The sequence below is a fragment of the Pongo pygmaeus genome, chromosome 6 (assembly GCF_028885625.2).
Source record: "Pongo pygmaeus isolate AG05252 chromosome 6, NHGRI_mPonPyg2-v2.0_pri, whole genome shotgun sequence".
In the NCBI taxonomy this organism is placed as follows: domain Eukaryota; kingdom Metazoa; phylum Chordata; class Mammalia; order Primates; family Hominidae; genus Pongo; species Pongo pygmaeus.
The window spans coordinates 29,116,372-29,188,460 of NC_072379.2; positions in this window are offsets into that span (position 1 = coordinate 29,116,372).

Genomic DNA, 72,089 nt, shown 5'->3' on the forward strand with positions numbered 1-72,089 from the left:
AGTGCATTCAAGTCACAGAGTTGAACCTTCCTTTTGATACACCCTGTTTGAAAGGCTGTTTTTGTAGAATGTGAAAGTGGATATTTAGAGCGCTTTGAGGCCTATGCTGGAAAAGGAAATATCTTCATATAAAAACTAGACAGAAGCATTCTCAGAAACTTCTTTGCCGTGTGGGGATTGAACTCACTGAGTTGAACATTCCTTTCCCCAGAGCAGTTCTGCAACACTCTTTTTGTGGAAACTGCAAGTGGATATTTGGTGCGATTGCGGCATCTAGTGGGAAAGGAAATACATTCAGATGAAAAGTATACAGAAGTATTCTCAGAAACTTCTTTGTGATGAGTGCATTCAAGTCACAGAGTTGAACTTTCCTTTTGATACACCCTGTTTGAAAGGCTGTTTTTGTAGAATGTGAAAGTGGATATTTAGAGCGCTTTGAGGCCTATGCTGGAAAAGGAAATATCTTCATATAAAAACTAGACAGAAGCATTCTCAGAAACTTCTTTGCCGTGTGGGGATTGAACTCACTGAGTTGAACATTCCTTTCCCCAGAGCAGTTCTGCAACACTCTTTTTGTGGAAACTGCAAGTGGATATTTGGTGCGATTGCGGCAGCTAGTGGGAAAGGAAATACATTCAGATGAAAAGTATACAGAAGTATTCTCAGAAACTTCTTTGTGATGAGTGCATTCTACACACAGAGTTGAACCTTCCTTTTGATGGAACAGTTTTGAAACACTCGTTTCGTGGAATCTGCAAGTGGATATTTGGAATGCTTGGACGCGTATGCTGGAAAAGGAAATATCATCACATAAATTCCAGACAGAAGCATTCTCAAAAACTTCCTTGTGATGAGTGCATTCAGCTCACAGAGTTGCACCTTCCTTTTGATAGAGCAGTTTTGAAACACTCTTTTTGTAGAATCTGCAAGTGGATATTTGGAGCGCTTTGAGGCCTCTGCTGGAAAAGGAAATTTCTTCACATAAAAACTAGACAGAAGCAGTCCCAGAAACTTCCTTGTGATGTGAGCATTCAACACACAGAGTTGAACTTTCCTTTTGATAGAACAGTTTTGAAACACTGTTTTAGTAGAATCTGCAAGTCGATAATTGGAACGCTTTGACGCCTATGCTGGAAAAGGAAATATCCTCGCATCAAAACTAGATAGAAGCATTCCCAGAAAGATCTTTGTGATGTGCGCATTCAACTCACAGAGTTGAAGCTTCCTTTTCATACAGAAGTTTTGAAACACACTTTTAGTAGAATCTGCTAGTGGATATTTGGAGTGCTAAGAGGCCAACCCTGGAAGAGGAAATATCTTCACCTAAAAACTAGACGGATGCATTCTCAGAAACTTCCCTGTGCTTTATGCATCTAACTCACTGAGTGGAACCTTCCTTTTCATAGCGCAGTTTTGAAGCACTCTTTTTGTAGAATTTGCAAGTGGCTATTTGGAGCGATTTCAGGCCTACGCTGGCAAAGGAAATATCTTCATATAAAAACTAGACAAAAGCATTTTCAGAAACTTCTTTGTGATGAGTGCATTCAACTCACAGAGTTGAATTTTCCTTTAGATAGAAAAGATTTGAAACACTCTTTTAGTAGAATCTGCAAGTGGACGTATGGAGTGCATTGATGCCTATGCTGGGAAAGCAAATATCTTCACATAGAAACTAGAGAAAGTCATTCTCAGAAAGTTCTCGGTGCTTTGTGCATTCGACTCACAGAGTTCAAACTTCCTTTTGATAGAGCAGTTTTAAAACACTCTTTTTGTAGAATCTGCAAGTGGATAGTTGGAGCGCTTTGAGGCCTATGCTGCAAAAAGAAATGTCATCACATAAAAACCAGATGGAAGCATTCTCAGAAACTTCTTTGTGATGAGTGCATTCAAGTCACAGAGTTGAACCTTCCTTTTGATACACCCTGTTTGAAAGGCTGTTTTTGTAGAATGTGAAAGTGGATATTTAGAGCGCTTTGAGGCCTATGCTGGAAAAGGAAATATCTTCATATAAAAACTAGACAGAAGCATTCTCAGAAACTTCTTTGCCGTGTGGGGATTGAACTCACTGAGTTGAACATTCCTTTCCCCAGAGCAGTTCTGCAACACTCTTTTTGTGGAAACTGCAAGTGGGTATTTGGTGCGATTGCGGCATCTAGTGGGAAAGGAAATACATTCAGATGAAAAGTATACAGAAGTATTCTCAGAAACTTCTTTGTGATGAGTGCATTCTACTCACAGAGTTCAACCTTCCTTTTGATGGAACAGTTTTGAAACACTCGTTTCGTGGAATCTGCAAGTGGATATTTGGAATGCTTGGACGCGTATGCTGAAAAAGGAAATATCATCACATACATTCCAGACAGAAGCATTCTCAGAAACTTCCTTGTGATAAGTGCATTCAGCTCACAGCGTTGAACCTTCCTTTTGATAGAGCAGTTTTGAAACACTCTTTTTGTAGAATCTGCAAGTGGATATTTGGAGCGCTTTGAGGCCTCTGCTGGAAAAGGAAATTTCTTCACATAAAAACTAGACAGAAGCAGTCTCAGAAACTTCTTTGTGATGTGAGCATTCAACACACAGAGTTGAACTTTCCTTTTGATAGAACAGTTTTGAAACACTGTTTTAGTAGAATCTGCAAGTCCATAATTGGAACGCTTTGAGGCCTATGCTGGAAAAGGAAATATCTTCGCATCAAAACTAGATAGAAGCATTCTCAGAAAGATCTTTGTGATGTGCGCATTCAACTCACAGAGTTGAAGCTTCCTTTTGATACAGAAGTTTTGAAACACACTTTTAGTAGAATCTGCTAGTGGATATTTGGAGTGCTAAGAGGCCAACCCTGGAAAAGGAAATATCTTCACCTAAAAACTAGACGGATGCATTCTCAGAAACTTCCCTGTGCTTTATGCATCTAACTCACTGAGTGGAACCTTCCTTTTCATAGCGCAGTTTTGAAGCACTCTTTTTGTAGAATTTGCAAGTGGCTATTTGGAGCGATTTCAGGCCTACGCTGGCAAAAGAAATATCTTCATATAAAAACTAGACAAAAGCATTTTCAGAAACTTCTTTGTGATGAGTGCATTCAACTCACAGAGTTGAATTTTCCTTTTGATAGAAAAGATTTGAAACACTCTTTTAGTAGAATCTGCAAGTGGACGTATGGAGTGCATTGAGGCCTATGCTGGGAAAGCAAATATCTTCACATAGAAACTAGAAAAACGCATTCTCAGAAAGTTCCCGGTGCTTTGTGCATTCGACTCACAGAGTTCAAACTTCCTTTTGATAGAGCAGTTTTAAAACACTCTTTTTGTAGAATCTGCAAGTGGATAGTTGGAGCGCTTTGAGGCCTATGCTGCAAAAAGAAATGTCATCACATAAAAACCAGATGGAAGCATTCTCAGAAACTTCTTTGTGATGAGTGCATTCAAGTCACAGAGTTGAACCTTCCTTTTGATACACCCTGTTTGAAAGGCTGTTTTTGTAGAATGTGAAAGTGGATATTTAGAGCGCTTTGAGGCCTATGCTGGAAAAGGAAATATCTTCATATAAAAACTAGACAGAAGCATTCTCAGAAACTTCTTTGCCGTGTGGGGATTGAACTCACTGAGTTGAACATTCCTTTCCCCAGAGCAGTTCTGCAACACTCTTTTTGTGGAAACTGCAAGTGGATATTTGGTGCGATTGCGGCATCTAGTGGGAAAGGAAATACATTCAGATGAAAAGTATACAGAAGTATTCTCAGAAACTTCTTTGTGATGAGTGCATTCAAGTCACAGAGTTGAACTTTCCTTTTGATACACCCTGTTTGAAAGGCTGTTTTTGTAGAATGTGAAAGTGGATATTTGGAGCGCTTTGAGGCCTATGCTGGAAAAGGAAATATCTTCATATAAAAACTACACAGAAGCATTCTCAGAAACTCCTTTGCCGTGTGGGGATTGAACTCACTGAGTTGAACATTCCTTTCCCCAGAGCAGTTCTGCAACACTCTTTTTGTGGAAACTGCAAGTGGATATTTGGTGCGATTGCGGCAGCTAGTGGGAAAGGAAATACATTCAGATGAAAAGTATACAGAAGTAGTCTCAGAAACTTCTTTGTGATGAGTGCATTCTACTCACAGAGTTGAACCTTCCTTTTGATGGAACAGTTTTGAAACACTCGTTTCGTGGTATCTGCAAGTGGATATTTGGAATGCTTGGACGCGTATGCTGGAAAAGGAAATATCATCACATAAATTCCAGGCAGAAGCATTCTCAGAAACTTCCTTGTGATGAGTGCATTCAGCTCACAGAGTTGAACCTTCCTTTTGATAGAGCAGTTTTGAAACACTCTTTTTGTAGGATCTGCAAGTGGATATTTGGGGCGCTTTGAGGCCTCTGCTGGAAAAGGAAATTTCTTCACATAAAAACTAGACAGAAGCAGTCTCAGAAACTTCTTTGTGATGTGAGCATTCAACACACAGAGTTTAACTTTCCTTCTGATAGAACAGTTTTGAAACACTGTTTTAGTAGATTCTGCAAGTCGATAATTGGAACGCTTTGAGGCCTATGCTGGGAAAGGAAATATCTTCGCATCAAAACTAGATAGAAGCATTCTCAGAAAGATCTTTGTGATGTGCGCATTCAACTCACAGAGTTGAAGCTTCCTTTTGATACAGAAGTTTTGAAACACACTTTTAGTAGAATCTGCTAGTGGATATTTGGAGTGCTAAGAGGCCAACCCTGGAAAAGGAAATATCTTCACCTAAAAACTAGACGGATGCATTCTCAGAAACTTCCCTGTGCTTTATGCATCTAACTCACTGAGTGGAACCTTGCTTTTCATAGCGCAGTTTTGAAGCACTCTTTTTGTAGAATTTGCAAGTGGCTATTTGGAGCGATTTCAGGCCTACGCTGGCAAAGGAAATATCTTCATATAAAAACTAGACAAAAGCATTTTCAGAAACTTCTTTGTGATGAGTGCATTCAACTCACAGAGTTGAATTTTCCTTTTGATAGAAAAGATTTGAAACACTCTTTTAGTAGAATCTGCAAGTGGACGTATGGAGTGCATTGATGCCTATGCTGGGAAAGCAAATATCTTCACATAGAAACTAGACAAACGCATTCTCAGAAAGTTCTCGGTGCTTTGTGCATTCGACTCACAGAGTTCAAACTTCCTTTTGATAGAGCAGTTTTAAAACACTCTTTTTGTAGAATCTGCAAGTGGATAGTTGGTGCGCTTTGAGGTCTATGCTGCAAAAAGAAATGTCATCACATAAAAACCAGATGGAAGCATTCTCAGAAACTTCTTTGTGATGAGTGCATTCAAGTCACAGAGTTGAACCTTCCTTTTGATACACCCTGTTTGAAAGGCTGTTTTTGTAGAATGTGAAAGTGGATATTTAGAGCGCTTTGAGGCCTATGCTGGAAAAGGAAATATCTTCATATAAAAACTAGACAGAAGCATTCTCAGAAACTTCTTTGCCGTGTGGGGATTGAACTCACTGAGTTGAACATTCCTTTCCCCAGAGCAGTTCTGCAACACTCTTTTTGTGGAAACTGCAAGTGGGTATTTGGTGCGATTGTGGCAGCTAGTGGGAAAGGAAATACATTCAGATGAAAAGTATACAGAAGTATTCTCAGAAACTTCTTTGTGATGAGTGCATTCTACTCACAGAGTTGGACCTTCCTTTTGATGGAACAGTTTTGAAACACTCGTTTCGTGGAATCTGCAAGTGGATATTTGGAATGCTTGGTCGCGTATGCTGGAAAAGGAAATATCATCACATAAATTCCAGACAGAAGCATTCTCAGAAACTTCCTTGTGATGAGTGCATTCAGCTCACAGAGTTGAACCTTCCTTTTGATAGAGCAGTTTTGAAACACTCTTTTTGTAGAATCTGCAAGTGGATATTTTGAGCGCTTTGAGGCCTCTGCTGGAAAAGGAAATTTCTTCACATAAAAACTAGACAGAAGCAGTCTCAGAAACTTCACTGTGATGTGAGCATTCAACACACAGAGTTGAACTTTCCTTTTGATAGAACAGTTTTGAAACACTGTTTTAGTAGAATCTGCAAGTCGATAATTGGAACGCTTTGAGGCCTATGCTGGAAAAGCAAATATCTTCGCATCAAAACTAGATAGAAGCATTCTCAGAAAGATCTTTGTGATGTGCGCATTCAACTCACAGAGTTGAAGCTTCCTTTTGATACAGAAGTTTTGAAACACACTTTTAGTAGAATCTGCTAGTGGATATTTGGAGTGCTAAGAGGCCAACCCTGGAAAAGGAAATATCTTCACCTAAAAACTAGACGGATGCATTCTCAGAAACTTCCCTGTGCTTTATCCATCTAACTCACTGAGTGGAACCTTCCTTTTCATAGCGCAGTTTTGAAGCACTCTTTTTGTAGAATTTGCAAGTGGCTATTTGGAGCGATTTCAGGCCTATGCTGGCAAAGGAAATATCTTCATATAAAAACTAGACAAAAGCATTTTCAGAAACTTCTCTGTGATGAGTGCATTCAACTCACAGAGTTGAATTTTCCTTTTGATAGAAAAGATTTGAAACACTCTTTTAGTAGAATCTGCAAGTGGACGTATGGAGTGCATTGATGCCTATGCTGGGAAAGCCAATATCTTCACATAGAAACTAGACAAACGCATTCTCAGAAAGTTCCCGGTGCTTCGTGCATTCGACTCACAGAGTTCAAACTTCCTTTTGATAGAGCAGTTTTAAAACACTCTTTTTGTAGAATCTGCAAGTGGATAGTTGGAGCGCTTTGAGGCCTATGCTGCAAAAAGAAATGTCATCACATAAAAACCAGATGGAAGCATTCTCAGAAACTTCTTTGTGATGAGTGCATTCAAGTCACAGAGTTGAACCTTCCTTTTGATACACCCTGTTTGAAAGGCTGTTTTTGTAGAATGTGAAAGTGGATATTTAGAGCGCTTTGAGGCCTATGCTGGAAAAGGAAATATCTTCATATAAAAACTAGACAGAAGCATTCTCAGAAACTTCTTTGCCGTGTGGGGATTGAACTCACTGAGTTGAACATTCCTTTCCCCAGAGCAGTTCTGCAACACTCTTTTTGTGGAAACTGCAAGTGGATATTTGGTGCGATTGCGGCAGCTAGTGGGAAAGGAAATACATTCAGATGAAAAGTATACAGAAGTATTCTCAGAAACTTCTTTGTGATGAGTGCATTCTACTCACAGAGTTGAACCTTCCTTTTGATGGAACAGTTTTGAAACACTCGTTTCGTGGAATCTGCAAGTGGATATTTGGAATGCTTGGACGCGTATGCTGGAAAAGGAAATATCATCACATAAATTCCAGACAGAAGCATTCTCAAAAACTTCCTTGTGATGAGTGCATTCAGCTCACAGAGTTGCACCTTCCTTTTGATAGAGCAGTTTTGAAACACTCTTTTTGTAGAATCTGCAAGTGGATATTTGGAGCGCTTTGAGGTCTCTGCTGGAAAAGGAAATTTCTTCACATAAAAACTAGACAGAAGCAGTCCCAGAAACTTCCTTGTGATGTGAGCATTCAACACACAGAGTTGAACTTTCCTTTTGATAGAACAGTTTTGAAACACTGTTTTAGTAGAATCTGCAAGTCGATAATTGGAACGCTTTGACGCCTATGCTGGAAAAGGAAATATCCTCGCATCAAAACTAGATAGAAGCATTCCCAGAAAGATCTTTGTGATGTGCGCATTCAACTCACAGAGTTGAAGCTTCCTTTTCATACAGAAGTTTTGAAACACACTTTTAGTAGAATCTGCTAGTGGATATTTGGAGTGCTAAGAGGCCAACCCTGGAAAAGGAAATATCTTCACCTAAAAACTAGACGGATGCATTCTCAGAAACTTCCCTGTGCTTTATGCATCTAACTCACTGAGTGGAACCTTCCTTTTCATAGCGCAGTTTTGAAGCACTCTTTTTGTAGAATTTGCAAGTGGCTATTTGGAGCGATTTCAGGCCTACGCTGGCAAAGGAAATATCTTCATATAAAAACTAGACAAAAGCATTTTCAGAAACTTCTTTGTGATGAGTGCATTCAACTCACAGAGTTGAATTTTCCTTTTGATAGAAAAGATTTGAAACACTCTTTTAGTAGAATCTGCAAGTGGACGTATGGAGTGCATTGATGCCTATGCTGGGAAAGCAAATATCTTCACACAGAAACTAGAGAAAGTCATTCTCAGAAAGTTCTCGGTGCTTTGTGCATTCGACTCACAGAGTTCAAACTTCCTTTTGATAGAGCAGTTTTAAAACACTCTTTTTGTAGAATCTGCAAGTGGATAGTTGGAGCGCTTTGAGGCCTATGCTGCAAAAAGAAATGTCATCACATAAAAACCAGATGGAAGCATTCTCAGAAACTTCTTTGTGATGAGTGCATTCAAGTCACAGAGTTGAACCTTCCTTTTGATACACCCTGTTTGAAAGGCTGTTTTTGTAGAATGTGAAAGTGGATATTTAGAGCGCTTTGAGGCCTATGCTGGAAAAGGAAATATCTTCATATAAAAACTAGACAGAAGCATTCTCAGAAACTTCTTTGCCGTGTGGGGATTGAACTCACTGAGTTGAACATTCCTTTCCCCAGAGCAGTTCTGCAACACTCTTTTTGTGGAAACTGCAAGTGGGTATTTGGTGCGATTGCGGCATCTAGTGGGAAAGGAAATACATTCAGATGAAAAGTATACAGAAGTATTCTCAGAAACTTCTTTGTGATGAGTGCATTCTACTCACAGAGTTCAACCTTCCTTTTGATGGAACAGTTTTGAAACACTCGTTTCGTGGAATCTGCAAGTGGATATTTGGAATGCTTGGACGCGTATGCTGGAAAAGGAAATATCATCACATACATTCCAGACAGAAGCATTCTCAGAAACTTCCTTGTGATAAGTGCATTCAGCTCACAGCGTTGAACCTTCCTTTTGATAGAGCAGTTTTGAAACACTCTTTTTGTAGAATCTGCAAGTGGATATTTGGAGCGCTTTGAGGCCTCTGCTGGAAAAGGAAATTTCTTCACATAAAAACTAGACAGAAGCAGTCTCAGAAACTTCTTTGTGATGTGAGCATTCAACACACAGAGTTGAACTTTCCTTTTGATAGAACAGTTTTGAAACACTGTTTTAGTAGAATCTGCAAGTCGATAATTGGAACGCTTTGAGGCCTATGCTGGAAAAGGAAATATCTTCGCATCAAAACTAGATAGAAGCATTCCCAGAAAGATCTTTGTGATGTGCGCATTCAACTCACAGAGTTGAAGCTTCCTTTTGATACAGAAGTTTTGAAACACACTTTTAGTAGAATCTGCTAGTGGATATTTGGAGTGCTAAGAGGCCAACCCTGGAAAAGGAAATATCTTCACCTAAAAACTAGACGGATGCATTCTCAGAAACTTCCCTGTGCTTTATGCATCTAACTCACTGAGTGGAACCTTCCTTTTCATAGCGCAGTTTTGAAGCACTCTTTTTGTAGAATTTGCAAGTGGCTATTTGGAGCGATTTCAGGCCTACGCTGGCAAAGGAAATATCTTCATATAAAAACTAGACAAGAGGATTTTCAGAAACTTCTTTGTGATGAGTGCATTCAACTCACAGAGTTGAATTTTCCTTTTGATAGAAAAGATTTGAAACACTCTTTTAGTAGAATCTGCAAGTGGACGTATGGAGTGCCTTGAGGCCTATGCTGGGAAAGCAAATATCTTCACATAGAAACCAGACAAACGCATTCTCAGAAAGTTCCCGGTGCTTTGTGCATTCGACTCACAGAGTTCAAACTTCCTTTCGATAGAGCAGTTTTAAAACACTCTTTTTGTAGAATCTGCAAGTGGATAGTTGGAGCGCTTTGAGGCCTATGCTGCAAAAAGAAATGTCATCATATAAAAACCAGATGGAAGCATTCTCAGAAACTTCTTTGTGATGAGTGCATTCAAGTCACAGAGTTGAACCTTCCTTTTGATACACCCTGTTTGAAAGGCTGTTTTTGTAGAATGTGAAAGTGGATATTTAGAGCGCTTTGAGGCCTATGCTGGAAAAGGAAATATCTTCATATAAAAACTAGACAGAAGCATTCTCAGAAACTTCTTTGCCGTGTGGGGATTGAACTCACTGAGTTGAACATTCCTTTCCCCAGAGCAGTTCTGCAACACTCTTTTTGTGGAAACTGCAAGTGGATATTTGGTGCGATTGCGGCATCTAGTGGGAAAGGAAATACATTCAGATGAAAAGTATACAGAAGTATTCTCAGAAACTTCTTTGTGATGAGTGCATTCAAGTCACAGAGTTGAACTTTCCTTTTGATACACCCTGTTTGAAAGGCTGTTTTTGTAGAATGTGAAAGTGGATATTTAGAGCGCTTTGAGGCCTATGCTGGAAAAGGAAATATCTTCATATAAAAACTACACAGAAGCATTCTCAGAAACTCCTTTGCCGTGTGGGGATTGAACTCACTGAGTTGAACATTCCTTTCCCCAGAGCAGTTCTGCAACACTCTTTTTGTGGAAACTGCAAGTGGATATTTGGTGCGATTGCGGCAGCTAGTGGGAAAGGAAATACATTCAGATGAAAAGTATACAGAAGTATTCTCAGAAACTTCTTTGTGATGAGTGCATTCTACTCACAGAGTTGAACCTTCCTTTTGATGGAACAGTTTTGAAACACTCGTTTCGTGGTATCTGCAAGTGGATATTTGGAATGCTTGGACGCGTATGCTGGAAAAGGAAATATCATCACATAAATTCCAGACAGAAGCATTCTCAGAAACCTCCTTGTGATGAGTGCATTCAGCTCACAGAGTTGAACCTTCCTTTTGATAGAGCAGTTTTGAAACACTCTTTTTGTAGAATCTGCAAGTGGATATTTGGAGCGCTTTGAGGCCTCTGCTGGAAAAGGAAATTTCTTCACATAAAAACTAGACAGAAGCAGTCTCAGAAACTTCTTTGTGATGTGAGCATTCAACACACAGAGTTTAACTTTCCTTCTGATAGAACAGTTTTGAAACACTGTTTTAGTAGATTCTGCAAGTCGATAATTGGAACGCTTTGAGGCCTATGCTGGGAAAGGAAATATCTTCGCATCAAAACTAGATAGAAGCATTCTCAGAAAGATCTTTGTGATGTGCGCATTCAACTCACAGAGTTGAAGCTTCCTTTTGATACAGAAGTTTTGAAACACACTTTTAGTAGAATCTGCTAGTGGATATTTGGAGTGCTAAGAGGCCAACCCTGGAAAAGGAAATATCTTCACCTAAAAACTAGACGGATGCATTCTCAGAAACTTCCCTGTGCTTTATGCATCTAACTCACTGAGTGGAACCTTCCTTTTCATAGCGCAGTTTTGAAGCACTCTTTTTGTAGAATTTGCAAGTGGCTATTTGGAGCGATTTCAGGCCTACGCTGGCAAAGCAAATATCTTCATATAAAAACTAGACAAAAGCATTTTCAGAAACTTCTTTGTGATGAGTGCATTCAACTCACAGAGTTGAATTTTCCTTTTGATAGAAAAGATTTGAAACACTCTTTTAGTAGAATCTGCAAGTGGACGTATGGAGTGCATTGATGCCTATGCTGGGAAAGCAAATATCTTCACATAGAAACTAGACAAACGCATTCTCAGAAAGTTCTCGGTGCTTTGTGCATTCGACTCACAGAGTTCAAACTTCCTTTTGATAGAGCAGTTTTAAAACACTCTTTTTGTAGAATCTGCAAGTGGATAGTTTGTGCCCTTTTAGGCCTATGCTGCAAAAAGAAATGTCATCACATAAAAACCAGATGGAAGCATTCTCAGAAACTTCTTTGTGATGAGTGCATTCAAGTCACAGAGTTGAACCTTCCTTTTGATACACCCTGTTTGAAAGGCTGTTTTTGTAGAATGTGAAAGTGGATATTTAGAGCGCTTTGAGGCCTATGCTGGAAAAGGAAATATCTTCATATTAAAACTAGACAGAAGCATTCTCAGAAACTTCTTTGCCGTGTGGGGATTGAACTCACTGAGTTGAACATTCCTTTCCCCAGAGCAGTTCTGCAACACTCTTTTTGTGGAAACTGCAAGTGGGTATTTGGTGCGATTGTGGCAGCTAGTGGGAAAGGAAATACATTCAGATGAAAAGTATACAGAAGTATTCTCAGAAACTTCTTTGTGATGAGTGCATTCTACTCACAGAGTTGGACCTTCCTTTTGATGGAACAGTTTTGAAACACTCGTTTCGTGGAATCTGCAAGTGGATATTTGGAATGCTTGGTCGCGTATGCTGGAAAAGGAAATATCATCACATAAATTCCAGACAGAAGCATTCTCAGAAACTTCCTTGTGATGAGTGCATTCAGCTCACAGAGTTGAACCTTCCTTTTGATAGAGCAGTTTTGAAACACTCTTTTTGTAGAATCTGCAAGTGGATATTTTGAGCGCTTTGAGGCCTCTGCTGGAAAAGGAAATTTCTTCACATAAAAACTAGACAGAAGCAGTCTCAGAAACTTCTCTGTGATGTGAGCATTCAACACACAGAGTTGAACTTTCCTTTTGATAGAACAGTTTTGAAACACTGTTTTAGTAGAATCTGCAAGTCGATAATTGGAACGCTTTGAGGCCTATGCTGGAAAAGCAAATATCTTCGCATCAAAACTAGATAGAAGCATTCTCAGAAAGATCTTTGTGATGTGCGCATTCAACTCACAGAGTTGAAGCTTCCTTTTGATACAGAAGTTTTGAAACACACTTTTAGTAGAATCTGCTAGTGGATATTTGGAGTGCTAAGAGGCCAACCCTGGAAAAGGAAATATCTTCACCTAAAAACTAGACGGATGCATTCTCAGAAACTTCCCTGTGCTTTATGCATCTAACTCACTGAGTGGAACCTTCCTTTTCATAGCGCAGTTTTGAAGCACTCTTTTTGTAGAATTTGCAAGTGGCTATTTGGAGCGATTTCAGGCCTATGCTGGCAAAGGAAATATCTTCATATAAAAACTAGACAAAAGCATTTTCAGAAACTTCTCTGTGATGAGTGCATTCAACTCACAGAGTTGAATTTTCCTTTTGATAGAAAAGATTTGAAACACTCTTTTAGTAGAATCTGCAAGTGGACGTATGGAGTGCATTGATGCCTATGCTGGGAAAGCCAATATCTTCACATAGAAACTAGACAAACGCATTCTCAGAAAGTTCCCGGTGCTTCGTGCATTCGACTCACAGAGTTCAAACTTCCTTTTGATAGAGCAGTTTTAAAACACTCTTTTTGTAGAATCTGCAAGTGGATAGTTGGAGCGCTTTGAGGCCTATGCTGCAAAAAGAAATGTCATCACATAAAAACCAGATGGAAGCATTCTCAGAAACTTCTTTGTGATGAGTGCATTCAAGTCACAGAGTTGAACCTTCCTTTTGATACACCCTGTTTGAAAGGCTGTTTTTGTAGAATGTGAAAGTGGATATTTAGAGCGCTTTGAGGCCTAAGCTGGAAAAGGAAATATCTTCATATAAAAACTAGACAGAAGCATTCTCAGAAACTTCTTTGCCGTGTGGGGATTGAACTCACTGAGTTGAACATTCCTTTCCCCAGAGCAGTTCTGCAACACTCTTTTTGTGGAAACTGCAAGTGGATATTTGGTGCGATTGCGGCAGGTAGTGGGAAAGGAAATACATTCAGATGAAAAGTATACAGAAGTATTCTCAGAAACTTCTTTGTGATGAGTGCATTCTACTCACAGAGTTGAACCTTCCTTTTGATGGAACAGTTTTGAAACACTCGTTTCGTGGAATCTGCAAGTGGATATTTGGAATGCTTGGACGAGTATGCTGGAAAAGGAAATATCATCACATATATTCCAGACAGAAGCATTCTCAAAAACTTCCTTGTGATGAGTGCATTCAGCTCACAGCGTTGCACCTTTCTTTTGATAGAGCAGTTTTGAAACACTCTTTTTGTAGAATCTGCAAGTGGATATTTGGAGCGCTTTGAGGCCTCTGCTGGAAAAGGAAATTTCTTCAGATAAAAACTAGACAGAAGCAGTCCCAGAAACTTCTTTGTGATGTGAGCATTCAACACACAGAGTTGAACTTTCCTTTTGATAGAACAGTTTTGAAACACTGTTTTAGTAGAATCTGCAAGTCGATAATTGGAACGCTTTGAGGCCTATGCTGGAAAAGGAAATATCTTCGCATCAAAACTAGATAGAAGCATTCCCAGAAATATCTTTGTGATGTGCGCATTCAACTCACAGAGTTGAAGCTTCCTTTTGATACAGAAGTTTTGAAACACACTTTTAGTAGAATCTGCTAGTGGATATTTGGAGTGCTAAGAGGCCAACCCTGGAAAAGGAAATATCTTCACCTAAAAACTAGACGGATGCATTCTCAGAAACTTCCCTGTGCTTTATGCATCTAACTCACTGAGTGGAACCTTCCTTTTCATAGCGCAGTTTTGAAGCACTCTTTTTGTAGAATTTGCAAGTGGCTATTTGGAGCGATTTCAGGCCTACGCTGGCAAAGGAAATATCTTCATATAAAAACTAGACAAAAGCATTTTCAGAAACTTCTTTGTGATGAGTGCATTCAACTCACAGAGTTGAATTTTCCTTTTGATAGAAAAGATTTGAAACACTCTTTTAGTAGAATCTGCAAGTGGACGTATGGAGTGCATTGATGCCTATGCTGGGAAAGCAAATATCTTCACATAGAAACTAGACAAACGCATTCTCAGAAAGTTCCCGGTGCTTTGTGCATTCGCCTCACGGAGTTCAAACTTCCTGTTGATAGAGCAGTTTTAAAACACTCTTTTTGTAGAATCTGCAAGTGGATAGTTGGAGCGCTTTGAGGCCTATGCTGCAAAAAGAAATGTCATCACATAAAAACCAGATGGAAGCATTCTCAGAAACTTCTTTGTGATGAGTGCATTCAAGTCACAGAGTTGAACCTTCCTTTTGATACACCCTGTTTGAAAGGCTGTTTTTGTAGAATGTGAAAGTGGATATTTAGAGCGCTTTGAGGCCTATGCTGGAAAAGGAAATATCTTCATATAAAAACTAGACAGAAGCATTCTCAGAAACTTCTTTGCCGTGTGGGGATTGAACTCACTGAGTTGAACATTCCTTTCCCCAGAGCAGTTCTGCAACACTCTTTTTGTGGAAACTGCAAGTGGATATTTGATGCGATTGCGGCATCTAGTGGGAAAGGAAATACATTCAGATGAAAAGTATACAGAAGTATTCTCAGAAACTTCTTTGTGATGAGTGCATTCTACACACAGAGTTGGACCTTCCTTTTGATGGAACAGTTTTGAAACACTCGTTTCGTGGAATCTGCAAGTGGATATTTGGAATGCTTGGACGCGTATGCTGGAAAAGGAAATATCATCACATAAATTCCAGACAGAAGCATTCTCAAAAACTTCCTTGTGATGAGTGCATTCAGCTCACAGAGTTGCACCTTCCTTTTGATAGAGCAGTTTTGAAACACTCTTTTTGTAGAATCTGCAAGTGGATATTTGGAGCGCTTTGAGGCCTCTGCTGGAAAAGGAAATTTCTTCACATAAAAACTAGACAGAAGCAGTCTCAGAAACTTCTTTGTGATGTGAGCATTCAACACACAGAGTTGAACTTTCCTGTTGATAGAACAGTTTTGAAACACTGTTTTAGTAGAATCTGCAAGTCGATAATTGGAACGCTTTGAGGCCTATGCTGGAAAAGGAAATATCTTCGCATCAAAACTAGATAGAAGCATTCTCAGAAAGATCTTTGTGATGTGCGCATTCAACTCACAGAGTTGAAGCTTCCTTTTGATACAGAAGTTTTGAAACACACTTTTAGTAGAATCTGCTAGTGGATATTTGGAGTGGTAAGAGGCCAACCCTGGAAAAGGAAATATCTTCACCTAAAAACTAGACGGATGCATTCTCAGAAACTTCCCTGTGCTTTATGCATCTAACTCACTGAGTGGAACCTTCCTTTTCATAGCGCAGTTTTGAAGCACTCTTTTTGTAGAATTTGCAAGTGGCTATTTGGAGCGATTTCAGGCCTACGCTGGCAAAGGAAATATCTTCATATAAAAACTAGACAAAAGCATTTTCAGAAACTTCTTTGTGATGAGTGCATTCAACCCACAGAGTTGAATTTTCCTTTTGATAGAAAAGATTTGAAACACTCTTTTAGTAGAATCTGCAAGTGGACGTATGGAGTGCATTGAGGCCTATGCTGGGAAAGCAAATATCTTCACATAGAAACTAGACAAACGCATTCTCAGAAAGTTCCCGGTGCTTTGTGCATTCGACTCACAGAGTTCAAACTTCCTTTTGATAGAGCAGTTTTAAAACACTCTTTTTGTAGAATCTGCCAGTGGATAGTTGGAGCGCTTTGAGGCCTATGCTGGAAAAGGAAATATCTTCGCATCAAAACTAGATAGAAGCATTCCCAGAAAGATCTTTGTGATGTGCGCATTCAACTCACAGAGTTGAAGCTTCCTTTTGATACAGAAGTTTTTAAACACACTTTTAGTAGAATCTGCTAGTGGATATTTGGAGTGCTAAGTGGCCAACCCTGGAAAAGGAAATATCTTCACCTAAAAACTAGACGGATGCATTCTCAGAAACTTCCCTGTGCTTTATGCATCTAACTCACTGAGTGGAACCTTCCTTTTCATAGCGCAGTTTTGAAGCACTCTTTTTGTAGAATTTGCAAGTGGCTATTTGGAGCGATTTCAGGCCTACGCTGGCAAAGGAAATATCTTCATATAAAAACTAGACAAAAGCATTTTCAGAAACTTCTTTGTGATGAGTGCATTCAACTCACAGAGTTGAATTTTCCTTTTGATAGAAAAGATTTGAAACACTCTTTTAGTAGAATCTGCAAGTGGACGTATGGAGTGCATTGAGGCCTATGCTGGGAAAGCAAATATCTTCACATAGAAACTAGACAAACTCATTCTCAGAAAGTTCTCGGTGCTTTGTGCATTCGACTCACAGAGTTCAAACTTCCTTTTGATAGAGCAGTTTTAAAACACTCTTTTTGTAGAATCTGCAAGTGGATAGTTGGAGCGCTTTGAGGCCTATGCTGCAAAAAGAAATGTCATCACATAAAAACCAGATGGAAGCATTCTCAGAAACTTCTTTGTGATGAGTGCATTCAAGTCACAGAGTTGAACCTTCCTTTTGATACACCCTGTTTGAAAGGCTGTTTTTGTAGAATGTGAAAGTGGATATTTAGAGCGCTTTGAGGCCTATGCTGGAAAAGGAAATATCTTCATATAAAAACTAGACAGAAGCATTCTCAGAAACTTCTTTGCCGTGTGGGGATTGAACTCACTGAGTTGAACATTCCTTTCCCCAGAGCAGTTCTGCAACACTCTTTTTGTGGAAACTGCAAGTGGATATTTGGTGCGATTGCGGCATCTAGTGGGAAAGGAAATACATTCAGATGAAAAGTATACAGAAGTATTCTCAGAAACTTCTTTGTGATGAGTGCATTCTACTCACAGAGTTGAACCTTCCTTTTGATGGAACAGTTTTGAAACACTCGTTTCGTGGAATCTGCAAGTGGATATTTGGAATGCTTGGACGCGTATGCTGGAAAAGGAAATATCATCACATAAATTCCAGACAGAAGCATTCTCAAAAACTTCCTTGTGATGAGTGCATTCAGCTCGCAGAGTTGCACCTTCCTTTTGATAGAGCAGTTTTGAAACACTCTTTTTGTAGAATCTGCAAGTGGATATTTGGAGCGCTTTGAGGCCTCTGCTGGAAAAGGAAATTTCTTCACATAAAAACTAGACAGAAGCAGTCCCAGAAACTTCTTTGTGATGTGAGCATTCAACACACAGAGTTGAACTTTCCTTTTGATAGAACAGTTTTGAAACACTGTTTTAGTAGAATCTGCAAGTCGATAATTGGAACGCTTTGAGGCCTATGCTGGAAAAGGAAATATCTTCGCATCAAAACTAGATAGAAGCATTCCCAGAAAGATCTTTGTGATGTGCGCATTCAACTCACAGAGTTGAAGCTTCCTTTTGATACAGAAGTTTTGAAACACACTTTTAGTAGAATCTGCTAGTGGATATTTGGAGTGCTAAGAGGCCAACCCTGGAAAAGGAAATATCTTCACCTAAAAACTAGACGGATGCATTCTCAGAAACTTCCCTGTGCTTTATGCATCTAACTCACTGAGTGGAACCTTCCTTTTCATAGCGCAGTTTTGAAGCACTCTTTTTGTAGAATTTGCAAGTGGCTATTTGGAGCGATTTCAGGCCTACGCTGGCAAAGGAAATATCTTCATATAAAAACTAGACAAAAGCATTTTCAGAAACTTCTTTGTGATGAGTGCATTCAACTCACAGAGTTGAATTTTCCTTTTGATAGAAAAGATTTGAAACACTCTTTTAGTAGAATCTGCAAGTGGACGTATGGAGTGCATTGATGCCTATGCTGGGAAAGCAAATATCTTCACATAGAAACTAGACAAACGCATTCTCAGAAAGTTCCCGGTGCTTTGTGCATTCGCCTCACGGAGTTCAAACTTGCTGTTGATAGAGCAGTTTTAAAACACTCTTTTTGTAGAATCTGCAAGTGGATAGTTGGAGCGCTTTGAGGCCTATGCTGCAAAAAGAAATGTCATCACATAAAAACCAGATGGAAGCATTCTCAGAAACTTCTTTGTGATGAGTGCATTCAAGTCACAGAGTTGAACCTTCCTTTTGATACACCCTGTTTGAAAGGCTGTTTTTGTAGAATGTGAAAGTGGATATTTAGAGCGCTTTGAGGCCTATGCTGGAAAAGGAAATATCTTCATATAAAAACTAGACAGAAGCATTCTCAGAAACTTCTTTGCCGTGTGGGGATTGAACTCACTGAGTTGAACATTCCTTTCCCCAGAGCAGTTCTGCAACACTCTTTTTGTGGAAACTGCAAGTGGATATTTGATGCGATTGCGGCATCTAGTGGGAAAGGAAATACATTCAGATGAAAAGTATACAGAAGTATTCTCAGAAACTTCTTTGTGATGAGTGCATTCTACTCACAGAGTTGGACCTTCCTTTTGATGGAACAGTTTTGAAACACTCGTTTCGTGGAATCTGCAAGTGGATATTTGGAATGCTTGGACGCGTATGCTGGAAAAGGAAATATCATCACATAAATTCCAGACAGAAGCATTCTCAAAAACTTCCTTGTGATGAGTGCATTCAGCTCACAGAGTTGCACCTTCCTTTTGATAGAGCAGTTTTGAAACACTCTTTTTGTAGAATCTGCAAGTGGATATTTGGAGCGCTTTGAGGCCTCTGCTGGAAAAGGAAATTTCTTCACATAAAAACTAGACAGAAGCAGTCTCAGAAACTTCTTTGTGATGTGAGCATTCAACACACAGAGTTGAACTTTCCTGTTGATAGAACAGTTTTGAAACACTGTTTTAGTAGAATCTGCAAGTCGATAATTGGAACGCTTTGAGGCCTATGCTGGAAAAGGAAATATCTTCGCATCAAAACTAGATAGAAGCATTCTCAGAAAGATCTTTGTGATGTGCGCATTCAACTCACAGAGTTGAAGCTTCCTTTTGATACAGAAGTTTTGAAACACACTTTTAGTAGAATCTGCTAGTGGATATTTGGAGTGCTAAGAGGCCAACCCTGGAAAAGGAAATATCTTCACCTAAAAACTAGACGGATGCATTCTCAGAAACTTCCCTGTGCTTTATGCATCTAACTCACTGAGTGGAACCTTCCTTTTCATAGCGCAGTTTTGAAGCACTCTTTTTGTAGAATTTGCAAGTGGCTATTTGGAGCGATTTCAGGCCTACGCTGGCAAAGGAAATATCTTCATATAAAAACTAGACAAAAGCATTTTCAGAAACTTCTTTGTGATGAGTGCATTCAACCCACAGAGTTGAATTTTCCTTTTGATAGAAAAGATTTGAAACACTCTTTTAGTAGAATCTGCAAGTGGACGTATGGAGTGCATTGAGGCCTATGCTGGGAAAGCAAATATCTTCACATAGAAACTAGACAAACGCATTCTCAGAAAGTTCCCGGTGCTTTGTGCATTCGACTCACAGAGTTCAAACTTCCTTTTGATAGAGCAGTTTTAAAACACTCTTTTTGTAGAATCTGCAAGTGGATAGTTGGAGCGCTTTGAGGCCTATGCTGGAAAAGGAAATATCTTCGCATCAAAACTAGATAGAAGCATTCCCAGAAAGATCTTTGTGATGTGCGCATTCAACTCACAGAGTTGAAGCTTCCTTTTGATACAGAAGTTTTTAAACACACTTTTAGTAGAATCTGCTAGTGGATATTTGGAGTGCTAAGTGGCCAACCCTGGAAAAGGAAATATCTTCACCTAAAAACTAGACGGATGCATTCTCAGAAACTTCCCTGTGCTTTATGCATCTAACTCACTGAGTGGAACCTTCCTTTTCATAGCGCAGTTTTGAAGCACTCTTTTTGTAGAATTTGCAAGTGGCTATTTGGAGCGATTTCAGGCCTACGCTGGCAAAGGAAATATCTTCATATAAAAACTAGACAAAAGCATTTTCAGAAACTTCTTTGTGATGAGTGCATTCAACTCACAGAGTTGAATTTTCCTTTTGATAGAAAAGATTTGAAACACTCTTTTAGTAGAATCTGCAAGTGGACGTATGGAGTGCATTGAGGCCTATGCTGGGAAAGCAAATATCTTCACATAGAAACTAGACAAACTCATTCTCAGAAAGTTCTCGGTGCTTTGTGCATTCGACTCACAGAGTTCAAACTTCCTTTTGATAGAGCAGTTTTAAAACACTCTTTTTGTAGAATCTGCAAGTGGATAGTTGGAGCGCTTTGAGGCCTATGCTGCAAAAAGAAATGTCATCACATAAAAACCAGATGGAAGCATTCTCAGAAACTTCTTTGTGATGAGTGCATTCAAGTCACAGAGTTGAACCTTCCTTTTGATACACCCTGTTTGAAAGGCTGTTTTTGTAGAATGTGAAAGTGGATATTTAGAGCGCTTTGAGGCCTATGCTGGAAAAGGAAATATCTTCATATAAAAACTAGACAGAAGCATTCTCAGAAACTTCTTTGCCGTGTGGGGATTGAACTCACTGAGTTGAACATTCCTTTCCCCAGAGCAGTTCTGCAACACTCTTTTTGTGGAAACTGCAAGTGGATATTTGGTGCGATTGCGGCATCTAGTGGGAAAGGAAATACATTCAGATGAAAAGTATACAGAAGTATTCTCAGAAACTTCTTTGTGATGAGTGCATTCTACTCACAGAGTTGAACCTTCCTTTTGATGGAACAGTTTTGAAACACTCGTTTCGTGGAATCTGCAAGTGGATATTTGGAATGCTTGGACGCGTATGCTGGAAAAGGAAATATCATCACATTAATTCCAGACAGAAGCATTCTCAAAAACTTCCTTGTGATGAGTGCATTCAGCTCACAGAGTTGCACCTTCCTTTTGATAGAGCAGTTTTGAAACACTCTTTTTGTAGAATCTGCAAGTGGATATTTGGAGCGCTTTGAGGCCTCTGCTGGAAAAGGAAATTTCTTCACATAAAAACTAGACAGAAGCAGTCCCAGAAACTTCTTTGTGATGTGAGCATTCAACACACAGAGTTGAACTTTCCTTTTGATAGAACAGTTTTGAAACACTGTTTTAGTAGAATCTGCAAGTCGATAATTGGAACGCTTTGAGGCCTATGCTGGAAAAGGAAATATCTTCGCATCAAAACTAGATAGAAGCATTCCCAGAAAGATCTTTGTGATGTGCGCATTCAACTCACAGAGTTGAAGCTTCCTTTTGATACAGAAGTTTTGAAACACACTTTTAGTAGAATCTGCTAGTGGATATTTGGAGTGCTAAGAGGCCAACCCTGGAAAAGGAAATATCTTCACCTAAAAACTAGACGGATGCATTCTCAGAAACTTCCCTGTGCTTTATGCATCTAACTCACTGAGTGGAACCTTCCTTTTCATAGCGCAGTTTTGAAGCACTCTTTTTGTAGAATTTGCAAGTGGCTATTTGGAGCGATTTCAGGCCTACGCTGGCAAAGGAAATATCTTCATATAAAAACTAGGCACAAGCATTTTCAGAAACTTCTTTGTGATGAGTGCATTCAACTCACAGAGTTGAATTTTCCTTTTGATAGAAAAGATTTGAAACACTCTTTTAGTAGAATCTGCAAGTGGACGTATGGAGTGCATTGAGGCCTATGCTGGGAAAGCAAATATCTTCACATAGAAACTAGACAAACGCATTCTCAGAAAGTTCCCGGTGCTTTGTGCATTCGCCTCACGGAGTTCAAACTTCCTGTTGATAGAGCAGTTTTAAAACACTCTTTTTGTAGAATCTGCAAGTGGATAGTTGGAGCGCTTTGAGGCCTATGCTGGAAAAGGAAATATCTTCGCATCAAAACTAGATAGAAGCATTCCCAGAAAGATCTTTGTGATGTGCGCATTCAACTCACAGAGTTGAAGCTTCCTTTTGATACAGAAGTTTTTAAACACACTTTTAGTAGAATCTGCTAGTGGATATTTGGAGTGCTAAGTGGCCAACCCTGGAAAAGGAAATATCTTCACCTAAAAACTAGACGGATGCATTCTCAGAAACTTCCCTGTGCTTTATGCATCTAACTCACTGAGTGGAACCTTCCTTTTCATAGCGCAGTTTTGAAGCACTCTTTTTGTAGAATTTGCAAGTGGCTATTTGGAGCGATTTCAGGCCTACGCTGGCAAAGGAAATATCTTCATATAAAAACTAGACAAAAGCATTTTCAGAAACTTCTTTGTGATGAGTGCATTCAACTCACAGAGTTGAATTTTCCTTTTGATAGAAAAGATTTGAAACACTCTTTTAGTAGAATCTGCAAGTGGACGTATGGAGTGCATTGAGGCCTATGCTGGGAAAGCAAATATCTTCACATAGAAACTAGACAAACTCATTCTCAGAAAGTTCTCGGTGCTTTGTGCATTCGACTCACAGAGTTCAAACTTCCTTTTGATAGAGCAGTTTTAAAACACTCTTTTTGTAGAATCTGCAAGTGGATAGTTGGAGCGCTTTGAGGCCTATGCTGCAAAAAGAAATGTCATCACATAAAAACCAGATGGAAGCATTCTCAGAAACTTCTTTGTGATGAGTGCATTCAAGTCACAGAGTTGAACCTTCCTTTTGATACACCCTGTTTGAAAGGCTGTTTTTGTAGAATGTGAAAGTGGATATTTAGAGCGCTTTGAGGCCTATGCTGGAAAAGGAAATATCTTCATATAAAAACTAGACAGAAGCATTCTCAGAAACTTCTTTGCCGTGTGGGGATTGAACTCACTGAGTTGAACATTCCTTTCCCCAGAGCAGTTCTGCAACACTCTTTTTGTGGAAACTGCAAGTGGATATTTGGTGCGATTGCGGCATCTAGTGGGAAAGGAAATACATTCAGATGAAAAGTATACAGAAGTATTCTCAGAAACTTCTTTGTGATGAGTGCATTCTACTCACAGAGTTGAACCTTCCTTTTGATGGAACAGTTTTGAAACACTCGTTTCGTGGAATCTGCAAGTGGATATTTGGAATGCTTGGACGCGTATGCTGGAAAAGGAAATATCATCACATAAATTCCAGACAGAAGCATTCTCAAAAACTTCCTTGTGATGAGTGCATTCAGCTCACAGAGTTGCACCTTCCTTTTGATAGAGCAGTTTTGAAACACTCTTTTTGTAGAATCTGCAAGTGGATATTTGGAGCGCTTTGAGGCCTCTGCTGGAAAAGGAAATTTCTTCACATAAAAACTAGACAGAAGCAGTCCCAGAAACTTCTTTGTGATGTGAGCATTCAACACACAGAGTAGAACTTTCCTTTTGATAGAACAGTTTTGAAACACTGTTTTAGTAGAATCTGCAAGTCGATAATTGGAACGCTTTGAGGCCTATGCTGGAAAAGGAAATATCTTCGCATCAAAACTAGATAGAAGCATTCCCAGAAAGATCTTTGTGATGTGCGCATTCAACTCACAGAGTTGAAGCTTCCTTTTGATACAGAAGTTTTGAAACACACTTTTAGTAGAATCTGCTAGTGGATATTTGGAGTGCTAAGAGGCCAACCCTGGAAAAGGAAATATCTTCACCTAAAAACTAGACGGATGCATTCTCAGAAACTTCCCTGTGCTTTATGCATCTAACTCACTGAGTGGAACCTTCCTTTTCATAGCGCAGTTTTGAAGCACTCTTTTTGTAGAATTTGCAAGTGGCTATTTGGAGCGATTTCAGGCCTACGCTGGCAAAGGAAATATCTTCATATAAAAACTAGGCAAAAGCATTTTCAGAAACTTCTTTGTGATGAGTGCATTCAACTCACAGAGTTGAATTTTCCTTTTGATAGAAAAGATTTGAAACACTCTTTTAGTAGAATCTGCAAGTGGACGTATGGAGTGCATTGAGGCCTATGCTGGGAAAGCAAATATCTTCACATAGAAACTAGACAAACGCATTCTCAGAAAGTTCCCGGTGCTTTGTGCATTCGCCTCACGGAGTTCAAACTTCCTGTTGATAGAGCAGTTTTAAAACACTCTTTTTGTAGAATCTGCAAGTGGATAGTTGGAGCGCTTTGAGGCCTATGCTGCAAAAAGAAATGTCATCACATAAAAACCAGATGGAAGCATTCTCAGAAACTTCTTTGTGATGAGTGCATTCAAGTCACAGAGTTGAACCTTCCTTTTGATACACCCTGTTTGAAAGGCTGTTTTTGTAGAATGTGAAAGTGGATATTTAGAGCGCTTTGAGGCCTATGCTGGAAAAGGAAATATCTTCATATAAAAACTAGACAGAAGCATTCTCAGAAACTTCTTTGCCGTGTGGGGATTGAACTCACTGAGTTGAACATTCCTTTCCCCAGAGCAGTTCTGCAACACTCTTTTTGTGGAAACTGCAAGTGGATATTTGATGCGATTGCGGCATCTAGTGGGAAAGGAAATACATTCAGATGAAAAGTATACAGAAGTATTCTCAGAAACTTCTTTGTGATGAGTGCATTCTACTCACAGAGTTGGACCTTCCTTTTGATGGAACAGTTTTGAAACACTCGTTTCGTGGAATCTGCAAGTGGATATTTGGAATGCTTGGACGCGTATGCTGGAAAAGGAAATATCATCACATAAATTCCAGACAGAAGCATTCTCAAAAACTTCCTTGTGATGAGTGCATTCAGCTCACAGAGTTGCACCTTCCTTTTGATAGAGCAGTTTTGAAACACTCTTTTTGTAGAATCTGCAAGTGGATATTTGGAGCGCTTTGAGGCCTCTGCTGGAAAAGGAAATTTCTTCACATAAAAACTAGACAGAAGCAGTCTCAGAAACTTCTTTGTGATGTGAGCATTCAACACACAGAGTTGAACTTTCCTGTTGATAGAACAGTTTTGAAACACTGTTTTAGTAGAATCTGCAAGTCGATAATTGGAACGCTTTGAGGCCTATGCTGGAAAAGGAAATATCTTCGCATCAAAACTAGATAGAAGCATTCTCAGAAAGATCTTTGTGATGTGCGCATTCAACTCACAGAGTTGAAGCTTCCTTTTGATACAGAAGTTTTGAAACACACTTTTAGTAGAATCTGCTAGTGGATATTTGGAGTGGTAAGAGGCCAACCCTGGAAAAGGAAATATCTTCACCTAAAAACTAGACGGATGCATTCTCAGAAACTTCCCTGTGCTTTATGCATCTAACTCACTGAGTGGAACCTTCCTTTTCATAGCGCAGTTTTGAAGCACTCTTTTTGTAGAATTTGCAAGTGGCTATTTGGAGCGATTTCAGGCCTACGCTGGCAAAGGAAATATCTTCATATAAAAACTAGACAAAAGCATTTTCAGAAACTTCTTTGTGATGAGTGCATTCAACCCACAGAGTTGAATTTTCCTTTTGATAGAAAAGATTTGAAACACTCTTTTAGTAGAATCTGCAAGTGGACGTATGGAGTGCATTGAGGCCTATGCTGGGAAAGCAAATATCTTCACATAGAAACTAGACAAACGCATTCTCAGAAAGTTCCCGGTGCTTTGTGCATTCGACTCACAGAGTTCAAACTTCCTTTTGATAGAGCAGTTTTAAAACACTCTTTTTGTAGAATCTGCAAGTGGATAGTTGGAGCGCTTTGAGGCCTATGCTGGAAAAGGAAATATCTTCGCATCAAAACTAGATAGAAGCATTCCCAGAAAGATCTTTGTGATGTGCGCATTCAACTCACAGAGTTGAAGCTTCCTTTTGATACAGAAGTTTTGAAACACACTTTTAGTAGAATCTGCTAGTGGATATTTGGAGTGCTAAGTGGCCAACCCTGGAAAAGGAAATATCTTCACCTAAAAACTAGACGGATGCATTCTCAGAAACTTCCCTGTGCTTTATGCATCTAACTCACTGAGTGGAACCTTCCTTTTCATAGCGCAGTTTTGAAGCACTCTTTTTGTAGAATTTGCAAGTGGCTATTTGGAGCGATTTCAGGCCTACGCTGGCAAAGGAAATATCTTCATATAAAAACTAGACAAAAGCATTTTCAGAAACTTCTTTGTGATGAGTGCATTCAACTCACAGAGTTGAATTTTCCTTTTGATAGAAAAGATTTGAAACACTCTTTTAGTAGAATCTGCAAGTGGACGTATGGAGTGCATTGAGGCCTATGCTGGGAAAGCAAATATCTTCACATAGAAACTAGACAAACTCATTCTCAGAAAGTTCTCGGTGCTTTGTGCATTCGACTCACAGAGTTCAAACTTCCTTTTGATAGAGCAGTTTTAAAACACTCTTTTTGTAGAATCTGCAAGTGGATAGTTGGAGCGCTTTGAGGCCTATGCTGCAAAAAGAAATGTCATCACATAAAAAAAAGATGGAAGCATTCTCAGAAACTTCTTTGTGATGAGTGCATTCAAGTCACAGAGTTGAACCTTCCTTTTGATACACCCTGTTTGAAAGGCTGTTTTTGTAGAATGTGAAAGTGGATATTTAGAGCGCTTTGAGGCCTATGCTGGAAAAGGAAATATCTTCATATAAAAACTAGACAGAAGCATTCTCAGAAACTTCTTTGCCGTGTGGGGATTGAACTCACTGAGTTGAACATTCCTTTCTCCAGAGCAGTTCTGCAACACTCTTTTTGTGGAAACTGCAAGTGGATATTTGGTGCGATTGCGGCATCTAGTGGGAAAGGAAATACATTCAGATGAAAAGTATACAGAAGTATTCTCAGAAACTTCTTTGTGATGAGTGCATTCTACTCACAGAGTTGAACCTTCCTTTTGATGGAACAGTTTTGAAACACTCGTTTCGTGGAATCTGCAAGTGGATATTTGGAATGCTTGGACGCGTATGCTGGAAAAGGAAATATCATCACATAAATTCCAGACAGAAGCATTCTCAAAAACTTCCTTGTGATGAGTGCATTCAGCTCGCAGAGTTGCACCTTCCTTTTGATAGAGCAGTTTTGAAACACTCTTTTTGTAGAATCTGCAAGTGGATATTTGGAGCGCTTTGAGGCCTCTGCTGGAAAAGGAAATTTCTTCACATAAAAACTAGACAGAAGCAGTCCCAGAAACTTCTTTGTGATGTGAGCATTCAACACACAGAGTTGAACTTTCCTTTTGTTAGAACAGTTTTGAAACACTGTTTTAGTAGAATCTGCAAGTCGATAATTGGAACGCTTTGAGGCCTATGCTGGAAAAGGAAATATCTTCGCATCAAAACTAGATAGAAGCATTCCCAGAAAGATCTTTGTGATGTGCGCATTCAACTCACAGAGTTGAAGCTTCCTTTTGATACAGAAGTTTTGAAACACACTTTTAGTAGAATCTGCTAGTGGATATTTGGAGTGCTAAGAGGCCAACCCTGGAAAAGGAAATATCTTCACCTAAAAAGTAGACGGATGCATTCTCAGAAACTTCCCTGTGCTTTATGCATCTAACTCACTGAGTGGAACCTTCCTTTTCATAGCGCAGTTTTGAAGCACTCTTTTTGTAGAATTTGCAAGTGGCTATTTGGAGCGATTTCAGGCCTACGCTGGCAAAGGAAATATCTTCATATAAAAACTAGGCAAAAGCATTTTCAGAAACTTCTTTGTGATGAGTGCATTCAACTCACAGAGTTGAATTTTCCTTTTGATAGAAAAGATTTGAAACACTCTTTTAGTAGAATCTGCAAGTGGACGTATGGAGTGCATTGAGGCCTATGCTGGGAAAGCAAATATCTTCACATAGAAACTAGACAAACGCATTCTCAGAAAGTTCCCGGTGCTTTGTGCATTCGCCTCACGGAGTTCAAACTTCCTGTTGATAGAGCAGTTTTAAAACACTCTTTTTGTAGAATCTGCAAGTGGATAGTTGGAGCGCTTTGAGGCCTATGCTGCAAAAAGAAATGTCATCACATAAAAACCAGATGGAAGCATTCTCAGAAACTTCTTTGTGATGAGTGCATTCAAGTCACAGAGTTGAACCTTCCTTTTGATACACCCTGTTTGAAAGGCTGTTTTTGTAGAATGTGAAAGTGGATATTTAGAGCGCTTTGAGGCCTATGCTGGAAAAGGAAATATCTTCATATAAAAACTAGACAGAAGCATTCTCAGAAACTTCTTTGCCGTGTGGGGATTGAACTCACTGAGTTGAACATTCCTTTCCCCAGAGCAGTTCTGCAACACTCTTTTTGTGGAAACTGCAAGTGGATATTTGATGCGATTGCGGCATCTAGTGGGAAAGGAAATACATTCAGATGAAAAGTATACAGAAGTATTCTCAGAAACTTCTTTGTGATGAGTGCATTCTACTCACAGAGTTGGACCTTCCTTTTGATGGAACAGTTTTGAAACACTCGTTTCGTGGAATCTGCAAGTGGATATTTGGAATGCTTGGACGCGTATGCTGGAAAAGGAAATATCATCACATAAATTCCAGACAGAAGCATTCTCAAAAACTTCCTTGTGATGAGTGCATTCAGCTCACAGAGTTGCACCTTCCTTTTGATAGAGCAGTTTTGAAACACTCTTTTTGTAGAATCTGCAAGTGGATATTTGGAGCGCTTTGAGGCCTCTGCTGGAAAAGGAAATTTCTTCACATAAAAACTAGACAGAAGCAGTCTCAGAAACTTCTTTGTGATGTGAGCATTCAACACACAGAGTTGAACTTTCCTGTTGATAGAACAGTTTTGAAACACTGTTTTAGTAGAATCTGCAAGTCGATAATTGGAACGCTTTGAGGCCTATGCTGGAAAAGGAAATATCTTCGCATCAAAACTAGATAGAAGCATTCTCAGAAAGATCTTTGTGATGTGCGCATTCAACTCACAGAGTTGAAGCTTCCTTTTGATACAGAAGTTTTGAAACACACTTTTAGTAGAATCTGCTAGTGGATATTTGGAGTGCTAAGAGGCCAACCCTGGAAAAGGAAATATCTTCACCTAAAAACTAGACGGATGCATTCTCAGAAACTTCCCTGTGCTTTATGCATCTAACACACTGAGTGGAACCTTCCTTTTCATAGCGCAGTTTTGAAGCACTCTTTTTGTAGAATTTGCAAGTGGCTATTTGGAGCGATTTCAGGCCTACGCTGGCAAAGGAAATATCTTCATATAAAAACTAGACAAAAGCATTTTCAGAAACTTCTTTGTGATGAGTGCATTCAACCCACAGAGTTGAATTTTCCTTTTGATAGAAAAGATTTGAAACACTCTTTTAGTAGAATCTGCAAGTGGACGTATGGAGTGCATTGAGGCCTATGCTGGGAAAGCAAATATCTTCACATAGAAACTAGACAAACGCATTCTCAGAAAGTTCCCGGTGCTTTGTGCATTCGACTCACAGAGTTCAAACTTCCTTTTGATAGAGCAGTTTTAAAACACTCTTTTTGTAGAATCTGCAAGTGGATAGTTGGAGCGCTTTGAGGCCTATGCTGGAAAAGGAAATATCTTCGCATCAAAACTAGATAGAAGCATTCCCAGAAAGATCTTTGTGATGTGCGCATTCAACTCACAGAGTTGAAGCTTCCTTTTGATACAGAAGTTTTTAAACACACTTTTAGTAGAATCTGCTAGTGGATATTTGGAGTGCTAAGTGGCCAACCCTGGAAAAGGAAATATCTTCACCTAAAAACTAGACGGATGCATTCTCAGAAACTTCCCTGTGCTTTATGCATCTAACTCACTGAGTGGAACCTTCCTTTTCATAGCGCAGGTTTGAAGCACTCTTTTTGTAGAATTTGCAAGTGGCTATTTGGAGCGATTTCAGGCCTACGCTGGCAAAGGAAATATCTTCATATAAAAACTAGACAAAAGCATTTTCAGAAACTTCTTTGTGATGAGTGCATTCAACTCACAGAGTTGAATTTTCCTTTTGATAGAAAAGATTTGAAACACTCTTTTAGTAGAATCTGCAAGTGGACGTATGGAGTGCATTGAGGCCTATGCTGGGAAAGCAAATATCTTCACATAGAAACTAGACAAACTCATTCTCAGAAAGTTCTCGGTGCTTTGTGCATTCGACTCACAGAGTTCAAACTTCCTTTTGATAGAGCAGTTTTAAAACACTCTTTTTGTAGAATCTGCAAGTGGATAGTTGGAGCGCTTTGAGGCCTATGCTGCAAAAAGAAATGTCATCACATAAAAACCAGATGGAAGCATTCTCAGAAACTTCTTTGTGATGAGTGCATTCAAGTCACAGAGTTGAACCTTCCTTTTGATACACCCTGTTTGAAAGGCTGTTTTTGTAGAATGTGAAAGTGGATATTTAGAGCGCTTTGAGGCCTATGCTGGAAAAGGAAATATCTTCATATAAAAACTAGACAGAAGCATTCTCAGAAACTTCTTTGCCGTGTGGGGATTGAACTCACTGAGTTGAACATTCCTTTCCCCAGAGCAGTTCTGCAACACTCTTTTTGTGGAAACTGCAAGTGGATATTTGGTGCGATTGCGGCATCTAGTGGGAAAGGAAATACATTCAGATGAAAAGTATACAGAAGTATTCTCAGAAACTTCTTTGTGATGAGTGCATTCTACTCACAGAGTTGAACCTTCCTTTTGATGGAACAGTTTTGAAACACTCGTTTCGTGGAATCTGCAAGTGGATATTTGGAATGCTTGGACGCGTATGCTGGAAAAGGAAATATCATCACATAAATTCCAGACAGAAGCATTCTCAAAAACTTCCTTGTGATGAGTGCATTCAGCTCGCAGAGTTGCACCTTCCTTTTGATAGAGCAGTTTTGAAACACTCTTTTTGTAGAATCTGCAAGTGGATATTTGGAGCGCTTTGAGGCCTCTGCTGGAAAAGGAAATTTCTTCACATAAAAACTAGACAGAAGCAGTCCCAGAAACTTCTTTGTGATGTGAGCATTCAACACACAGAGTTGAACTTTCCTTTTGATAGAACAGTTTTGAAACACTGTTTTAGTAGAATCTGCAAGTCGATAATTGGAACGCTTTGAGGCCTATGCTGGAAAAGGAAATATCTTCGCATCAAAACTAGATAGAAGCATTCCCAGAAAGATCTTTGTGATGTGCGCATTCAACTCACAGAGTTGAAGCTTCCTTTTGATACAGAAGTTTTGAAACACACTTTTAGTAGAATCTGCTAGTGGATATTTGGAGTGCTAAGAGGCCAACCCTGGAAAAGGAAATATCTTCACCTAAAAAGTAGACGGATGCATTCTCAGAAACTTCCCTGTGCTTTATGCATCTAACTCACTGAGTGGAACCTTCCTTTTCATAGCGCAGTTTTGAAGCACTCTTTTTGTAGAATTTGCAAGTGGCTATTTGGAGCGATTTCAGGCCTACGCTGGCAAAGGAAATATCTTCATATAAAAACTAGGCAAAAGCATTTTCAGAAACTTCTTTGTGATGAGTGCATTCAACTCACAGAGTTGAATTTTCCTTTTGATAGAAAAGATTTGAAACACTCTTTTAGTAGAATCTGCAAGTGGACGTATGGAGTGCATTGAGGCCTATGCTGGGAAAGCAAATATCTTCACATAGAAACTAGACAAACGCATTCTCAGAAAGTTCCCGGTGCTTTGTGCATTCGCCTCACGGAGTTCAAACTTCCTGTTGATAGAGCAGTTTTAAAACACTCTTTTTGTAGAATCTGCAAGTGGATAGTTGGAGCGCTTTGAGGCCTATGCTGCAAAAAGAAATGTCATCACATAAAAACCAGATGGAAGCATTCTCAGAAACTTCTTTGTGATGAGTGCATTCAAGTCACAGAGTTGAACCTTCCTTTTGATACACCCTGTTTGAAAGGCTGTTTTTGTAGAATGTGAAAGTGGATATTTAGAGCGCTTTGAGGCCTATGCTGGAAAAGGAAATATCTTCATATAAAAACTAGACAGAAGCATTCTCAGAAACTTCTTTGCCGTGTGGGGATTGAACTCACTGAGTTGAACATTCCTTTCCCCAGAGCAGTTCTGCAACACTCTTTTTGTGGAAACTGCAAGTGGATATTTGATGCGATTGCGGCATCTAGTGGGAAAGGAAATACATTCAGATGAAAAGTATACAGAAGTATTCTCAGAAACTTCTTTGTGATGAGTGCATTCTACTCACAGAGTTGGACCTTCCTTTTGATGGAACAGTTTTGAAACACTCGTTTCGTGGAATCTGCAAGTGGATATTTGGAATGCTTGGACGCGTATGCTGGAAAAGGAAATATCATCACATAAATTCCAGACAGAAGCATTCTCAAAAACTTCCTTGTGATGAGTGCATTCAGCTCACAGAGTTGCACCTTCCTTTTGATAGAGCAGTTTTGAAACACTCTTTTTGTAGAATCTGCAAGTGGATATTTGGAGCGCTTTGAGGCCTCTGCTGGAAAAGGAAATTTCTTCACATAAAAACTAGACAGAAGCAGTCTCAGAAACTTCTTTGTGATGTGAGCATTCAACACACAGAGTTGAACTTTCCTGTTGATAGAACAGTTTTGAAACACTGTTTTAGTAGAATCTGCAAGTCGATAATTGGAACGCTTTGAGGCCTATGCTGGAAAAGGAAATATCTTCGCATCAAAACTAGATAGAAGCATTCTCAGAAAGATCTTTGTGATGTGCGCATTCAACTCACAGAGTTGAAGCTTCCTTTTGATACAGAAGTTTTGAAACACACTTTTAGTAGAATCTGCTAGTGGATATTTGGAGTGCTAAGAGGCCAACCCTGGAAAAGGAAATATCTTCACCTAAAAATTAGACGGATGCATTCTCAGAAACTTCCCTGTGCTTTATGCATCTAACTCACTGAGTGGAACCTTCCTATTCATAGCGCAGTTTTGAAGCACTCTTTTTGTAGAATTTGCAAGTGGCTATTTGGAGCGATTTCAGGCCTACGCTGGCAAAGGAAATATCTTCATATAAAAACTAGACAAAAGCATTTTCAGAAACTTCTTTGTGATGAGTGCATTCAACCCACAGAGTTGAATTTTCCTTTTGATAGAAAAGATTTGAAACACTCTTTTAGTAGAATCTGCAAGTGGACGTATGGAGTGCATTGAGGCCTATGCTGGGAAAGCAAATATCTTCACATAGAAACTAGACAAACGGATTCTCAGAAAGTTCCCGGTGCTTTGTGCATTCGACTCACAGAGTTCAAACTTCCTTTTGATAGAGCAGTTTTAAAACACTCTTTTTGTAGAATCTGCAAGTGGATAGTTGGAGCGCTTTGAGGCCTATGCTGGAAAAGGAAATATCTTCGCATCAAAACTAGATAGAAGCATTCCCAGAAAGATCTTTGTGATGTGCGCATTCAACTCACAGAGTTGAAGCTTCCTTTTGATACAGAAGTTTTTAAACACACTTTTAGTAGAATCTGCTAGTGGATATTTGGAGTGCTAAGTGGCCAACCCTGGAAAAGGAAATATCTTCACCTAAAAACTAGACGGATGCATTCTCAGAAACTTCCCTGTGCTTTATGCATCTAACTCACTGAGTGGAACCTTCCTTTTCATAGCGCAGTTTTGAAGCACTCTTTTTGTAGAATTTGCAAGTGGCTATTTGGAGCGATTTCAGGCCTACGCTGGCAAAGGAAATATCTTCATATAAAAACTAGACAAAAGCATTTTCAGAAACTTCTTTGTGATGAGTGCATTCAACTCACAGAGTTGAATTTTCCTTTTGATAGAAAAGATTTGAAACACTCTTTTAGTAGAATCTGCAAGTGGACGTATGGAGTGCATTGAGGCCTATGCTGGGAAAGCAAATATCTTCACATAGAAACTAGACAAACTCATTCTCAGAAAGTTCTCGGTGCTTTGTGCATTCGACTCACAGAGTTCAAACTTCCTTTTGATAGAGCAGTTTTAAAACACTCTTTTTGTAGAATCTGCAAGTGGATAGTTGGAGCGCTTTGAGGCCTATGCTGCAAAAAGAAATGTCATCACATAAAAACCAGATGGAAGCATTCTCAGAAACTTCTTTGTGATGAGTGCATTCAAGTCACAGAGTTGAACCTTCCTTTTGATACACCCTGTTTGAAAGGCTGTTTTTGTAGAATGTGAAAGTGGATATTTAGAGCGCTTTGAGGCCTATGCTGGAAAAGGAAATATCTTCATATAAAAACTAGACAGAAGCATTCTCAGAAACTTCTTTGCCGTGTGGGGATTGAACTCACTGAGTTGAACATTCCTTTCCCCAGAGCAGTTCTGCAACACTCTTTTTGTGGAAACTGCAAGTGGATATTTGGTGCGATTGCGGCATCTAGTGGGAAAGGAAATACATTCAGATGAAAAGTATACAGAAGTATTCTCAGAAACTTCTTTGTGATGAGTGCATTCTACTCACAGAGTTGAACCTTCCTTTTGATGGAACAGTTTTGAAACACTCGTTTCGTGGAATCTGCAAGTGGATATTTGGAATGCTTGGACGCGTATGCTGGAAAAGGAAATATCATCACATAAATTCCAGACAGAAGCATTCTCAAAAACTTCCTTGTGATGAGTGCATTCAGCTCACAGAGTTGCACCTTCCTTTTGATAGAGCAGTTTTGAAACACTCTTTTTGTAGAATCTGCAAGTGGATATTTGGAGCGCTTTGAGGCCTCTGCTGGAAAAGGAAATTTCTTCACATAAAAACTAGACAGAAGCAGTCCCAGAAACTTCTTTGTGATGTGAGCATTCAACACACAGAGTTGAACTTTCCTTTTGATAGAACAGTTTTGAAACACTGTTTTAGTAGAATCTGCAAGTCGATAATTGGAACGCTTTGAGGCCTATGCTGGAAAAGGAAATATCTTCGCATCAAAACTAGATAGAAGCATTCCCAGAAAGATCTTTGTGATGTGCGCATTCAACTCACAGAGTTGAAGCTTCCTTTTGATACAGAAGTTTTGAAACACACTTTTAGTAGAATCTGCTAGTGGATATTTGGAGTGCTAAGAGGCCAACCCTGGAAAAGGAAATATCTTCACCTAAAAACTAGACGGATGCATTCTCAGAAACTTCCCTGTGCTTTATGCATCTAACTCACTGAGTGGAACCTTCCTTTTCATAGCGCAGTTTTGAAGCACTCTTTTTGTAGAATTTGCAAGTGGCTATTTGGAGCGATTTCAGGCCTACGCTGGCAAAGGAAATATCTTCATATAAAAACTAGGCACAAGCATTTTCAGAAACTTCTTTGTGATGAGTGCATTCAACTCACAGAGTTGAATTTTCCTTTTGATAGAAAAGATTTGAAACACTCTTTTAGTAGAATCTGCAAGTGGACGTATGGAGTGCATTGAGGCCTATGCTGGGAAAGCAAATATCTTCACATAGAAACTAGACAAACGCATTCTCAGAAAGTTCCCGGTGCTTTGTGCATTCGCCTCACGGAGTTCAAACTTCCTGTTGATAGAGCAGTTTTAAAACACTCTTTTTGTAGAATCTGCAAGTGGATAGTTGGAGCGCTTTGAGGCCTATGCTGCAAAAAGAAATGTCATCACATAAAAACCAGATGGAAGCATTCTCAGAAACTTCTTTGTGATGAGTGCATTCAAGTCACAGAGTTGAACCTTCCTTTTGATACACCCTGTTTGAAAGGCTGTTTTTGTAGAATGTGAAAGTGGATATTTAGAGCGCTTTGAGGCCTATGCTGGAAAAGGAAATATCTTCATATAAAAACTAGACAGAAGCATTCTCAGAAACTTCTTTGCCGTGTGGGGATTGAACTCACTGAGTTGAACATTCCTTTCCCCAGAGCAGTTCTGCAACACTCTTTTTGTGGAAACTGCAAGTGGATATTTGATGCGATTGCGGCATCTAGTGGGAAAGGAAATACATTCAGATGAAAAGTATACAGAAGTATTCTCAGAAACTTCTTTGTGATGAGTGCATTCTACTCACAGAGTTGGACCTTCCTTTTGATGGAACAGTTTTGAAACACTCGTTTCGTGGAATCTGCAAGTGGATATTTGGAATGCTTGGATGCGTATGCTGGAAAAGGAAATATCATCACATAAATTCCAGACAGAAGCATTCTCAAAAACTTCCTTGTGATGAGTGCATTCAGCTCACAGAGTTGCACCTTCCTTTTGATAGAGCAGTTTTGAAACACTCTTTTTGTAGAATCTGCAAGTGGATATTTGGAGCGCTTTGAGGCCTCTGCTGGAAATGGAAATTTCTTCACATAAAAACTAGACAGAAGCAGTCTCAGAAACTTCTTTATGATGTGAGCATTCAACACACAGAGTAGAACTTTCCTTTTGATAGAACAGTTTTGAAACACTGTTTTAGTAGAATCTGCAAGTCGATAATTGGAACGCTTTGAGGCCTATGCTGGAAAAGGAAATATCTTCGCATCAAAACTAGATAGAAGCATTCTCAGAAAGATCTTTGTGATGTGCGCATTCAACTCACAGAGTTGAAGCTTCCTTTTGATACAGAAGTTTTGAAACACACTTTTAGTAGAATCTGCTAGTGGTTATTTGGAGTGCTAAGAGGCCAACCCTGGAAAAGGAAATATCTTCTCCTAAAAACTAGACGGATGCATTCTCAGAAACTTCCCTGTGCTTTATGCATCTAACTCACTGAGTGGAACCTTCCTTTTCATAGCGCAGTTTTGAAGCACTCTTTTTGTAGAATTTGCAAGTGGCTATTTGGAGCGATTTCAGGCCTACGCTGGCAAAGGAAATATCTTCATATAAAAACTAGACAAAAGCATTTTCAGAAACTTCTTTGTGATGAGTGCATTCAACCCACAGAGTTGAATTTTCCTTTTGATAGAAAAGATTTGAAACACTCTTTTAGTAGAATCTGCAAGTGGACGTATGGAGTGCATTGAGGCCTATGCTGGGAAAGCAAATATCTTCACATAGAAACTAGACAAACGCATTCTCAGAAAGTTCCCGGTGCTTTGTGCATTCGACTCACAGAGTTCAAACTTCCTTTTGATAGAGCAGTTTTAAAACACTCTTTTTGTAGAATCTGCAAGTGGATAGTTGGAGCGCTTTGAGGCCTATGCTGGAAAAGGAAATATCTTCGCATCAAAACTAGATAGAAGCATTCCCAGAAAGATCTTTGTGATGTGCGCATTCAACTCACAGAGTTGAAGCTTCCTTTTGATACAGAAGTTTTGAAACACACTTTTAGTAGAATCTGCTAGTGGATATTTGGAGTGCTAAGTGGCCAACCCTGGAAAAGGAAATATCTTCACCTAAAAACTAGACGGATGCATTCTCAGAAACTTCCCTGTGCTTTATGCATCTAACTCACTGAGTGGAACCTTCCTTTTCATAGCGCAGTTTTGAAGCACTCTTTTTGTAGAATTTGCAAGTGGCTATTTGGAGCGATTTCAGGCCTACGCTGGCAAAGGAAATATCTTCATATAAAAACTAGACAAAAGCATTTTCAGAAACTTCTTTGTGATGAGTGCATTCAACTCACAGAGTTGAATTTTCCTTTTGATAGAAAAGATTTGAAACACTCTTTTAGTAGAATCTGCAAGTGGACGTATGGAGTGCATTGAGGCCTATGCTGGGAAAGCAAATATCTTCACATAGAAACTAGACAAACTCATTCTCAGAAAGTTCTCGGTGCTTTGTGCATTCGACTCACAGAGTTCAAACTTCCTTTTGATAGAGCAGTTTTAAAACACTCTTTTTGTAGAATCTGCAAGGGGATAGTTGGAGCGCTTTGTGGCCTATGCTGCAAAAAGAAATGTCATCACATAAAGACCAGATGGAAGCATTCTCAGAAACTTCTTTGTGATGAGTGCATTCAAGTCACAGAGTTGAACCTTCCTTTTGATACACCCTGTTTGAAAGGCTGTTTTTGTAGAATGTGAAAGTGGATATTTAGAGCGCTTTGAGGCCTATGCTGGAAAAGGAAATATCTTCATATAAAAACTAGACAGAAGCATTCTCAGAAACTTCTTTGCCGTGTGGGGATTGAACTCACTGAGTTGAACATTCCTTTCCCCAGAGCATTTCTGCAACACTCTTTTTGTGGAAACTGCAAGTGGATATTTGGTGCGATTGCGGCATCTAGTGGGAAAGGAAATACATTCAGATGAAAAGTATACAGAAGTATTCTCAGAAACTTCTTTGTGATGAGTGCATTCTACTCACAGAGTTGAACCTTCCTTTTGATGGAACAGTTTTGAAACACTCGTTTCGTGGAATCTGCAAGTGGATATTTGGAATGCTTGGACGCGTATGCTGGAAAAGGAAATATCATCACATAAATTCCAGACAGAAGCATTCTCAAAAACTTCCTTGTGATGAGTGCATTCAGCTCACAGAGTTGCACCTTCCTTTTGATAGAGCAGTTTTGAAACACTCTTTTTGTAGAATCTGCAAGTGGATATTTGGAGCGCTTTGAGGCCTCTGCTGGAAAAGGAAATTTCTTCACATAAAAACTAGACAGAAGCAGTCCCAGAAACTTCTTTGTGATGTGAGCATTCAACACACAGAGTTGAACTTTCCTTTTGATAGAACAGTTTTGAAACACTGTTTTAGTAGAATCTGCAAGTCGATAATTGGAACGCTTTGAGGCCTATGCTGGAAAAGGAAATATCTTCGCATCAAAACTAGATAGAAGCATTCCCAGAAAGATCTTTGTGATGTGCGCATTCAACTCACAGAGTTGAAGCTTCCTTTTGATACAGAAGTTTTGAAACACACTTTTAGTAGAATCTGCTAGTGGATATTTGGAGTGCTAAGAGGCCAACCCTGGAAAAGGAAATATCTTCACCTAAAAACTAGACGGATGCATTCTCAGAAACTTCCCTGTGCTTTATGCATCTAACTCACTGAGTGGAACCTTCCTTTTCATAGCGCAGTTTTGAAGCACTCTTTTTGTAGAATTTGCAAGTGGCTATTTGGAGCGATTTCAGGCCTACGCTGGCAAAGGAAATATCTTCATATAAAAACTAGGCAAAAGCATTTTCAGAAACTTCTTTGTGATGAGTGCATTCAACTCACAGAGTTGAATTTTCCTTTTGATAGAAAAGATTTGAAACACTCTTTTAGTAGAATCTGCAAGTGGACGTATGGAGTGCATTGAGGCCTATGCTGGGAAAGCAAATATCTTCACATAGAAACTAGACAAACGCATTCTCAGAAAGTTCCCGGTGCTTTGTGCATTCGCCTCACGGAGTTCAAACTTCCTGTTGATAGAGCAGTTTTAAAACACTCTTTTTGTAGAATCTGCAAGTGGATAGTTGGAGCGCTTTGACGCCTATGCTGCAAAAAGAAATGTCATCACATAAAAACCAGATGGAAGCATTCTCAGAAACTTCTTTGTGATGAGTGCATTCAAGTCACAGAGTTGAACCTTCCTTTTGATACACCCTGTTTGAAAGGCTGTTTTTGTAGAATGTGAAAGTGGATATTTAGAGCGCTTTGAGGCCTATGCTGGAAAAGGAAATATCTTCATATAAAAACTAGACAGAAGCATTCTCAGAAACTTCTTTGCCGTGTGGGGATTGAACTCACTGAGTTGAACATTCCTTTCCCCAGAGCAGTTCTGCAACACTCTTTTTGTGGAAACTGCAAGTGGATATTTGATGCGATTGCGGCATCTAGTGGGAAAGGAAATACATTCAGATGAAAAGTATACAGAAGTATTCTCAGAAACTTCTTTGTGATGAGTGCATTCTACTCACAGAGTTGGACCTTCCTTTTGATGGAACAGTTTTGAAACACTCGTTTCGTGGAATCTGCAAGTGGATATTTGGAATGCTTGGACGCGTATGCTGGAAAAGGAAATATCATCACATAAATTCCAGACAGAAGCATTCTCAAAAACTTCCTTGTGATGAGTGCATTCAGCTCACAGAGTTGCACCTTCCTTTTGATAGAGCAGTTTTGAAACACTCTTTTTGTAGAATCTGCAAGTGGATATTTGGAGCGCTTTGAGGCCTCTGCTGGAAATGGAAATTTCTTCACATAAAAACTAGACAGAAGCAGTCTCAGAAACTTCTTTGTGATGTGAGCATTCAACACACAGAGTAGAACTTTCCTTTTGATAGAACAGTTTTGAAACACTGTTTTAGTAGAATCTGCAAGTCGATAATTGGAACGCTTTGAGGCCTATGCTGGAAAAGGAAATATCTTCGCATCAAAACTAGATAGAAGCATTCTCAGAAAGATCTTTGTGATGTGCGCATTCAACTCACAGAGTTGAAGCTTCCTTTTGATACAGAAGTTTTGAAACACACTTTTAGTAGAATCTGCTAGTGGATATTTGGAATGCTAAGAGGCCAACCCTGGAAAAGGAAATATCTTCACCTAAAAACTAGACGGATGCATTCTCAGAAACTTCCCTGTGCTTTATGCATCTAACTCACTGAGTGGAACCTTCCTTTTCATAGCGCAGTTTTGAAGCACTCTTTTTGTAGAATTTGCAAGTGGCTATTTGGAGCGATTTCAGGCCTACGCTGGCAAAGGAAATATCTTCATATAAAAACTAGACAAAAGGATTTTCAGAAACTTCTTTGTGATGAGTGCATTCAACCCACAGAGTTGAATTTTCCTTTTGATAGAAAAGATTTGAAACACTCTTTTAGTAGAATCTGCAAGTGGACGTATGGAGTGCATTGAGGCCTATGCTGGGAAAGCAAATATCTTCACATAGAAACTAGACAAACGCATTCTCAGAAAGTTCACGCTGCTTTGTGCATTCGACTCACAGAGTTCAAACTTCCTTTTGATAGAGCAGTTTTAAAACACTCTTTTTGTAGAATCTGCAAGTGGATAGTTGGAGCGCTTTGAGGCCTATGCTGCAAAAAGAAATGTCATCACATAAAAACCAGATGGAAGCATTCTCAGAAACTTCTTTGTGATGAGTGCATTCAAGTCACAGAGTTGAACCTTCCTTTTGATACACCCTGTTTGAAAGGCTGTTTTTGTAGAATGTGAAAGTGGATATTTAGAGCGCTTTGTGGCCTATGCTGGAAAAGGAAATATCTTCATATAAAAACTAGACAGAAGCATTCTCAGAAACTTCTTTGCCGTGTGGGGATTGAACTCACTGAGTTGAACATTCCTTTCCCCAGAGCAGTTCTGTAACACTCTTTTTGTGGAAACTGCAAGTGGAAATTTGGTGCGATTGCGGCATCTAGTGGGAAAGGAAATACATTCAGATGAAAAGTATACAGAAGTATTCTCAGAAACTTCTTTGTGATGAGTGCATTCTACTCACAGAGTTGAACCTTCCTTTTGATGGAACAGTTTTGAAACACTCGTTTCGTGGAATCTGCAAGTGGATATTTGGAATGCTTGGACGCGTATGCTGGAAAAGGAAATATCATCACATAAATTCCAGACAGAAGCATTCTCAGAAACTTCCTTGTGATGAGTGCATTCAGCTCACAGAGTTGAACCTTCCTTTTGATAGAGCAGTTTTGAAACACTCTTTTTGTAGAATGTGCAAGTGGATATTTGGAGCGCTTTGAGGCCTCTGCTGGAAAAGGAAATTCCTTCACATAAAAACTAGACAGAAGCAGTCTCAGAAACTTCTTTGTGATGTGAGCATTCAACACACAGAGTTGAACTTTCCTGTTGATAGAACAGTTTTGAAACACTGTTTTAGTAGAATCTGCAAGTCGATAATTGGAACGCTTTGAGGCCTATGCTGGAAAAGGAAATATCTTCGCATCAAAACTAGATAGAAGCATTCTCAGAAAGATCTTTGTGATGTGCGCATTCAACTCACAGAGTTGAAGCTTCCTTTTGATACAGAAGTTTTGAAACACACTTTTAGTAGAATCTGCTAGTGGATATTTGGAGTGCTAAGAGGCCAACCCTGGAAAAGGAAATATCTTCACCTAAAAACTAGACGGATGCATTCTCAGAAACTTCCCTGTGCTTTATGCATCTAACTCACTGAGTGGAACCTTCCTTTTCATAGCGCAGTTTTGAAGCACTCTTTTTGTAGAATTTGCAAGTGGCTATTTGGAGCGATTTCAGGCCTACGCTGGCAAAGGAAATATCTTCATATAAAAAACTAGACAATAGCATTTTCAGAAACTTCTTTGTGATGAGTGCATTCAACTCACAGAGTTGAATTTTCCTTTTGATAGAAAAGATTTGAAACACTCTTTTAGTAGAATCTGCAAGTGGACGTATGGAGTGCCTTGAGGCCTATGCTGGGAAAGCAAATATCTTCACATAGAAACTAGACAAACGCATTCTCAGAAAGTTCCCGGTGCTTTGTGCTTTCGACTCACAGAGTTCAAACTTCCTTTCGATAGAGCAGTTTTAAAACACTCTTTTTGTAGAATCTGCAAGTGGATAGTTGGAGCGCTTTGAGGCCTATGCTGCAAAAAGAAATGTCATCACATAAAAACCAGATGGAAGCATTCTCAGAAACTTCTTTGTGATGAGTGCATTCAAGTCACAGAGTTGAACCTTCCTTTTGATACACCCTGTTTGAAAGGCTGTTTTTGTAGAATGTGAAAGTGGATATTTAGAGCGCTTTGAGGCCTATGCTGGAAAAGGAAATATCTTCATATAAAAACTAGACAGAAGCATTCTCAGAAACTTCTTTGCCGTGTGGGGATTGAACTCACTGAGTTGAACATTCCTTTCCCCAGAGCAGTTCTGCAACACTCTTTTTGTGGAAACTGCAAGTGGATATTTGGTGCGATTGCGGCAGCTAGTGGGAAAGGAAATACATTCAGATGAAAAGTATACAGAAGTATTCTCAGAAACTTCTTTGTGATGAGTGCATTCTACTCACAGAGTTGAACCTTCCTTTTGATGGAACAGTTTTGAAACACTCGTTTCGTGGAATCTGCACGTGGATATTTGGAATGCTTGGACGCGTATGCTGGAAAAGGAAATATCATCACATAAATTCCAGACAGAAGCATTCTCAGAAACTTCCTTGTGATGAGTGCATTCAGCTCACAGAGTTGAACCTTCCTTTTGATAGAGCAGTTTTGAAACACTCTTTTTGTAGAATCTGCAAGTGGATATTTGGAGCGCTTTGAGGCCTCTGCTGGAAAAGGAAGTTTCTTCACATAAAAACTAGACAGAAGCAGTCTCAGAAACTTCTTTGTGATGTGAGCATTCAACACACAGAGTTGAACTTTCCTTTTGATAGAACAGTTTTGAAACACTGTTTTAGTAGAATCTGCAAGTCGATAATTGGAACGCTTTGAGGCCTATGCTGGAAAAGGAAATATCTTCGCATAAAAACTACCGAGTAGCTTTCTCAGAAACTTGTTTCTCATATATGCATTCAACTCACGGTGTTGAACCATCCTTTTGATAGAGCACTTCTGACACTCTTTTTGTAGAATCTGCAGTTGGATACTTTGAGTGCCTCGAGGAGAATGCTGAAAAAGGAAATAGCTTCACATAAAAACTAGACAGAAGCATTCTCAGATACTTCTTTTTCATGGGCCCATTCAGCTCACAGTGTTGAACCTTCCTTTTGATAGAGCAATTTTAATACACTGTTTTTGTTGTATCTGCAATTGGATATTTGGAGGGCTTCTAGGCCAGTGCTGGAAAAGGAAATATCCGCACATTAAAAACTAGACAGAAGCATTCTCAGAAACTTCTTTCTGATGTGTGCATTCAACTCACAGAGTTGAACCTTCCTTCTGATAGAGCAGTTTTGACATACTCTTTTTGCAGAATTTCCAAGTCGATACTTGAAGCGATTGCATCCTCTGGTGGAAAAAGAAATATGTTCATATAAAAACTAGATGGAAGCATTCTTAGAAACTCCTTTGTGATGTATACGTTCAAGTCAGAGAGTTGAGTCAATCCTTTGATAGAGCAGTTTTGAAACACTCTTTTTGTAGGATCTGCAAGGGGATATTTGGAGCCCTTTAAGGCCTATGCTGGAAAAGGAAATATCTTCACATTAAAATTAGAAGAATTCTCAGAAACTCCTTTGTGATGTGTGCATTCAACTAACAGAGTTGAACCTTCCTTTTGATATAGCAGTTCTGAAACACTCTTTTTGTATAATCTGCAAGTGTATAAATGGAGCGCTTTGAGGCCTAACCTGGAAAAAGATATATCTTCACATAAAACTAGACAGTGGCTTTCTCAGAATCTTGTTTGTGATGTATGCATTCAACTCACAGAGTTGAAACTTCCTTTTGATAGAGCAGTTTTGAAACCCTCTTTTTGTAGGATCTGCCAGTGGATATTTGAAGCCCTATAAGGCCTATGCTGGAAAAGGAAATATCTTCACTTAAAAACTAGACAGAAGGATTCTTAGAAACCTCTTTGTGATTTGTGCATTCAGTTCAAATAGTTGAACCTTCCTTTTGATAGAGCAGTTTTGAAACACTCTATTTGCAGAATCTGCAAGTGTTTATTTGGGGCACTTTGGGACCAATCCTGGTAAAAGATATATCTTCACATAAATACTAGACAGAAGCATTCTCAGAAACTTCTATGTGATGTTTGCATTCAACTCACAGAGTTGAATCTTCCTTTTGATTGAGTAGTTTTGCAACACTCTTTTTGTAGACTCTCCAAGTCGATATTTGGAGCGATTGCATCCTCTGGGGGGAAAACGAATATCTTCATATAAAAACTAGACAGAAGCGTTCCCAGAAACTTCTGTTTGATGTATGCTCTCAACTCACGGAGTTGAACCCACCTTTTGGTAGAGTAGTTTTGAAGCACTCTTTTGTAGAATCTGCAAGTGGATATTTCGAGCGATTACAGCCTCTGGTCGAAAAAGAAATATCTTCATATAAAATCTAGAGAGAAGCGTTCTCAGAGACTAATTAGTGATGTGTGCTTTCAAATCACAAACTTGTACCTTCCTTTTGGTAGAGCAGTTTTGAAAGACTCGTTTTGTAGAATTTGCTAGTGGATATTTGCAGCGCTTTGAGGCCTCGGCTGGAAAAGGAAATATCCACATATAAAAACTAGACAGAAGCATTCTCAGAAACTCCTTTGTGATGTGTGCATTCAACTAACAGAGATGAACCTTCCTTTTGATAGAGAAGTTTTGAAACACTCTTTTCGTATAATCTGCAAGTGTATAAATGGAGTGCTTTGAGGCCTAAGCTGGAAAAGGAAATATCTTCACGTAAAAACTAGTGAGTAGCATTCTCAGAAACTTGTTTTTGATGTGTTCATTCAACTCACAGAGTTGAACTTTCCGTTTCATAGAGCAGTTTTGAAACCATCTTTTTCTAGAATCTGCAAGTGGATATTTGAAGCTCTTTAAGGATTATGCTGGAAAAGGAAATATCTTCACATAAAAACTAGACAGAAGCATTCTCAGAATCCTCTTTGTGATGTGTGCATTCAATTCACAGAGTTGAACCTTTCTTTCAATAGAGTAGTTTTGAAACACTCTTTTTGCAGAATTTTTAAGTGGATATTTGGAGCGATTTGAGGCCTATGGTAGAAAGGGAAATATCTCCTCATAAAAACTAGAGAGAAGCATTCTCAGAAACTTCACAGTGATGTGGGCATTCAACTCACAGAGTTGAACCTTCCTTTTGATAGAGCAGTTTTAAAACACTCTTTTTGCAGAATCTGAAAGTGGATATTTGGAGCAATTTGAAGTCTTCGTTGGAAAAGGGAATATCATCCACTAAACACTAGACAGAAGCATTCTCAGAAACTACATTGTGATGTGTGCATTCACCTTACAGAGTTCAACCTCTCTTTTCATAGAGCAGTTTTGAAACACTTTCTGTAGAATCTGTAAGTGCACATTTTTAGGGCTTTGAGGCCTTCGGTGGAAAAGGAAACAGCTTCCTATAAAAACTAGAGAGAAGCATTCTCAGCAACTTATTTGTGATGTGTGCTTTCAACTCAAGGATTTGAACCTTCCTTTGGATAGAGAAGTTTTGAAACACTTTTTTTGTAGAATCGGCTTGTGGGCATTTGAAGCGCTTTGAGGACTTCGGTGGAAAAGGAAATATCTTCACATAAAAACTAGACAAAAGCATTTTCAGAAACTCCTTTGTAATGTGTGCATTCAACTCACAGAGCTGAAACTTCTTTTTGATACTGCAGGTTTGAAACACTCTTTTTGTAGAATTTGCAAGTGGATATTTAGATCACTTTGAAGCCTTCGTTGGAAACGGGAATATCTTCAAATAAAAATTAGATGGAAGCATTCTTAGAAACTAGTTTGTGATGCGTGCTTTCAACTCACAGAGTTGAACCATTCTTTTGATAGTGTAGTTTTCAGCACTCCTTTTCTAGAATCTGCAAGTGGACATTTGGAGCACTTTGAGGCCTTTGGTGGTAATGAAAATATCTTCACATAAAAACTAGACAGAAGCATTCTCAGAAACTTCTTTGTGATGTGTGCATTGAACTCACAGCGTTGAACATAACTCTTCACAGAGTAGTTTTGAAACACTCTTTTTGTAGAATCTGGAAGGGGATATTTGCAGCACTTTTAAGCCTTCATTGGAAACGGGAATATCTTCACATAAAAACTAGACAGAAGCATTCTCAGAAACTTTTTTGTGATGTGTGCATTCAACTCACAGAATGGAACCTTCCTTTTGGTAGAGCAGTTTACATACATTGTTTTTGTAGAATCTGCAAGTGGATGTTTGGAGCAATTTGAAGTCTTCGTTGGAAAAGGGAATATCCTCCAATAAAAACAAGACAGAAACATTCTCAGAAAGCTACATTGTCATGTGTGCATTGAACTAACAGAGCAGAACCATTCTTTTGATTGAGCAGTTTGAAACATTTTTTGGTAGAACCTGCAGGCGGATATTTGGAGGGCTTTCAGGCCTCGGTGGAAAAGATATGCCTTCATATAAAAACTAGACAGAAGCATTCTCAGAAACTTCTTTGTGATGTGTGCATTCAACTAACAGAGTTGAACCATACTTTGAATAGACAAGTTTTGAAACACATTTTTGTAGAATCTGCTTGTGGACATTTGGAGTGCTTTGAGACCTTCAGTGGAAAAGGAAATACCTTCATATGAAAACTAGACAGAAACATTCTCAGAAACTACTTTGTGATATGTTCATTCCACTCACAGACTTGAGCCTTCTTTTTGATAAAGCAGTTATGAAACACTATTTTTGTAGATTCTGCAAGTGGATATTTGGAGCGCTTTGAGGCCTGTGGCAGAAAAGGAACTATCTTCACATAAAAACTAGACAGAATAATTCTCAGAAACTTCTTTGTGATGTGTGCACTAAACTCACAGATTTGAACTTTCCTTTTGATAGAGCAGTTTTGAAACGCTCTTTTTGTAGAGTCTCCAAGTGGACGTTTGGAACACTTTGAAGCCTTCGTTGGAAATGAGAGTATCTTCAAATGAAAAGTAGACAGAATCATTCTCCGAAACTACTTGTGATGTGTGCAAGCAACTCACAGAGTTGAACATTTGTTTTTATAGAGTAGTTTTAAAACACTTTCTGGAGAATCTGAAAGTGGATATTTGGAGTGCTTTGAGGCCTCTGGTAGAAAAGGAAATATCTCCTCATAAAAAGTAGACAGAAATATTCTCAGAAAATTCTTTGTGATGTGTGCATTCAACTCACAGAGTGGAGCCTTCCTTTTTTTAGAGTAGTGTTGAAACATTTTTTTAATGATCTGCAAGTGGACATTTGTAGGGCTTTGGAGAATTCAGGGAAAAGGGAAATATCTTCACATAAATATTAGAAGCATTCTCAGAAACTTTGTAGTGATGTGTGCATTCAACTCAAAGAGTTGAACCTTCCTTTTGATAGAGCAATTTTGAAACACTCTTTTTGCAGAATCTGCATGTTAATATTGGGGGCGCTTTGAAGCCTTTATTCAAATGGGAATATCTTCAAATTAAAACTACACAGAAGCATTATCAGAAACTACTTTGTGATGCGTTCATTCAACTCACAGAGTTGAAACTTTCTTTTGATAGAGCAATTTTGAAACAGTCCTTTTGAAGTATCGTCAAGTGGACATTTTTAATGCTTTGAAGGCTATGGTGGAAAAGGAAATATCTTCAAATAACTAGACAGAAGCATTATCAGAAACTACTTTGTGATGTGTGTATTCAACTCACAGAGGGGAACATAACTTTTCGTAGAGCAGTTTTGAAACACTCTTTTTGTAGAACCTGAAAGTGGATAATTGAAGTGATTTGATGCCTTTGTTGGAGACGGGAATATCTTCAAAAAAAAAACTAGACAGAAGCATTCTCAGAAACTACTTTCTGATGTGAGCATTCAACTCATAGAGGTGAGTCTTCCTTTTGATAGAGTTGTTTTGAAACAGTCTTTTTGTAGATTTTGCAAGTGGATACTTGGAGTGCTTTGGGGCCTTTGGTAGTAAAGGGAATATCTTCACTTTAAAAATAGACAGAAACCTTCTCAGAAACTTCTTTGGATGGGTGCATTCAACTCTCAGAGTTGAAAGTTCCCTTTTATAGAGTAGTTTTGAAACACTCTTTATGTAGACACTGCAAGTGGATATTTGGACCGATTTGAGTCCTTTGTTGGAAACGGGAATATCTTCGCATAAAATCTAGACAGAAGCATTTTCAGATACTGCTTTGTGATATATGTATTCGAATCTCAGAGTTGAGCCAAACCTTCATAGCGCAGTTTTGAAACTTTCTTTGTGTAGAATATGCAATTGGTTATTTTGACCGCTTTGAGGCCTTCATTGCAAACGGGAATATCTTCACATAAAAACTAGTCCGAAGCACTCTTAGAAACTTCTTTGTGATGTGTGCATTCAATTCACAGAGTTGATTCTTCCTTTTGATAGAACAGTGTTGAAACTCTTTTTGAAGTATCTGCTAGTGGATATTTGGAGCGGTTTGAGGCCAATGCTGGAAAAGGAAATATCATCACATAAATTCCAGACAGAAGCATTCTCAGAAACTTCCTTGTGATGAGTGCATTCAGCTCACAGAGTTGAACCTTCCTTTTGATAGAGCAGTTTTGAAACACACTTTTTGTAGAATCTGCAAGTGGATATTTGGAGCGCTTTGAGGCCTGTGCTGGAAAAGGAAATATCCGCTTATAAAAACTAGACAGAAGCATTATGAGAAATTCCTTTGTGATGTGTGCATTCAACTGACAGAATTGAACCTTTCTTTAGATAGAACAGTTTTGAATCACTCTTTTTGTAAAATTTGCAATGTATATATATAGTTCTTTGAGGCCTAAGCAGGAAAAGGAAATATCTCCACATAAAAACTAGAGAGTAGCATTCTAAGAAAGTTGTTTGGGATGTATGCATTCAACTCACAGAGTTGATCATTCCTTTTGATAGAGCAGTTTTGAAACACATTTTTGTAGAGTCTACAAGTGGATATTTGAAGCCCATTTAGGCCTATACTGGAAATGGAAATAACTTCACATAAAATCTATACAGAAGCATTCTCAGAATCTTCTTTGTTATGTGCACATTCAACTCAGAGAGTTGAACCTTGCTTTTGATAGAGCAGTTTTGAAACACTCTTTCTGTGGAATCTAGAAGTGGCTATTTGGAGCGATTTCAGGCCAATGCTGGAAAAGGAAATATCTTCACCTAAAAACTATACAGAAGCATTCTCAGAATATTCTTTGTGATGTATACATTCAATCCACAGAGTTGATCCTTTCTTTTGATAGAGGAGTTTTGAAACACTCTTTTTGTAGGATCAGCTAGTGGATATTTGGAGGGGTTTGAGGCCAATGCTGGAAAAGGAAATATCTTCACCTAAAAGCCAGACAGAAGCTTTCTCAGAAACTACTTTGTGATGCATGCATTGAACCCACAAAGTTGAACATTCCTTTTGATAGAGTAGTTTTGAAACACACTTTTTGTAGAGTCTGTAATTGGATATTTGGAGTGCTTAGAGGCCTGTGCTGGTAAAGGAAATATCTGCATGTAAAAACTAGAGAGAAGCATTCCAGGAAACTTCTGTATGATAAGTGCATTCAACTCACAGACTTGAACGTTCCTTTTGATAGAACTCTTTTGAAACACTCCTTTTGTAGAATTTGCAAGTGTTTATTTGGAGCGCTTTGAGGCCTAAGCTGGAAAAGGAAATATCTTCACGTAAGAACTAGACAGAAGCATTCTCAGAAACTTCTTTCTGATGAGTGCATTCAACACACAGACTTGAACCTTGCTTTTGAAAGAGAAGCTTTGAAACACACTTTTCGTAGAATCTGCAAGTGGATATTTGGAGCGCTTTGAGGCCTATGCTGGGAAATGAAATCTCTTCACCTAAAAACTAGACAGAAGCATTCTGAGAAACTTCTGTGTGATGAGTGCATTCAACTCACAGACTTGAACGTTCCCTTTGATAGAACAGTTTTGAAACACTCCTTTTGTAGAATCTGCAAGTGTTTATTCGGAGCACCTTGAGGCCTATGTTGGAAAAGGAAATATCTTCACATAAAAACTAGACAGAAGGATTCTCAGAAACTTCTTTGTGATGAGTTCATTCAACTCACAGTGTTGAACCTACCAATTGATAGAGAAGTTTGGAAACACTCTTTTTATAGAATCTGCAAGGGGATATTTGGAGCCGTTTGAGGCCTATGCTGGAAAAGGAAATATCTTCACATAAAAACTGAACAGAAGCATACTCAGAAACTTCTTTGTGTTGAGTGCATTCAACTCACAGACTTGAACTTACCTATAGAAAGAGCAGTTTTGAAACACTCCTTTTGTAGAATCTGCAATTGTTTATTTGGAGCACTTTGAGGCCTACGTTGGAAAAGGAAAGATCTTCATATAGAAATTAGACGGAAGCATTCTCAGAAACTTCTTTGTGATGAGTGCATTCAACTCACAGAATTGAAGCTTCCTTTCGAAAGAGCAGTTTGGAAACACTCTTCTTATAGATTCTGCAAGTGGATATTTGGAGCGTTTTGAGGCCTATGCTGGAAAAGGAAATATCTTCACATAAAAACTAGACAGAAGCATTCTCAGAAACTTCTTTGTGATGAGTGCATTCTACTCACAGTGTTGAAGCTTGCTTTTGATAGAGCAGTTTTGAAACACTCTTTTGGTAGAATCTGCAAGTGGATATTTGGAGCGCTTTGAGGCCTATGCTGGAAAAGGAAATGTCTTCACATAAAAACTAGACAGAAGCATTCCAGGAAACTTCTGTATGATAAGTGCATTCAACTCACAGACTTGAACGTTCCTTTTGATAGAACTCTTTTGAAACACTCCTTTTGTAGAATTTGCAAGTGTTTATTTGGAGCGCTTTGAGGCCTCAGCTGGAAAAGGAAATATCTTCACGTAAGAACTAGACAGAAGCATTCTCAGAAACTTCTTTCTGATGAGTGCATTCAACACACAGACTTGAACCTTGCTTTTGAAAGAGCAGCTTTGAAACACTCTTTTCGTAGATTCTGCAAGTGGATATTTGGAGCGCTTTGAGGCCTATGCTGGGAAATGAAATCTCTTCACCTAAAAACTAGACAGAAGCATTCTGAGAAACTTCTGTGTGATGAGTGCATTCAACTCACAGACTTGAACGTTCCCTTTGATAGAACAGTTTTGAAACACTCCTTTTGTAGAATCTGCAAGTGTTTATTCGGAGCACCTTGAGGCCTATGTTGGAAAAGGAAATATCTTCACATAAAAACTAGAGAGATGGATTCTCAGAAACTTCTTTGTGATGAGTTCATTCAACTCACAGAGTTGAACCTACCAATTGATAGAGAAGTTTGGAAACACTCTTTTTGTAGAATCTGCAAGGGGATATTTGGAGCCGTTTGAGGCCTATGCTGGAAAAGGAAATATCTTCACATAAAAACTGAACAGAAGCATTCTCAGAAACTTCTTTGTGTTGAGTGCATTCAACTCACAGACTTGAACTTACCTATAGAAAGAGCAGTTTTGAAACACTCTTTTGGTAAAATCTGCAAGTGGTTATTTGGAGCACTTCGAGGCCTGTGCTGGGATATGGAATGTCTTCACCTAAAAACTACAGAGAAGCATTCTCAGAAAGTTCTTCACGATGCATTCATTCAACTCACAGAGTTGAACCTTCCTTTTGATAGAACAGATTTGAAACACTCTTTTTGTGGAATCTGCAAGAAGATATTTGGAGTGTTTTGAGGCCTATGCTGGAAAAGGAAATATCTTCACATAAAAACTAGACAGAAGCATTCTCAGAAACTTCTGTGTGATGAGTGCATTCAACTCACAGACTTGAAAGTTCCTCTCAAAAGAGCAGTTTTGAAACACTCCTTTTGTAGAATCTGCAAGTGTTTATTTGGAGCGCTTTGAGGCCTACGTTGGAAAAGGAAATATCTTCACATAAAAACTAGACAGAAGCATTCTCAGAAAATGCTTTCAGATGAGTGCATTCTACTCACAGTGTTGAAGCTTGCTTTTGATAGAGCAGTTTTGAGACACTCTTTTGGTAGAATCTGGAAGTGGATATTTGGAGCGCCTTGAGGCCTATGCTGGAAAAGGAAATGTCTTCACATAAAAACTAGACAGAAGCATTCCAGGAAACTTCTGTATGATAAGTGCATTCAACTCACAGACTTGAACGTTCCTTTTAATAGAACTCTTTTGAAACACTCCTTTTGTAGAATTTGCCAGTGTTTATTTGGAGCGCTTTGAGGCCTCAGCTGGAAAAGGAAATATCTTCACGTAAGAACTAGACAGAAGCATTCTCAGAAACTTCTTTCTGATGAGTGCATTCAACAAACAGACTTGAACCTTGCTTTTGAAAGAGCAGCTTTGAAACACTCTTTTCGTAGATTCTGCAAGTCGATATTTGGAGCGCTTTGAGGCCTATGCTGTTAAATGAAATCTCTTCACCTAAAAACTAGACAGAAGCATTCTGAGAAACTTCTGTGTGATGAGTGCATTCAACTCACAGACTTGAACGTTCCCTTTGATAGAACAGTTTTGAAACACTCCTTTTGTAGAATCTGCAAGTGTTTATTCGGAGCACCTTTAGGCCTATGTTGGAAAAGGAAATATCTTCACATAAAAACTAGAGAGAAGGATTCTCAGAAACTTCTTTGTGATGAGTTCATTCAACTCACAGTGTTGAACCTACCAATTGATAGAGAAGTTTGGAAACACTCTTTTTGTAGAATCTGCAAGGGGATATTTGGAGCCGTTTGAGGCCTATGCTGGAAAAGGAAATATCTTCACATAAAAACTGAACAGAAGCATTCTCAGAAACTTCTTTGTGTTGATTGCATTCAACTCACAGACTTGAACTTACCTATTGAAAGAGCAGTTTTGAAACACTCTTTTGGTAAAATCTGCAAGTGGTTATTTGGAGCACTTCGAGGCCTGTGCTGGGATATGGAATATCTTCACCTAAAAACTACAGAGAAGCATTCTCAGAAAGTTCTTCATGATGCATTCATTCAACTCACAGAGTTGAACCTTCCTTTTGATAGAACAGATTTGAAACACTCTTTTTGTAGAATCTGCAAGAAGATATTTGGAGTGTTTTGAGGCCTATGCTGGAACAGGAAATATTTTCACATAAAAACTAGACAGAAGCATTCTCAGAAACTTCTGTGTGATGAGTGCATTCAACTCATAGACTTGAACGTTCCTCTCAAAAGAGCAGTTTTGAAACACTCCTTTTGTAGAATCTGCAAGTGTTTATTTGGAGCGCTTTGAGGCCTACGTTGGAAAAGGAAATATCTTCACATAAAAACTAGACAGAAGCATTCTCAGAAACTTCTTTGGGATGAGTGCATTCTACTCACAGTGTTGAAGCTTGCTTTTGATAGAGCAGTTTTGAGACACCCCTTTTTGTAGAATCTGAAAGTGGATATTTGGAGCGCTTTGAGGCCTATGCTGGAAAAGGAAATGTCTTCACATAAAAACTAGACAGAAGAATTCCAGGAAACTTCTGTATGATAAGTGCATTCAACTCACAGACTTGAACGTTCCTTTTGATAGAACTCTTTTGAAACACTCCTTTTGTAGAATTTGCAAGTGTTTATTTCGAGCGCTTTGAGGCCTCAGCTGGAAAAGGAAATATCTTCACGTAAGAACTAGACAGAAGCATTCTCAGAAACTTCTTTCTGATGAGTGCATTCAACACACGGACATGAACCTTGCTTTTGAAAGAGCAGCTTTGAAACACTCTTTTCGTAGAATCTGCAAGTGGATATTTGGAGCGCTTTGAGGCCTATGCTGGGAAATGAAATCTCTTCACCTAAAAACTAGACAGAAGCATTCTGAGAAACTTCTGTGTGATGAGTGCATTCAACTCACAGACTTGAACGTTCCCTTTGATAGAACAGTTTTGAAACACTCCTTTTGTAGAATCTGCAAGTGTTTATTCGGAGCACCTTGAGGCCTATGTTGGAAAAGGAAATATCTTCACATAAAAACTAGAGAGAAGGATTCTCAGAAACTACATTGTGATGAGTTCATTCAACTCACAGTGTTGAACCTGCCAATTGATAGAGAAGTTTGGAAACACTCTTTTTGTAGAATCTGCAAGGGGATATTTGGAGCCGTTTGAGGCCTATGCTGGAAAAGGAAATATCTTCACATAAAAACTGAACAGATGCATTCTCAGAAACTTCTTTGTGTTGAGTGCATTCAACTCACAGACTTGAACTTACCTATAGAAAGAGCAGTTTTGAAACACTCTTTTGGTAAAATCTGCAAGTGGTTATTTGGAGCACTTCGAGGCCTGTGTTGGGATATGGAATATCTTCACCTAAAAACTACAGAGAAGCATTCTCAGAAAGTTCTTCACGATGCATTCATTCAACTCACAGAGTTGAACCTTCCTTTTGATAGAACAGATTTGAAACACTCTTTTTGTAGAATCTGCAAGAAGATATTTGGAGTGTTTTGAGGCCTATGCTGGAAAAGGAAATATCTTCACATAAAAACTAGACAGAAGCATTCTCAGAAACTTCTGTGTGATGAGTGCATTCAACTCACAGACTTGAACGTTCCTCTCAAAAGAGCAGTTTTGAAACACTCCTTTTTTAGAATCTGCAAGTGTTTATTTGGAGCGCTTTGAGGCCTATGTTGGAAAAGGAAATATCTTCACATAAAAACTAGACAGAAGCATTCTCAGAAACTTCATTGTGATGAGTGCATTCTCCTCACAGTGTTGAAGCTTGCTTTTGATAGAGCAGTTTTGAAACACTCTTTTGGTAGAATCTGCAAGTGGATATTTGGAGCGCTTTGAGGCCTATGCTGGAAAAGGAAATGTCTTCACGTAAAAACTAGACAGAAACATTCCAGGAAACTTCTGTATGATAAGTGCATTCAACTCACAGACTTGAACGTTCCTTTTGATAGAACTCTTTTGAAACACTCCTTTTGTAGAATTTGCAAGTGTTTATTTGGAGCGCTTTGAGGCCTAAGCTGTAAAAGGAAATATCTTCACGTAAGAACTAGACAGAAGCATTCTCAGAAACTTCTTTCTCATGAGTGCATTCAACACACAGACTTGAACCTTGCTTTTGAAAGAGCAGCTTCGAAACACTCTTTTCGTAGAATCTGCAAGTGGATATTTGGAGCGCTTTGAGGCCTATGCTGGGAAATGAAATCTCTTCACCTAAAAACTAGACAGAAGCATTCTGAGAAACTTCTTTGTGATGAGTGCATTCAACTCACAGACTTGAACGTTCCCTTTGGTAGAACAGTTTTGAAACACTCCTTTTGTAGAATCTGCAAGCGTTTATTCGGAGCACCTTGAGGCCTATGTTGGAAAAGGAAATATCTTCACATAAAAACTAGAGAGAAGGATTCCCAGAAACTTCTTTGTGATGAGTTCATTCAACTCACAGTGTTGAACCAACCAATTGATAGAGAAGTTTGGAAACACTCTTTTTGTAGAATCTGCAAGGGGATATTTGGAGCCGTTTGAGGCCTATGCTGGAAAAGGAAATATCTTCACATAAAAACTGAACAGAAGCATTCTCAGAAACTTCTTTGTGTTGAGTGCATTCAACTCACAGACTTGAACTTACCTATAGAAAGAGCAGTTTTGAAACACTCCTTTTGTAGAATCTCCAAGTGTTTATTTGGAGCACTTTGAGGCCTATGTTGGAAAAGGATAGATCTTCATATAGAAACTAGACGAAGCATTCTCAGAAACTTCTTTGTGATGACTGCATTCAACTCATAGAATTGAAGCCTCCTTTCGAAAGAGCAGTTTGGAAACACTCTTCTTATAGAATCTGCAAGTGGATATTTGGAGCGTTTTGAGGCCTATGCTGGAAAAGGAAATATCTTCACATAAAAACTAGACAGAAGGATTCTCAGAAACTTCTGTGTGATGACTGCATTCAACTCACAGACTTGAACGTTCCTCTCAAAAGAGCAGTTTTGAAACACTCCTTTTGTAGAATCTGCAAGTGTTTATTTGGAGCGCTTTGAGGCCTATGTTGGAAAAGGAAATATCTTCACATAAAAACTAGACAGAAGCATTCTCAGAAACTTCATTGTGATGAGTGCATTCTACTCACAGTGTTGAAGCTTGCTTTTGATAGAGCAGTTTTGAAACACTCTTTTGGTAGAATCTGCAAGTGGATATTTGGAGCGCTTTGAGGCCTATGCTGGAAAAGGAAATGTCTTCACATAAAAACTAGACAGAAACATTCCAGGAAACTTCTGTATGATAAGTGCATTCAACTCACAGACTTGAACGTTCCTTTTGATAGAACTCTTTTGAAACACTCCTTTTGTAGAATTTGCAAGTGTTTATTTGGAGCGCTTTGAGGCCTAAGCTGTAAAAGGAAATATCTTCACGTAAGAACTAGACAGAAGCATTCTCAGAAACTTCTTTCTCATGAGTGCATTCAACACACAGACTTGAACCTTGCTTTTGGAAGAGCAGCTTCGAAACAATCTTTACGTAGAATCTGCAACTGGATATTTGGAGGGCTTTGAGGCCTATGCTGGGAAATAAAGTCTCTTCACCTAAGAACCAGACAGAAGCATTCTGAGAAACTTCTGTGTGATGAGTGCATTCAACTCACAGACTTGAACGTTCCCTTTGATAGAACAGTTTTGAAACACTCCTTTTGTAGAATCTGCAAGTATTTATTCAGAGCACCTTGAGGCCTATGTTGGAAAAGGAAATATCTTCACATAAAAAGTAGAGAGAAGGATTCTCAGAAACTTCTTTGTGATGAGTTCATTCAACTCACAGAGTTGAACCTACCAATTGATAGAGAAGTTTGGAAACACTCTTTTTGTAGAATCTGCAAGGGGATATTTGGAGCCGTTTGAGGCCTATGCTGGAAAAGGAAATATCTTCACATAAAAAATGAACAGAAGCATTCTCAGAAACTTCTTTGTGTTGAGTGCATTCAACTCACAGACTTGAACTTACCTATAGAAAGAGCAGTTTTGAAACACTCTTTTGGTAAAATCTGCAAGTGGTTATTTGGAGCACTTCGAGGCCTGTGCTGGGATATGGAATGTCTTCACCTAAAAACTACAGAGAAGCATTCTCAGAAAGTTCTTCACGATGCATTCATTCAACTCACAGAGTTGAACCTTCCTTTTGATAGAACAGATTTGAAACACTCTTTTTGTAGAATCTGCAAGAAGATATTTGGAGTGTTTTGAGGCCTATGCTGGAAAAGGAAATATCTTCACATAAAAACTAGACAGATGCATTCTCAGAAACTTCTGTGTGATGAGTGCATTCAACTCACAGCCTTGAACGTTCCTCTCAAAAGAGCAGTTTTGAAACACTCCTTTTGTAGAATCTGCAAGTGTTTATTTGGAGCGCTTTGAGGCCTACGTTGGAAAAGGAAATATCTTCACATAAAAACTAGACAGAAGCATTCTCAGAAACTTCTTTGGGATGAGTGCATTCTACTCACAGTGTTGAAGCTTGCTTTTGATAGAGCAGTTTTGAGACACACTTTTGGTAGAATCTGCAAGTGGATATTTGGAGCGCTTTGAGGCCTATGCTGGAAAAGGAAATGTCTTCACATAAAAACTAGACAGAAGAATTCCAGGAAACTTCTGTATGATAAGTGCATTCAACTCACAGACTTGAACGTTCCTTTTGATAGAACTCTTTTGAAACACTCCTTTTGTAGAATTTGCCAGTGTTTATTTGGAGCGCTTTGAGGCCTCAGCTGGAAAAGGAAATATCTTCACGTAAGAACTAGACAGAAGCATTCTCAGAAACTTCTTTCTGATGAGTGCATTCAACACACAGACTTGAACCTTGCTTTTGAAAGAGCAGCTTTGAAACACTCTTTTCGTAGAATCTGCAAGTGGATATTTGGAGCGCTTTGAGGCCTATGCTGGGAAATGAAATCTCTTCACCTAAAAACTAGACAGAAGCATTCTGAGAAATTTCTGTGTGATGAGTGCATTCAACTCACAGACTTGAACGTTCCCTTTGATAGAACAGTTTTGAAACACTCCTTTTGTAGAATCTGCAAGCGTTTATTCGGAGCACCTTGAGGCCTATGTTGGAAAAGGAAATATCTTCACATAAAAACTAGAGAGAAGGATTCTCAGAAACTTCTTTGTGATGAGTTCATTCAACTCACAGTGTTGAACCAACCAATTGATAGAGAAGTTTGGAAACACTCTTTTTGTAGAATCTGCAAGGGGATATTTGGAGCCGTTTGAGGCCTATGCTGGAAAAGGAAATATCTTCACATAAAAACTGAACAGAAGCATTCTCAGAAACTTCTGTGTGATGAGTGCATTCAACTCACAGACTTGAACGTTAATCTCAAAAGAGCAGTTTTGAAACACACCTTTTGTAGAATCTGCAAGTGTTTATTTGGAGCGCTTTGAGGCCTACATTGGAAAAGGAAATATCTTCACATAAAAACTAGACAGAAGCATTCTCAGAAACTTCTTTGGGATGAGTGCATTCTACTCACAGTGTTGAAGCTTGTTTTTGATACAGCAGTTTTGAGACACTCTTTTGGTAGAATCTGCAAGTGGATATTTGGAGCGCTTGGAGGCCTATGCTGGAAAAGGAAATGTCTTCACATAAAAACTAGACAGAAGCATTACAGGAAACTTCTGTATGATAAGTGCATTCAACTCACAGACTTGAACGTTCCTTTTGATAGAACTCTTTTGAAACACTCCTTTTGTAGAATCTGCAAGTATTTATTCAGAGCACCTTGAAGCCTATGTTGGAAAAGGAAATATCTTCACATAAAAAGTAGAGAGAAGGATTCTCAGAAACTTCTTTGTGATGAGTTCATTCAACTCACAGAGTTGAACCTTCCTTTTGATAGAACAGATTTGAAACACTCTTTTTGTGGAATCTGCAAGGGGATATTTGGAGCCGTTTGAGGCCTATGCTGGAAAAGGAAATATCTTCACATAAAAACTGAACAGAAGCATTCTCAGAAACTTCTTTGTGTTGAGTGCATTCAACTCACAGACTTGAACTTACCTATAGAAAGAGCAGTTTTGAAACACTCCTTTTGTAGAATCTGCAAGTGTTTATTTGGAGCACTTTGAGGCCTATGTTGGAAAAGGAAAGATCTTCATATAGAAACCAGACGGAAGCATTCTCCGAAACTTCTTTGTGATGAGTGCATTCAACTCACAGAATTGAAGCTTCCTTTCGAAAGAGCAGTTTGGAAACACTCTCCTTATAGAAACTGCAAGTGGATATTTGGAGCGTTTTGAGGCCTATGCTGGAAAAGGAAATATCTTCACATAAAAACTAGACAGAAGCATTCTCAGAATCTTCTTTGTGATGAGTGCATTCTACTCACAGTGTTGAAGCTTGCTTTTGATAGAGCAGTTTTGAAACACTCTTTTGGTAGAATCTGCAAGTGGATATTTGGAGCACTTTGAGGCCTATGCTGGAAAAGGAAATGTCTTCACATAAAAACTAGACAGAAGCATTCCAGGAAACTTCTGTATGATAAGTGCATTCAACTCACAGACTTGAACGTTCCTTTTGATAGAACTCTTTTGAAACACTCCTTTTGTAGAATTTGCAAGTGTTTTTATTTCGAGCGCTTTGAGGCCTCAGCTGGAAAAGGAAATATCTTCACGTAAGAACTAGACAGAAGCATTCTCAGAAACTTCTTTCTCATGAGTGCATTCAACACACAGACTTGAACCTTGCTTTTGAAAGAGCAGCTTTGAAACACTCTTTTCGTAGATTCTGCAAGTGGATATTTGTAGAGCTTTGAGGCCTATGCTGGGAAATGAGATCTCTTCACCTAAAAACTAGACAGAAGCATTCTGAGAAACTTCTGTGTGATGAGTGCATTCAACTCACAGACTTGAACGTTCCCTTTGATAGAACAGTTTTGAAACACTCCTTTTGTAGAATCTGCAAGTGTTTATTCGGAGCACCTAGAGGCCTATGTTGGAAAAGGAAATATCTTCACATAAAAACTAGAGAGAAGGATTCTCAGAAACTACTTTGTGATGAGTTCATTCAACTCACAGTGTTGAACCTGCCAATTGATAGAGAAGTTTGGAAACACTCTTTTTGTAGAATCTGCAAGGGGATATTTGGAGCCGTTTGAGGCCTATGCTGGAAAAGGAAATATCTTCACATAAAAACTGAACAGAAGCATTCTCAGAAACTTCTTTGTGTTGAGTGCATTCAACTCACAGACTTGAACTTACCTATAGAAAGAGCAGTTTTGAAACACTGTTTTGGTAAAATCTGCAAGTGGTTATTTGGAGCACTTCGAGGCCTGTGTTGGGATATGGAATATCTTCACCTAAAAACTACACAGAAGCATTCTCAGAAAGTTCTTCACGATGCATTCATTCAACTCACAGAGTTGAACCTTCCTTTTGATAGAACAGATTTGAAACACTCTTTTTGTAGAATCTGCAAGAAGATATTTGGAGTGTTTTGAGGCCTATGCTGGAAAAGGAAATATCTTCACATAAAAACTAGACAGAAGCATTCTCAGAAACTTCTATGTGATGAGTGCATTCAACTCACAGACTTGAACGTTCCTCTCAAAAGAGCAGTTTTGAAACACTCCTGTTGAAGAATCTGCAACTGTTTATTTGGAGCGCTTTGAGGCCTATGTTGGAAAAGGAAATATCTTCACACAAAAACTAGACAGAAGCATTCTCAGAAACTTCCTTGTGATGTGAGCATTCAACACACAGAGTTGAACTTTCCTTTTGATTGAACAGTTTTGAAACGCTGTTTTAGTAGAATCTGCAAGTCGATAATTGGAACGCTTTGAGGCCTATGCTGGAAAAGGAAATATCTTCGCATCAAAACTAGATAGAAGCATTCCCAGAAAGATCTTTGTGATGTGCGCATTCAACTCACAGAGTTGAAGCTTCCTTTTCATACAGAAGTTTTGAAACACACTTTTAGTAGAATCTGCTAGTGGATATTTGGAGTGCTAAGAGGCCAACCCTGGAAAAGGAAATATCTTCACCTAAAAACTAGACGGATGCATTCTCAGAAACTTCCCTGTGCTTTATGCATCTAACTCACTGAGTGGAACCTTCCTTTTCATAGCGCAGTTTTGAAGCACTCTTTTTGTAGAATTTGCAAGTGGCTATTTGGAGCGATTTCAGGCCTACGCTGGCAAAGGAAATATCTTCATATAAAAACTAGACAAAAGCATTTTCAGAAACTTCTTTGTGATGAGTGCATTCAACTCACAGAGTTGAATTTTCCTTTTGATAGAAAAGATTTGAAACACTCTTTTAGTAGAATCTGCAAGTGGACGTATGGAGTGCATTGAGGCCTATGCTGGGAAAGCAAATATCTTCACATAGAAACTAGACAAACTCATTCTCAGAAAGTTCTCGGTGCTTTGTGCATTCGACTCACAGAGTTCAAACTTCCTTTTGATAGAGCAGTTTTAAAACACTCTTTTTGTAGAATCTGCAAGGGGATAGTTGGAGCGCTTTGTGGCCTATGCTGCAAAAAGAAATGTCATCACATAAAGACCAGATGGAAGCATTCTCAGAAACTTCTTTGTGATGAGTGCATTCAAGTCACAGAGTTGAACCTTCCTTTTGATACACCCTGTTTGAAAGGCTGTTTTTGTAGAATGTGAAAGTGGATATTTAGAGCGCTTTGAGGCCTATGCTGGAAAAGGAAATATCTTCATATAAAAACTAGACAGAAGCATTCTCAGAAACTTCTTTGCCGTGTGGGGATTGAACTCACTGAGTTGAACATTCCTTTCCCCAGAGCATTTCTGCAACACTCTTTTTGTGGAAACTGCAAGTGGATATTTGGTGCGATTGCGGCATCTAGTGGGAAAGGAAATACATTCAGATGAAAAGTATACAGAAGTATTCTCAGAAACTTCTTTGTGATGAGTGCATTCTACTCACAGAGTTGAACCTTCCTTTTGATGGAACAGTTTTGAAACACTCGTTTCGTGGAATCTGCAAGTGGATATTTGGAATGCTTGGACGCGTATGCTGGAAAAGGAAATATCATCACATAAATTCCAGACAGAAGCATTCTCAAAAACTTCCTTGTGATGAGTGCATTCAGCTCACAGAGTTGCACCTTCCTTTTGATAGAGCAGTTTTGAAACACTCTTTTTGTAGAATCTGCAAGTGGATATTTGGAGCGCTTTGAGGCCTCTGCTGGAAAAGGAAATTTCTTCACATAAAAACTAGACAGAAGCAGTCCCAGAAACTTCTTTGTGATGTGAGCATTCAACACACAGAGTTGAACTTTCCTTTTGATAGAACAGTTTTGAAACACTGTTTTAGTAGAATCTGCAAGTCGATAATTGGAACGCTTTGAGGCCTATGCTGGAAAAGGAAATATCTTCGCATCAAAACTAGATAGAAGCATTCCCAGAAAGATCTTTGTGATGTGCGCATTCAACTCACAGAGTTGAAGCTTCCTTTTGATACAGAAGTTTTGAAACACACTTTTAGTAGAATCTGCTAGTGGATATTTGGAGTGCTAAGAGGCCAACCCTGGAAAAGGAAATATCTTCACCTAAAAACTAGACGGATGCATTCTCAGAAACTTCCCTGTGCTTTATGCATCTAACTCACTGAGTGGAACCTTCCTTTTCATAGCGCAGTTTTGAAGCACTCTTTTTGTAGAATTTGCAAGTGGCTATTTGGAGCGATTTCAGGCCTACGCTGGCAAAGGAAATATCTTCATATAAAAACTAGGCAAAAGCATTTTCAGAAACTTCTTTGTGATGAGTGCATTCAACTCACAGAGTTGAATTTTCCTTTTGATAGAAAAGATTTGAAACACTCTTTTAGTAGAATCTGCAAGTGGACGTATGGAGTGCATTGAGGCCTATGCTGGGAAAGCAAATATCTTCACATAGAAACTAGACAAACGCATTCTCAGAAAGTTCCCGGTGCTTTGTGCATTCGCCTCACGGAGTTCAAACTTCCTGTTGATAGAGCAGTTTTAAAACACTCTTTTTGTAGAATCTGCAAGTGGATAGTTGGAGCGCTTTGACGCCTATGCTGCAAAAAGAAATGTCATCACATAAAAACCAGATGGAAGCATTCTCAGAAACTTCTTTGTGATGAGTGCATTCAAGTCACAGAGTTGAACCTTCCTTTTGATACACCCTGTTTGAAAGGCTGTTTTTGTAGAATGTGAAAGTGGATATTTAGAGCGCTTTGAGGCCTATGCTGGAAAAGGAAATATCTTCATATAAAAACTAGACAGAAGCATTCTCAGAAACTTCTTTGCCGTGTGGGGATTGAACTCACTGAGTTGAACATTCCTTTCCCCAGAGCAGTTCTGCAACACTCTTTTTGTGGAAACTGCAAGTGGATATTTGATGCGATTGCGGCATCTAGTGGGAAAGGAAATACATTCAGATGAAAAGTATACAGAAGTATTCTCAGAAACTTCTTTGTGATGAGTGCATTCTACTCACAGAGTTGGACCTTCCTTTTGATGGAACAGTTTTGAAACACTCGTTTCGTGGAATCTGCAAGTGGATATTTGGAATGCTTGGACGCGTATGCTGGAAAAGGAAATATCATCACATAAATTCCAGACAGAAGCATTCTCAAAAACTTCCTTGTGATGAGTGCATTCAGCTCACAGAGTTGCACCTTCCTTTTGATAGAGCAGTTTTGAAACACTCTTTTTGTAGAATCTGCAAGTGGATATTTGGAGCGCTTTGAGGCCTCTGCTGGAAATGGAAATTTCTTCACATAAAAACTAGACAGAAGCAGTCTCAGAAACTTCTTTGTGATGTGAGCATTCAACACACAGAGTAGAACTTTCCTTTTGATAGAACAGTTTTGAAACACTGTTTTAGTAGAATCTGCAAGTCGATAATTGGAACGCTTTGAGGCCTATGCTGGAAAAGGAAATATCTTCGCATCAAAACTAGATAGAAGCATTCTCAGAAAGATCTTTGTGATGTGCGCATTCAACTCACAGAGTTGAAGCTTCCTTTTGATACAGAAGTTTTGAAACACACTTTTAGTAGAATCTGCTAGTGGATATTTGGAATGCTAAGAGGCCAACCCTGGAAAAGGAAATATCTTCACCTAAAAACTAGACGGATGCATTCTCAGAAACTTCCCTGTGCTTTATGCATCTAACTCACTGAGTGGAACCTTCCTTTTCATAGCGCAGTTTTGAAGCACTCTTTTTGTAGAATTTGCAAGTGGCTATTTGGAGCGATTTCAGGCCTACGCTGGCAAAGGAAATATCTTCATATAAAAACTAGACAAAAGGATTTTCAGAAACTTCTTTGTGATGAGTGCATTCAACCCACAGAGTTGAATTTTCCTTTTGATAGAAAAGATTTGAAACACTCTTTTAGTAGAATCTGCAAGTGGACGTATGGAGTGCATTGAGGCCTATGCTGGGAAAGCAAATATCTTCACATAGAAACTAGACAAACGCATTCTCAGAAAGTTCACGCTGCTTTGTGCATTCGACTCACAGAGTTCAAACTTCCTTTTGATAGAGCAGTTTTAAAACACTCTTTTTGTAGAATCTGCAAGTGGATAGTTGGAGCGCTTTGAGGCCTATGCTGCAAAAAGAAATGTCATCACATAAAAACCAGATGGAAGCATTCTCAGAAACTTCTTTGTGATGAGTGCATTCAAGTCACAGAGTTGAACCTTCCTTTTGATACACCCTGTTTGAAAGGCTGTTTTTGTAGAATGTGAAAGTGGATATTTAGAGCGCTTTGTGGCCTATGCTGGAAAAGGAAATATCTTCATATAAAAACTAGACAGAAGCATTCTCAGAAACTTCTTTGCCGTGTGGGGATTGAACTCACTGAGTTGAACATTCCTTTCCCCAGAGCAGTTCTGTAACACTCTTTTTGTGGAAACTGCAAGTGGAAATTTGGTGCGATTGCGGCATCTAGTGGGAAAGGAAATACATTCAGATGAAAAGTATACAGAAGTATTCTCAGAAACTTCTTTGTGATGAGTGCATTCTACTCACAGAGTTGAACCTTCCTTTTGATGGAACAGTTTTGAAACACTCGTTTCGTGGAATCTGCAAGTGGATATTTGGAATGCTTGGACGCGTATGCTGGAAAAGGAAATATCATCACATAAATTCCAGACAGAAGCATTCTCAGAAACTTCCTTGTGATGAGTGCATTCAGCTCACAGAGTTGAACCTTCCTTTTGATAGAGCAGTTTTGAAACACTCTTTTTGTAGAATGTGCAAGTGGATATTTGGAGCGCTTTGAGGCCTCTGCTGGAAAAGGAAATTCCTTCACATAAAAACTAGACAGAAGCAGTCTCAGAAACTTCTTTGTGATGTGAGCATTCAACACACAGAGTTGAACTTTCCTGTTGATAGAACAGTTTTGAAACACTGTTTTAGTAGAATCTGCAAGTCGATAATTGGAACGCTTTGAGGCCTATGCTGGAAAAGGAAATATCTTCGCATCAAAACTAGATAGAAGCATTCTCAGAAAGATCTTTGTGATGTGCGCATTCAACTCACAGAGTTGAAGCTTCCTTTTGATACAGAAGTTTTGAAACACACTTTTAGTAGAATCTGCTAGTGGATATTTGGAGTGCTAAGAGGCCAACCCTGGAAAAGGAAATATCTTCACCTAAAAACTAGACGGATGCATTCTCAGAAACTTCCCTGTGCTTTATGCATCTAACTCACTGAGTGGAACCTTCCTTTTCATAGCGCAGTTTTGAAGCACTCTTTTTGTAGAATTTGCAAGTGGCTATTTGGAGCGATTTCAGGCCTACGCTGGCAAAGGAAATATCTTCATATAAAAAACTAGACAATAGCATTTTCAGAAACTTCTTTGTGATGAGTGCATTCAACTCACAGAGTTGAATTTTCCTTTTGATAGAAAAGATTTGAAACACTCTTTTAGTAGAATCTGCAAGTGGACGTATGGAGTGCCTTGAGGCCTATGCTGGGAAAGCAAATATCTTCACATAGAAACTAGACAAACGCATTCTCAGAAAGTTCCCGGTGCTTTGTGCTTTCGACTCACAGAGTTCAAACTTCCTTTCGATAGAGCAGTTTTAAAACACTCTTTTTGTAGAATCTGCAAGTGGATAGTTGGAGCGCTTTGAGGCCTATGCTGCAAAAAGAAATGTCATCACATAAAAACCAGATGGAAGCATTCTCAGAAACTTCTTTGTGATGAGTGCATTCAAGTCACAGAGTTGAACCTTCCTTTTGATACACCCTGTTTGAAAGGCTGTTTTTGTAGAATGTGAAAGTGGATATTTAGAGCGCTTTGAGGCCTATGCTGGAAAAGGAAATATCTTCATATAAAAACTAGACAGAAGCATTCTCAGAAACTTCTTTGCCGTGTGGGGATTGAACTCACTGAGTTGAACATTCCTTTCCCCAGAGCAGTTCTGCAACACTCTTTTTGTGGAAACTGCAAGTGGATATTTGGTGCGATTGCGGCAGCTAGTGGGAAAGGAAATACATTCAGATGAAAAGTATACAGAAGTATTCTCAGAAACTTCTTTGTGATGAGTGCATTCTACTCACAGAGTTGAACCTTCCTTTTGATGGAACAGTTTTGAAACACTCGTTTCGTGGAATCTGCACGTGGATATTTGGAATGCTTGGACGCGTATGCTGGAAAAGGAAATATCATCACATAAATTCCAGACAGAAGCATTCTCAGAAACTTCCTTGTGATGAGTGCATTCAGCTCACAGAGTTGAACCTTCCTTTTGATAGAGCAGTTTTGAAACACTCTTTTTGTAGAATCTGCAAGTGGATATTTGGAGCGCTTTGAGGCCTCTGCTGGAAAAGGAAGTTTCTTCACATAAAAACTAGACAGAAGCAGTCTCAGAAACTTCTTTGTGATGTGAGCATTCAACACACAGAGTTGAACTTTCCTTTTGATAGAACAGTTTTGAAACACTGTTTTAGTAGAATCTGCAAGTCGATAATTGGAACGCTTTGAGGCCTATGCTGGAAAAGGAAATATCTTCGCATAAAAACTACCGAGTAGCTTTCTCAGAAACTTGTTTCTCATATATGCATTCAACTCACGGTGTTGAACCATCCTTTTGATAGAGCACTTCTGACACTCTTTTTGTAGAATCTGCAGTTGGATACTTTGAGTGCCTCGAGGAGAATGCTGAAAAAGGAAATAGCTTCACATAAAAACTAGACAGAAGCATTCTCAGATACTTCTTTTTCATGGGCCCATTCAGCTCACAGTGTTGAACCTTCCTTTTGATAGAGCAATTTTAATACACTGTTTTTGTTGTATCTGCAATTGGATATTTGGAGGGCTTCTAGGCCAGTGCTGGAAAAGGAAATATCCGCACATTAAAAACTAGACAGAAGCATTCTCAGAAACTTCTTTCTGATGTGTGCATTCAACTCACAGAGTTGAACCTTCCTTCTGATAGAGCAGTTTTGACATACTCTTTTTGCAGAATTTCCAAGTCGATACTTGAAGCGATTGCATCCTCTGGTGGAAAAAGAAATATGTTCATATAAAAACTAGATGGAAGCATTCTTAGAAACTCCTTTGTGATGTATACGTTCAAGTCAGAGAGTTGAGTCAATCCTTTGATAGAGCAGTTTTGAAACACTCTTTTTGTAGGATCTGCAAGGGGATATTTGGAGCCCTTTAAGGCCTATGCTGGAAAAGGAAATATCTTCACATTAAAATTAGAAGAATTCTCAGAAACTCCTTTGTGATGTGTGCATTCAACTAACAGAGTTGAACCTTCCTTTTGATATAGCAGTTCTGAAACACTCTTTTTGTATAATCTGCAAGTGTATAAATGGAGCGCTTTGAGGCCTAACCTGGAAAAAGATATATCTTCACATAAAACTAGACAGTGGCTTTCTCAGAATCTTGTTTGTGATGTATGCATTCAACTCACAGAGTTGAAACTTCCTTTTGATAGAGCAGTTTTGAAACCCTCTTTTTGTAGGATCTGCCAGTGGATATTTGAAGCCCTATAAGGCCTATGCTGGAAAAGGAAATATCTTCACTTAAAAACTAGACAGAAGGATTCTTAGAAACCTCTTTGTGATTTGTGCATTCAGTTCAAATAGTTGAACCTTCCTTTTGATAGAGCAGTTTTGAAACACTCTATTTGCAGAATCTGCAAGTGTTTATTTGGGGCACTTTGGGACCAATCCTGGTAAAAGATATATCTTCACATAAATACTAGACAGAAGCATTCTCAGAAACTTCTATGTGATGTTTGCATTCAACTCACAGAGTTGAATCTTCCTTTTGATTGAGTAGTTTTGCAACACTCTTTTTGTAGACTCTCCAAGTCGATATTTGGAGCGATTGCATCCTCTGGGGGGAAAACGAATATCTTCATATAAAAACTAGACAGAAGCGTTCCCAGAAACTTCTGTTTGATGTATGCTCTCAACTCACGGAGTTGAACCCACCTTTTGGTAGAGTAGTTTTGAAGCACTCTTTTGTAGAATCTGCAAGTGGATATTTCGAGCGATTACAGCCTCTGGTCGAAAAAGAAATATCTTCATATAAAATCTAGAGAGAAGCGTTCTCAGAGACTAATTAGTGATGTGTGCTTTCAAATCACAAACTTGTACCTTCCTTTTGGTAGAGCAGTTTTGAAAGACTCGTTTTGTAGAATTTGCTAGTGGATATTTGCAGCGCTTTGAGGCCTCGGCTGGAAAAGGAAATATCCACATATAAAAACTAGACAGAAGCATTCTCAGAAACTCCTTTGTGATGTGTGCATTCAACTAACAGAGATGAACCTTCCTTTTGATAGAGAAGTTTTGAAACACTCTTTTCGTATAATCTGCAAGTGTATAAATGGAGTGCTTTGAGGCCTAAGCTGGAAAAGGAAATATCTTCACGTAAAAACTAGTGAGTAGCATTCTCAGAAACTTGTTTTTGATGTGTTCATTCAACTCACAGAGTTGAACTTTCCGTTTCATAGAGCAGTTTTGAAACCATCTTTTTCTAGAATCTGCAAGTGGATATTTGAAGCTCTTTAAGGATTATGCTGGAAAAGGAAATATCTTCACATAAAAACTAGACAGAAGCATTCTCAGAATCCTCTTTGTGATGTGTGCATTCAATTCACAGAGTTGAACCTTTCTTTCAATAGAGTAGTTTTGAAACACTCTTTTTGCAGAATTTTTAAGTGGATATTTGGAGCGATTTGAGGCCTATGGTAGAAAGGGAAATATCTCCTCATAAAAACTAGAGAGAAGCATTCTCAGAAACTTCACAGTGATGTGGGCATTCAACTCACAGAGTTGAACCTTCCTTTTGATAGAGCAGTTTTAAAACACTCTTTTTGCAGAATCTGAAAGTGGATATTTGGAGCAATTTGAAGTCTTCGTTGGAAAAGGGAATATCATCCACTAAACACTAGACAGAAGCATTCTCAGAAACTACATTGTGATGTGTGCATTCACCTTACAGAGTTCAACCTCTCTTTTCATAGAGCAGTTTTGAAACACTTTCTGTAGAATCTGTAAGTGCACATTTTTAGGGCTTTGAGGCCTTCGGTGGAAAAGGAAACAGCTTCCTATAAAAACTAGAGAGAAGCATTCTCAGCAACTTATTTGTGATGTGTGCTTTCAACTCAAGGATTTGAACCTTCCTTTGGATAGAGAAGTTTTGAAACACTTTTTTTGTAGAATCGGCTTGTGGGCATTTGAAGCGCTTTGAGGACTTCGGTGGAAAAGGAAATATCTTCACATAAAAACTAGACAAAAGCATTTTCAGAAACTCCTTTGTAATGTGTGCATTCAACTCACAGAGCTGAAACTTCTTTTTGATACTGCAGGTTTGAAACACTCTTTTTGTAGAATTTGCAAGTGGATATTTAGATCACTTTGAAGCCTTCGTTGGAAACGGGAATATCTTCAAATAAAAATTAGATGGAAGCATTCTTAGAAACTAGTTTGTGATGCGTGCTTTCAACTCACAGAGTTGAACCATTCTTTTGATAGTGTAGTTTTCAGCACTCCTTTTCTAGAATCTGCAAGTGGACATTTGGAGCACTTTGAGGCCTTTGGTGGTAATGAAAATATCTTCACATAAAAACTAGACAGAAGCATTCTCAGAAACTTCTTTGTGATGTGTGCATTGAACTCACAGCGTTGAACATAACTCTTCACAGAGTAGTTTTGAAACACTCTTTTTGTAGAATCTGGAAGGGGATATTTGCAGCACTTTTAAGCCTTCATTGGAAACGGGAATATCTTCACATAAAAACTAGACAGAAGCATTCTCAGAAACTTTTTTGTGATGTGTGCATTCAACTCACAGAATGGAACCTTCCTTTTGGTAGAGCAGTTTACATACATTGTTTTTGTAGAATCTGCAAGTGGATGTTTGGAGCAATTTGAAGTCTTCGTTGGAAAAGGGAATATCCTCCAATAAAAACAAGACAGAAACATTCTCAGAAAGCTACATTGTCATGTGTGCATTGAACTAACAGAGCAGAACCATTCTTTTGATTGAGCAGTTTGAAACATTTTTTGGTAGAACCTGCAGGCGGATATTTGGAGGGCTTTCAGGCCTCGGTGGAAAAGATATGCCTTCATATAAAAACTAGACAGAAGCATTCTCAGAAACTTCTTTGTGATGTGTGCATTCAACTAACAGAGTTGAACCATACTTTGAATAGACAAGTTTTGAAACACATTTTTGTAGAATCTGCTTGTGGACATTTGGAGTGCTTTGAGACCTTCAGTGGAAAAGGAAATACCTTCATATGAAAACTAGACAGAAACATTCTCAGAAACTACTTTGTGATATGTTCATTCCACTCACAGACTTGAGCCTTCTTTTTGATAAAGCAGTTATGAAACACTATTTTTGTAGATTCTGCAAGTGGATATTTGGAGCGCTTTGAGGCCTGTGGCAGAAAAGGAACTATCTTCACATAAAAACTAGACAGAATAATTCTCAGAAACTTCTTTGTGATGTGTGCACTAAACTCACAGATTTGAACTTTCCTTTTGATAGAGCAGTTTTGAAACGCTCTTTTTGTAGAGTCTCCAAGTGGACGTTTGGAACACTTTGAAGCCTTCGTTGGAAATGAGAGTATCTTCAAATGAAAAGTAGACAGAATCATTCTCCGAAACTACTTGTGATGTGTGCAAGCAACTCACAGAGTTGAACATTTGTTTTTATAGAGTAGTTTTAAAACACTTTCTGGAGAATCTGAAAGTGGATATTTGGAGTGCTTTGAGGCCTCTGGTAGAAAAGGAAATATCTCCTCATAAAAAGTAGACAGAAATATTCTCAGAAAATTCTTTGTGATGTGTGCATTCAACTCACAGAGTGGAGCCTTCCTTTTTTTAGAGTAGTGTTGAAACATTTTTTTAATGATCTGCAAGTGGACATTTGTAGGGCTTTGGAGAATTCAGGGAAAAGGGAAATATCTTCACATAAATATTAGAAGCATTCTCAGAAACTTTGTAGTGATGTGTGCATTCAACTCAA